General features: G+C 48.9%; 3 protein-coding genes across 4 annotated transcripts in view; 2 read left to right on the top strand and 1 right to left on the bottom strand.

Annotated features, from left to right (window-relative positions):
* Positions 1-243: 243 nt before the first annotated feature.
* DIPK1C (divergent protein kinase domain 1C) lies at positions 244-19,504 on the bottom strand. Its single transcript, XM_070421555.1, has 4 exons — positions 19,298-19,504; positions 10,231-10,896; positions 5,529-5,693; positions 244-2,200 (listed from the first exon to the last, which is right to left on the bottom strand). The coding sequence occupies exons 1-4, from the start codon at positions 19,502-19,504 to the stop codon at positions 1,994-1,996; spliced, it is 1,245 nt and encodes a 414-aa protein (XP_070277656.1). The 3' UTR covers positions 244-1,993.
* Positions 19,505-31,411: 11,907 nt separating this feature from the next.
* Positions 31,412-47,118, top strand: CNDP2 (carnosine dipeptidase 2). The gene is made up of 12 exons (XM_070420467.1): positions 31,412-31,455; positions 34,042-34,131; positions 35,294-35,437; positions 37,330-37,492; positions 38,890-38,978; positions 40,667-40,867; positions 42,117-42,201; positions 43,100-43,260; positions 43,759-43,923; positions 45,132-45,273; positions 45,472-45,619; positions 46,497-47,118. The coding sequence occupies exons 2-12, from the start codon at positions 34,072-34,074 to the stop codon at positions 46,564-46,566; spliced, it is 1,428 nt and encodes a 475-aa protein (XP_070276568.1). The 5' UTR covers positions 31,412-31,455; positions 34,042-34,071; the 3' UTR covers positions 46,567-47,118.
* Positions 47,119-50,544: 3,426 nt separating this feature from the next.
* The window catches only part of CNDP1 (carnosine dipeptidase 1), a 31,113-nt gene continuing 11,684 nt past the window's right edge, over positions 50,545-69,973 (top strand). Inside the window, exons 1-5 of one of the 2 annotated variants that reach the window (XM_070420469.1) lie at positions 50,545-50,710; positions 61,204-61,329; positions 63,957-64,106; positions 64,821-64,983; positions 65,666-65,754. In XM_070420469.1, coding sequence (XP_070276570.1) covers positions 50,687-50,710; positions 61,204-61,329; positions 63,957-64,106; positions 64,821-64,983; positions 65,666-65,754 — 552 coding nt within the window. In that variant the 5' untranslated portion in view covers positions 50,545-50,686. Of the gene's footprint in view, positions 50,711-57,514; positions 57,616-61,203; positions 61,330-63,956; positions 64,107-64,820; positions 64,984-65,665; positions 65,755-69,973 lie in introns of those variants that run through there. The other variant, XM_070420470.1, reaches the window with a different exon arrangement.

Consider the following 69,973-nt stretch of genomic DNA (forward strand, 5'->3'; position numbering starts at 1 on the left):
TGTGCTTGCTGAACCCACTTTATAAGCCCCCGACTCCCATGCACATTTCTCTGACCGTGTTCTGTCTACTGTGTGTGTTTTTATAACAAAATATAGAAATCACTTAGGCTGACACTTGCCCCAACTGGGAGGGTGGCTGCTCATCAGATAAGCAAGAAACACTCTAACGTGTTTAACAATATTAAATACTGATACAACCATGTTTGTTTATTGTATCATATAAAAGTTTTATTTTGTAAGAGATTGAAAATTAAAAACAAAAAAAATCAAAAAATAAAAGTGGAACTTTACCACGGATAGTTCAAGAAACACTGCTGTAAATCCAGTTGCGCAGACAGGATGGGAAAAGGGCGTATGAGTGTGTGTGGGTGTGTGTGAGACAGAGAGGGGAGGGGGGAGAAAGAGAGGTTAAATGCAAGGGGAAAGGGATAAAACTGCTCCTTTTCAGCAATAAAAACACTGTTGTGTTGGGTAAGTATATATTGCATAGTTTCCATGATAAACAAAAACATCTGTTTCCATTCGGGTCGAAATGAGAACAAACCTCTGCCCTTTCCGGAGCCAGACCTCCTGCCTGGCCAGGGAGCTCCAGGCCAGCACTAAGGGCGGCTCTCAACCCGGTCAACCCACCTGAGACCCACCGCCCTCACAGTGCCAAAGCCAACAGACCCCGAAGCCACTGCCCCTCCCTCCTCGCCCTCAGCTGCACACCATGCGCATGGAAACCTTTGGCTCACAGAGAACCCGACCAGAGGGCTGTGGTTCACTGAGACGCCCAGCACCGCAGAGCCTCGCTTCCGCTCCCAGGCAAAGGCCATTCTCTTCTCTTTGGAAACAACAGTTAGTGTTCTTTTTTTCTGCCACAAAGTGACGGCCAGGAGTCCTGCTTCCTGCAGGGAGTACCGATGCAGAGAGAGGCCTTCATGCTTATGATGAGAGGGGCCCTTTAGGAACTTCATTCAAGTGAGACAGTGCAGGGGGGTGATGAGCGGCCTAGCAGGTGACCGAGGGCCTTCAGGCACCGCTCAGGAGCCATGGAACTTAGAGCTGCTGGGCCTGAGATTGTTCTCCGCCTCAGCTCACAGGGCCAGCCGAGGTGCCGACCCAGGAAAATGTGTGCAAACAGCACAAGCAGGCTGTCCCCCTTTGCCTGGATCTGAAAGGGTGAGCAAGGCACAGACAAATAGTGTGGGGTTTGTCACTGCACAAGCGGCTCCCCGGGAGGACGGACTGCACTACGGGGCATGATGCTTCCCAAAACACAGCCCACAGTGTCCACGGGGCCCTCACAACCAATACCAGCACAAGGTGTCCCTCACTCTCCAACACAAGCCGCACTGCCTATCAAGGCAACTGTTGTTTTTACTGTGTTTAATTCCAAAGGAAAGGAGACTTTCATGGCTAGCTGGGCCAGTGGTCCCCCAGGACACATTGGAGAAATCACCTTCCCCCATCCCACAGCAAACACACCTCACCCGCTCTCACACACACCTCACACACTCACCTGTTCACTCTCACCTGCCCACACTCACCTGCTCACTTAGGCATGTGTGCTCACATGTGTGCACACACACATGTACACACGTGCACTTTTTTACCTGACAACCATTTGCAGCGAGAACAGCTGGAAACGTCTGTGCTGAGTATGAGCACTTTCTCGAGAGCAATTGCACGTTGGCTTTTGTGCTGTTTCGGAGGGAGGGCCCTCCAACAGCTAAAAGCTCTGTGCCCACCTCCCTCACGTCACCTTCCAAGGAGTGACGGTCAGAGGCCAGGGTGGTCTCTTCAAACAAGGAATCAAGCCGGGACAGGACAGGACAGAAGGACACGCACGCCACAACGGTGAACGCACGATGGAGACGGCGTTAGGTGACCTTGCTCTTTGGGAGACCACAATATCTCAGAGACCATCATTTGCACAGTGACAATGTCTCCTCTTTAAAACCACGCAGAGGTCACCTCTCCTGAGCGAGCATTTGAGAGGCCGCTGTGGCTACTTCTCCGCCTCCCGAAGTTCCCTCAGCGCAGCTTGGAGGAGGCGCTGAAGCCTCCAGAACATGGTAGGGGCTGCTCTCTGGGGGCTGCCTGGGTCTGCGCACTCCTGCACAGCCTCCCGCAACTGCCGCTGGAGCTGGAAGGAAATGGCAGAGCTCTGGAGAGTCGAGGAGAACCAGTGTCGGAATATTTTGTCACAGATGACCTGAGGGGAAGGACAGGGAGACATTCATTTGGGGAGCGCATCTCCTTGAGAGCCCGGAGCCCGCAAGTGGTCCTTCCATAGACCTCAGCTCTGCTCCCACACCCCCAAGGGCCTTTGGGGAGGGTCTTGCAGACTCCAGTAGGTACCTTCCCTTCTGGAAATTAAACACTCAGCCTCACGAATAAACTTTGCATCAGGGAGAAGGCTACCTCATATCAGATAGAAAATTCCACTTCTGGCCTCAGAGCAGAGTACATTTCCAAAGATGAAGGGAGCAGGAAGTCACAGGCAGTAACTGCTGCGTAAGAAGCAGCCCCAGGGAGGACCTGAGAATAGTTGCCCTCCCCTCTATCACCACATTGCTGAGGTTGGGCATTCTTAGCCATAAATTGGTACAGTAACAGTGATAACCAGGACAGGGTGTCCTGAGGGTCCAATGACATGTTGGTGAGAAGTAGTATGCACATGTGATAGCACCTTGAGGCTCAGGGGAGAAAGGTGGTAAGGGTCTTTTTAGGAGCCTTTAAGGTGGTTTAGTTTGAGCCATTATCTTGCGGCCATTCATTCTAACCAGGTATGGAATTCACTGATGCTGGAGCTCTCTTTGCATTCTCAGTTTACACCTTCTGTGTGTTGCACAGCTTTCTGTTTCCTCTCTAGTGGGAGAACTGGACTAGGAGCAGCATAATTAACACAGCTTCTTTTTTCTATATCACTCTTTATATTAGCCTCATTTAACAAATGCCTCCATTTTATGGAGCTGCTGTCTCACAGAAACAAATAACAACTTCTATCTCCCAGTGCCTGCAAGGGCAAGGATTCTTTTAAAAAACATTCTCTTGTTTCTCTTTTTGAATTGATAATACATTTTCATGTGCAAAAATGTACAGTGTCCTAAAAGACAGACTGCACTCTTAGTCTCCATCCCGTGCCAACAGCCAGGCACTGAGCTCTGGCTCTGAGAGACGACCCCCTCCTTGACTCTCCTTCTCGAGAGAGTCTATGCACACACACAAGCCTGTGCGTGCAAGTCTTTCTCCTTTACTTTCCATAAATGGCGGTATATAATGCTCGCTGTCTTATGGCTTCCATTCCCACTTAGCCAAATATCAGGGAGAGCCTTCCAAGTCTGTTCATATAAGGATACTAGAGGCCCGATGCACGAAATTCGTGCAAAAGTAGGCCTTCTCAACCTCGGCCGCCTCAGCTGCTGCCTTGCAGCCCCACCCACTGGTCATTCCAGAAGGTCGTCTGGAAGGCCATTTTGGAAGGTCGTTCCGCCATCCGCTCTAATTAGCAATTAGCTCTTTATTATATAGGATACCATTAGTTTCAATGGCTGTCCCTTAAACTTGTGGATGTATCATAAATTACTTAATTAGTTCCCCATGATGGAAATGTAGGTTGTTTACTAACTTTTGCTATTATGAACAATACTGAAATAAATACCTTGCATATATGTCACTTTTGTGAGTGATTAAATTTCTAGAAATGAGATTTCTGGGCCAAGGGGTATGTGCATTTTTTCTTTTGATACATCTTGCCAAACTGACCCCCATAAAAGTTGTACTAAGTTACACACTCACAGCAGTGTGCAATGAGAATGCTCCTCTGCCCCATGCCCTCGCCAGCACGTGTGTTATCTTTCATTTTTGCCAGCTCATGGGTGAGAAGGTTTCATTTGCATTTCTTATCAGTCAGGTTGAAAGCTATTTCTGCTTCCCTTCCAGTGAATGGTCAAGTTGATATCCTTTGCCCACATTTCCACCAGATGTTGAACTTTTTCATATTAATTTGTAGATGTTCTTTATATTATAAGGACCTTTGCCCCCTTGCTTAGGTTGGTTTCCTGTGGAGCGGATTCTAAGAGGGAGGTTTGCACGCGGAGATTTATTGAGGGGCATCCTCGGGGACCACACTTCCACACTGTGCTTTGCAAATGCCCCACCACCACTGACCAATCACAGGACACTGCCCCAGGGATGTGCCAAAGAAGCTCTGCTGGGCAGGGACAATCCTGGGGATACTCTCCGAGCTTCAGAGGCTAAGGGATAAGGGTCACCACTTGCCTCGATAGATCTCTAAGAGCCCTTTATATATGAGGTGGGACAAAAGAAGGTTTACAGTTGTGAGTACACAAAACACAGGATTTATTCTTGCATTATTATTTATTAGGAATTGTATATTTTCGGTAGGAACAACCATAAACCTGCTTTTGCCCCGCCCTGTATTAGTCTCTCATTATGGGCAAAGGGCAGGTGGTTGCTGTTGTAGTGACAATCATCTTGTTCCCGCCACTGAAGCAGAGGCTTTCCCTGCAGACCCGCCTAGGGTGTGCGTGCACATGAAGCTTGAGGCTGGGGCGGAGAGGAGGCCTCTGGAGGCCACATCACTGCTGCAGGCTTCCCACCCAGAGCTTCTGTCTGGCCTGGTCCAGGAATTCCAGATTCACAACCACTGCCACGTCTCCCAGAACAGTCCTCCTTTGTTGCCTGACGCAGCACCAACCTCTGGCCTGCTCTGGCCCAAGCCCACATCGCCAGGTCTGCATCCTGCATTCTGGCACACTGGTCTTTTGGGTTGGAGGATGGTAGGGAAGAACAGCTGCAGAAAAGTGAGTGGGGTAGTGGTTTGGATAAGTGAATAAGAAAGCAGGAAAGTGGAGGTGAGGCTAGGGCACAGACATGATTGAACACAGGCAACCAGGTGGTGGGCCCAGCTTCTCAGCCAGGGGCTCTTCCTGGTTGTAATCAACACCTATGAGCTCAGGCTCAGCCACGCCCACCTGAGAGCCTCAGGGGAGGGCTGAGGGCAGATAACTTCTGCCCAAAGAAGAGAGAGTGTTCCCACTGATGGGGTCTGGAGCCCTGCTTTTGGGACTCGGACTCTAGACCCTATCTGAGAGCCTGGACCCAGCATCCTTCCTATTTATTTATCACTGATTCCTGGACTTGGGACACATTCTCTCTCCTTCTATTACCCACCTGCTGGCCCTAACACATGCCTATCAGGACTGTGGTGTCTGTCCAACCTCTCTAATTTGGACAGTTTCTCAGAATGGCTTTGCATTCTTTTTATTCTTAGTACTCATTCTGAATGTGGAGGGAGGGGGAGGGAGGAGAGGGGCGGGGCGGGGAGGGGGCAGGGAACCAGACCAGGCTGACTTTGCTGGGAGCTGTATCCGTTGGACCTCATGGCCAACAACTTCATGGGGCAGACAACAAAGATTGAATGACCACCACCTCCCACCATCCCCACCCTTGCAGCACACATCAGGCCCTGGGGGCACAGGGCGGAGTGCTCCAGAGAGGGTCTTGCTGCTGCTTACCTGCAGGTTGCTGTTGACTCTCTGAGCACCACACTTGTTGACTCTGAGATCGCACTTTGAGAAACAGTCAAAGAAATTGCAGTCTTCATCTCCCGTGCAATTCTGCTCGAGAATTTCCCTCATTTTAGGTTCAAAAAAAGCCATGTCCACATCGATAGCCACGACCTGTAACCAAACAGCACAGGGTAATTAAGGGGGCACTGGGCTCAGCACAGAGGGAACCTGGGCAACACCTCCATCTCTGTGTTCCCGAGCCGGGGTCACAGAGGGCCGGTCACAGAGCTCTGCAGCCAGCGGAGCCCAGGCCATGCAACTGGCATAGATCCTATCGCAAGGCTTTCACTTTGAGAAGGACCTTTGCTGTCACTAGCGAAAGCCTAGGATTTGGGACTGTGCAGAAAGCATCCCTTTTTATCTTTAAATGTTTCTCAGCTTTAAAAGTAGCATCTCTAAAATGTCTTAAAAATGAATGACTCCCCCTACTTGCTTTACTACTTTGGTCTCTGGCCTTCAAGGGTCAAGATTACAAAGCAGTGAGAGACAGGTCATCCACCCCCTTGAATATAAGCAATAAAAGGAAACTATGTTCAAGAGGCAGGTCTGTGGGTGTGAAAATGAGGCCGACTGTATCTAGGTTGTCTACCTATGGCATCTCTGTTACCTGGCTTGCAATTGACTATTTGGATAGACATGTGGGGGGAAATGACAGCGCCAACGTTCTCAGATTAGGGTTGATATGTGTGGAGTCTGATCCAATATCATCAGACACTACATCCCATTGTCAGCATAAGAACCGTGACCCCTGAAATCTCTTTATCTTCTTGGCTTCAAACCAAAGAGGCTTCAAAACAAGAAAAATATCTAAATTATGCAGATTTCCTTCACCACCTGAATTTAAAAAAAAAAAAAAAAATGAGCTCAAACCTGTGAAAACCTGGAGTTGGCCCAAATCAAGCAGTTTATAGCTTCAAGGTATTAAACAGCTTTTAAGACTTGATGAATTTGAGGGAGTCTGTGGCATTTCACAAGCCTTCACAGGTCAACGTCAAAACATCACCCCTTCCTTCTCCCATTGGTAGCATCTCAAGAAAGGGTTCATTTGTTTTTGTTTCTCATTCAGGGTTGATGCCGAAGGCAATAAAGTTTCTTGGGGAGTATTTCTTGAGGAGGGAAAATAATTTATTTCAAAATATGGGGAGAATAATGAAATAAACAAACAAACAAAAAACAGGGAGCTTTTTCCTTGTTAAGAGCTTTGCCTAATTACTAATTCATGCACAGCAAACAGAAATTATCATTTTAATCAGTTTTCCTGTCTCATTATTTAGCCAAAAGAAATAGCTCACTTCATTATTTGCACTGGTTAATAGACTGAAAAAGTATTAGGCTATGCTAATGATCTACAGCCTTTCTAGTGTATTATTAGGGCTACAAGACCCTTCTCTTTCTTCTACAGTTTCTGGCAGTCCCCCCAGCTTCTTCTGGGGCCCCAGATGGAATTTCAGCTCCTTGCAATTTCTCTCTTTACCATTACTGATGGTTCCCTTCTCAACTCCTAGGAGAACCAGATTTATCTTTTAATTTTTGTGCATGGCATAGGATGGATTACAGCCATTATGAGCATAACTATAAATACCGAAAATAGGAACAGTGACCAAACAAATCAGAAGGCCTGCAGGAGATTTCTCAAATTATATCAGGAGAATCCTAAAATTCTTCCTGCGTGGAGTGGCCTAACTCATGCCACCTTCAAACTTCATCCTGCGCCAGCCCAGAAAGCACCGAGGAGAAGCATTTCATTCTCCACTGGGAAGCGTGGCTCTGGGGGAGGAAACATATCACCTGCTTGAAAGGAGCACTTGCTGGCAGCAGTCCGGGAGCATGAAGCAATGATGTTCCCTACTTGTCCTTGTGCAACCCCTCCTTGGGATAAATCGTCAAGACCTGTAAGTGGGGACCTGGAGGAAGTAAATGACTTAGAGTCGTCAATTCTTCCCATCATCTGAGCCACTGCAACATGTCCTGAAGGGAGGACCCGCCTGCTGGTCCCCTAGCTTGTTTCTCAAATTCAGACGGCCACATCCATCCTCAGGAGGTCTTGGGTAAAGGCAGAGAACTTGCATTTCTAACCCGTTCTCTGGTGATGTGGCTGGTTTTTACTTAAAATCGTAGGTAAAAGGAACTTCTTGAACCTCAGCCTCATGAGGAAGGTCAGCAATGCCGGGTTCAGCGCAGTGGAATCCGGTCCTTCCCTCCCCGTCCTCACCCTCGCTCTGGCAGCAGCCAGGGCTGCATGCTGCAGGGCCGAGTGCCTCAGGCACAGCAAGTCCGACCTGGTCAGGAGAGCAGCCAGGACTTCATTGAACAACTATCTCAGGCCTACGATGCAGGAGATGCTGGAAGGCACAAAGGAGGTGGATCTTGCAAGCCAGTAATGCCCCATGTTGCTCACTCCTCAGGGAAGACCCATCAGCGCCACCTCCTTCTAAAGCCTTTCCTGGGAACCCAGCCCAGACAGCCACTGGGTTCCCTCGACTGCCACCACTCACTCACATGCCCTCATACTTGCTGGATGAATAAACAAATTATCTCATGACAGGAAGGACGGACCCCTAACTACCCAAAGCTGGTGGTTGTGTGTGAACACTCCACGCCTCCTTGCCCAAGGCCTCAGGGTGGCTGGGTCCCCAGGACAGCTCTGAGGAGAGCCACGGCCCCTTGTGTTCATTATATAACCTTCCTGCTCACAAAGTAAAGAAGCCTCGGCCAGGACCTCAGCTCTGAGAAATAAGCCTATGAGTCCGGGGCATCCTGACTTTCACAGCTTGTCTGGCAGGAGACCTCTCTGGAACCTCCAGGAACTCCTCCCTCCCCCCAGCTCTTTCCCTCCTGCACTTGGAACCACCGGCTTATCAGTCTCTCTGGAACAGCCAGGGACAGAGCATTAGGACAAAGAAGTTGGGGCAAAATGCTATGACGCCCTTCACAGTGACAAAGACTTGACAGGAGAAGGGCTCTATATCGATTTCAGGTTGTTATACCGAGGCATTCCTGTGGCTGGAATAGTACCTTCTATGTGTCCCTTACGTTTTGACTGGGGTGGATGAGAGGAACCATATACTAAACCTGACAAGCTCAGGAGAGGCCTTACAAACTCAGACACCCAAAGTAACCACATAGGATGCTCTAAAATGAAAATTTTTTTAAACTAAAAGCAATTCATGGCGGGTAGTCATGTCCAAAAGCAGTATTTTTCCTAACAAAAGTCAATCAGTCAATCTTTACCTTAATTGAGCCTATTATCTTTTTGCATTTAAGATAACATATCTTTGGAATGTCAAAGTGATTTTCCTTTTTAAAAAAATGTATATTTATTGTTGGAAGTATTACAGATGTTCCTCTCCCTGCCCCCACCCCCCACAGCCCCCTCCTCCCTACTCCTTCCCCAGGCCTTCACTACCCTATTGTCTGTGTCTGTGGTTATGCATATATGCATTTAATTTCCTTTTTCTGGACCCCTCAAAGTTCAGGCACCGCTCTGCAGAGACCACAAATCCCCTCATTGTCATTGGGTTCATTGTTGTCTGTTAACTATCCTGCACCCACCTAAGTGAAAGAAGTATGTGTCTATCATTTTACTTTTTATCCAATACCAGAGGTTTCTCCACTTTGCTTTCTCCCACCTCCCTAATCTATCACCAATGGATTTCACGTAACCCACTTATGTAGTCTCTTTTTATTGTAATGTATTTTAAAAGATGCAAAACTGTCATTCTCTGGAATATAATATCTAACTATTGAGGTTTTGTCATCAGTTTGGCCCAATAAACTCATAAAAATTCTCTATAGGTTTGAACATTTCTTATGTTGACAAGAGAGTAGTCCACCATGAGCCAGCCTCCACAATGCCCAGCCCACTGAGGTGGCCGGAGGGAAGCTGGCCTGGGCCTTCACCTGCTGGCAGGTGCAGTGTAAGAGATGACTCATTGCAATAGGGGTGACCCCAGGCAATGGCCCCTGGGATAGAGCATTATTGTGACACCTGGGTTTACCTAGGGAGGGGGGAGGAGAGAGAGGATTCTCTTCCAATGACACTGCAGCTCCTCCTCATTCAATTCCTTCGACACCCGGAGAGGGAGCAAAAATGCACCTGCCCTGCAGAACAGTGCGGAGGCCACCATGTCCACCTGGGCAGGGTTGTCCCTGCAGGAGGCGCCCCACTCCAGTCCCTCTAGAAATCTTACCCGTGGAAGGGAAGCTGGCTAGAATTTCCAGGGAGAAAGTGCTAGAAAAATGTTGCACACTGTCATGGAACCTGGACAGTTTAAAAACAGCATCCCCCAACTGGATTGTTGTCCAAAAGCCCCCACGCCCATCCTCCTCGTCATCCTGTGTGGCCCCTCATCCCTGAAGACTGCTTTCTGCTCTCAGCAAGAGCTTGCTTTCCAGAACAGCCCCAGGGAGGACACGCCTCGCCTCTGGGGCCTGGGCTCCTGCCTTCCAGCCTTTCATTCCACCCACCCCCTGGAGTGGGGTGAGGTGCATGTGTCCTTTGAATTCTCATGAACTCAGCTTGGGCTGGGTGGGCTGTCCAGGCTACAAGGCAGCACGATGCTACATTGTGCCCCAGGATTTCAGAAATGCTCTCATTTAAAACCCTCCGTCCCCCACATGATGCGTCCACTCTCCAAGGAGCACTCACCGTGAAGTCCCTCCTGATGGCAAAGTTCTCGGGCTTGACATCGCAGAGGTGGAGGCGGTGGGAGAAGTCGTTGTCGAAATGTCTCACCAGGTCCAGGAAGCTGAGGGCCATGTCGCTGACGGCCTGGGCCTGGCCCCGCGAGGCCCCATCCAGGGGGAAGAGAGCCCTGTGGTGGGGGCTGCCCGCTGCCAGGTACTCCACCGCGTAGAAGTGGCCGCAGGAGCCCAGCAGCGGCGGGGCGTGCGGGCTGAGGCCGTGCAGCATGCTGAGCAGCACAAACTCCTCCTGCTGCGCCAGCGACCACAGGCTGGCCAGCTGGCCCCGCCAGCGGGCACCCTGGCGCCCCGGCCACATCGGGCCCAGGCTGCCGGCCGCCAGCTCCAGGCCCAGGGCACTCTTGACCTCCCCCGCCACCAGCAGGAGCAGCTCTGCCTCCGGGAAGCCCTGGCCTCCGTCCTCGGCCTGCTCCTCCATCAGGCCAGGCGGCCGGAAGCTGGAGAAGGCCTCCTCCTTGGACTTGAGGATGACGGGGCGGCCGCGCCAGTCTGCCTGCAGCACCTTCTTGCCCCTCTCATAGTACAGGCAGCGCCGGTACCGCAGCCTCCCGGCCACGCACAGGTCCTCGCAGAGGTCGCCTGCCAGCGCCCCGCCCTGGTAGTCCCGGCACTGGAAAGAAGGGACAGCAGGTCACAAGGTGGTGGCGGCGGGAGGGGGCAGGACAAGGGCCCAGGTTGGTCCCTGAGCTTGGGGTGCTTCTCATCAGCCCTTGAGGGGAACCCCATGAGCCCTGCAGGGTCTTTGGGAAGTCAGTGCATCTACACTAATAAAAGAGAAACATGGTAATTAGCGTACGACCGCTACCCTTCCCATTGGCTAATCAGCATATCCTTATGCAAATTAACTGTCAGCCAAGATGGTGGCCGGCAGCCAGGCAGCTGGAAGCGAACATGAGGCTTGCTTGCGCCAGTGACTGCAGACTCCAACGTTTCCCGCCTGACTTGCCGGCCTCTGAGCTGGCAGTTTGAAACATTCTAACAAATATAGGCCGGGATCTCAGAGCTGGAGTTATACATTGTTTCGATTATAGAACCGAAACAAACCAGATACCTGCTCTCAGAGCTAGAGCCAGAGCTAAAGCTGGCCCAGAATAAAATTTAAAAAAAGGAGCGGTTGGGAGCTTCAATCAACAACCGCCAGCCTGAAAGCAGCCCTCAGCCCCTCACCCAGGCTGGCCAGGCACCCCAGTGGGGACCCCCACTTTGAAGGGTGTGTGACCAGCTGCAAATAGCCATCATCCCCTCACCCAGACTGGCCAGGCACCCCAGTGGGGACCCCCACCCTGATCCAGGACACCCTTCAGGGCAAACCAGCCGGCCCCCAGGCCTCTATCCTATATAGTAAAAGGGTAATATGCCTCCCAGCACTGGGATCAGCGGAGCTGTGAGGCCTCCTGGCACCGGATCAGCGTGACAGGGGGCAGTGCCCAAACCCCCTGATCGCCCTGTGGCTCTGTGTGTGACAGGGGGCTGGGCCACAACCTCCCTGTCCACCCTGCTCTGTTCGTGACAGGGGAAGGCACCCCAACCCTCTGATCAGCCCTGCTCTGTGCCTGATAGGGGGGAGCTCCCCACTCCCTGATCGCCCTGCGGCTCTGTGTGTGACAGGGTGCGGTGCCCCAACCCCCCCCCCTCCCCCCGCCACAGGCCCTGCTCTGTGTGTGATGGGGTAGAGCCATAACCTCCCCATCGGCCCTGCCCTGAGTGTGACAGTGGCTGCGCCCCAACCCCCTGATCGGCCCTGCTCTGTGGGTGATAGAGGGCGGTGCCCTAACTCCCCTATCAGCCCTGCTCTGTGCATGACAGGGAGGAGCTCCCCAACCCCCTGATGGGCCCTGCTCTGTGCGTGACAGGGGGCAGTGCCCCAACCCCCTGATTGGCCCTGCTCTGTGTGTGACAGGGGGTGGCGCCGCAACCTCCCCATCGACCCTGCCTTGAGTGTGACAGGGGGCGGTGCCCCAACCCCCCAATCAGCCATACCCTGAGCGTGACTGAGGGTGGCATCGCAACCTCCTGATCAGCCCTGCTCTGTGCATGACAGGGGGCGGCGCCCCAACTCCCCAATCAGCCCTGCTCTGAGACCGACCAGGGGCTGCACCTAGGGATTGGGCCTGCCCTCTGCCACCCAGGAGCAGGCCTAAACCAGCAGGTCGTTATCTCCCGAGGGGTCCCAGACTGCGAGAGGACACAGGCCGGGCTGAGGGCCCTTCCTTCCCTCCCCTCCCCCCCCCCCCCCCCCCCCCAGTGCACAAATTTTTGTGCACTGGGCCTCTAGTAATTAAATAAAAGACTTCAAAGTGCCTCATATTTATGTTTCTCAATCGGGCCCAGGGCTAGGGTCTCAAAATCAAAACACCCAGAGCCCAGAAGTTGGTCTCCCACCGTCCAGCTGTGGTGACCCCGCCACTTCCACACTGCAGTCATCCCTAAGGAGCCAGTCCAGCCAGGACTTGCCAGCAGTGGTTCTCAACATTGGCTGCACATTAGAATCACCCACCCCATAACAAAGAAACAGAATTTCTGGAGGATGAGGCCCAGAAATCAGGATTTTAAAAAGATTCCCAGGTGATTCTAATGTGCAGCCAAGGTTGAGAACCACTGTGCTAGACTCAGCTAGAGAGCAATGGCCACAGACAAGGCCCACCTGCCTCAGGCACACCTGGCCAGCTTCCAGTTAACAATGCCACTTTCCAACTCAGTCCAGCTGTGGGAGAGCTGAGCCTCCATCCAACTACAGGTACCAGGCTCCAGAGTTCACAGAACAGTGGTGGCTGCCTTTGAAACTCATCCATGATAGCGGAGTATGACATGGGCAAGGTAAGTTTGGGAAGTGTGGTTTGGGAAAACTGAGTTGGTCCCTGGGCTCTGCCCTAAATAGGTGTGGAGCATGTTTTCAAATCTGTAATATAGGATGATAATACTGTGTCACAGGAGGCCTGTGGAGGTCAACCAAGGTCATGGGTGCAGAGGACTTGGTTATCTCAGGGAATGCTAGTTTTATCCTGGTCATTAGATGTCGGGAGCCAAGGAGGCTTCTTCCTAGAGAGATGCATCTGAGCTCACTTTTGAAAAACAAATGGCAAGTCTGCTTAGCAGACAAAAGGGGGAGGGCAGTTTCATGGAAGGAAATAGCCTGTGCCAAGACCTGGAGTTGCAAAGTAGCATGGGGTGTTCAGAGAACAAGACCAGTTCAGGGTGTGGAGTGCAGGTCAGAGCGTGGGCCATTGTGTGACGGACAGGGGTGTCCTATCAAAAATGCCATTCCTGCCCTGACCGGTGTGGCTACGTTGGTTGGGCATTATCCTGTGCACTGAGGGGTTGCCATTCCATCCATTCCCAGTTGGAACGTATGCTCAGGTTGCAGCTTGACCCCTGTTGGGTGTCGTGCAGGAGGCAGCCAATAGATGTTTTGCTCTCCCATAGATGTTTCTCTCTCTTTCCCCCTCTACCTTCCTCTCTCTCTAAAAAATCAATCTTAGCCCTAGCCGGTTTGGCTCAGTGGATAGTGCATCGGCCTGCGGACTGAAGGGTCCCAGGTTCGATTCCGGTCAAGGGCAAGTACCTTGGTTGCAGGCACATCCTCAGTAGAGAGTGTGCAGGAGGCAGCTGATCAATGTTTCGCTCTCATCGATGTTTCTAACTCTCTATCCCTCTCCCCTCCTCTCTGTAAAAAATCAATAAAATATATTTTAAAAAATAAAAATAAAAATAAATAAAAAATCAATTTTAAAACTGTAAAAACAAACAAACAAAAAAGCCATTTCTGCATCTCCACCTGGCACAAATGCTTCCTACCCTGCAAGGGTCAGATCAACTTTCCCCTGAGGCAGTCCTACCTGCTGGTGGGGATGCTCCTCTGCCTGGGGCTCTCACTAAAGGACCCACCCTTGCACCATCCCCCCTCCTGCAGGCTTCCCGCAGCTCAGCCTTGCCTACAAAACTGTATCGCATTGATGAAATCAAATTCAAATTGAATTGAAACCTATCCAAGATTTGCCCCTGCAAATTTGGAAGGCAGTTCCAAACAGGAGTCACAAGATATTTTGAACAACAGTCTAATCATTGAATCTGGCATATGGCCTATCGATTTTGGAGGGGAACATTAATGTTGGCTGTTTTCTGAAGATCAGCACTTTGAAGCATAAGGGATGTGGTGTTAGGCATCGGCAAGGACAGGAAGTGGAGCGAGATGCCCAGGTGAGGTCTTAGGTCTGTGACCTCATTTATCATAGAAGACCGTTTACATTAGAGCAAAGCACAACAATGCAGTTACCACACAACTGTTCTTTGCTATCATCCTTTAGGATAGGGGATTTGGGGCATTTCGGTTCCCACGCCACTTATGTAGAATGTAAACTTTGTCCACAGCAGCTATTCTGGTCACTGGTGCCAGAGTGCGTCTGCAGAGTCTTCGCATGTCTGTGCGAACTAAACACAGAGAAAAGCTTAATCTAGCATTTAAAAAACAGCAAACTCACAGTATAAATTATGAGGTTACAAACTAATGAATAATTGTCATGTTAGAGACAATCATTAAATTATTTTATTTAGCAGCAGGTCCTATTGAAGTTGCTCTTTTTTTTTTTTTTTTTTTTTTTTCAAAAAAAACGGTGTGTTTTTTTCTATTTTGAGAGAAAGAGGAAGGGAGAGGTTGAGAGAGAAACACTGATGAACAAGAATCATCAATCAGGTTGCCTCCTGCATGCCCCTCTCCCCCCACTAAGGATAGAGCCTGCAACCCGGGCATGTTCCCTAACCAGGAATTGACCCATCAAATTTTCAGTGCAGCCCTAACCTGTTTGGCTCAGTGGATAGAGCGTCAGCCTGCAGACTGAAGGGTCCCAGGTTCGATTCTGGTCAAGGGCATGTACCTTGGTTGTGGGCATATCCCCAGTAGGGGGTGTACAGGAGGCAACTGATTGATATTTCTCTCTCGTCAATGTTTCTACTCTCTATCCCTCTCCCTTCCTCTCTGTAAAAATCAATAAAATATATTTTTAAAAAATTTTTTTCAGTGCAAGGGATGACACTCAACCACTGGGCCACACTGGCCAGGGTGAAGCAGTTCTTTTTTAACTAAAAAAATAAAATAAAATGTGCTTTTATTTCCTTTAACTCCATTTTAAAAATCAGTTTCCTCTGACTATGAGGAGATCCAAACTGCCAGTTTGAAGACAGGTACATTTCTGTACCCACATGTGTGTGCACAGAAAATCCACAGGTATACACTGAGAAAAAAGTCTCATTGTAGTTAAGTGGCATTATCTAATTAGTTGGACTCACCGTGCGTTTGTATTTCCTGTAGTTGTGTGGGAATATGCAAACACACATTTTCAGCATGCCCAGCTCTGCAGGAAGAGTTCTTAGTGGTTGTCGCTTAGAATCTCTCCGGCTTGTATCATGCTTCTCAAGCAAAAACAAAGCCTGTCCGTTCCAGTTTGGGAAATGGTTGACAGGTCTCGGGGGTCATGCCTAAGATCTGGGTTTTCTGTGTGTTTGGTTTTGTTTTTAAGGAGTGTTGAGTTCCTATGTGGTTAGCAATCGTCACACGATGAAGATCCTTCCCCGGCAGTGACGCTGTGCACTGCAGACTCTCAGAGCAACTGGCCAGTCTGCTGGGCAGCCTTCCTGACCCTGGACGAGCACTCAGGAGAATAGAGTTATTCTCTGCTATAAAGTCTTTCTGGGCATGCGCCCCAGATGTGCGCTAAGGCCCTGGGTTTCCATCACAGCAAAAAAGACAAGCCTGTCCTATTAAACAGGAATCCCAAATGTAGGCAACTAAGTTAAATCACATCAAGCCTAACTAGCCAAAAGGGAAGGAAGCCTCTGAGTAACAGCCGTGGGAACAGTTGTGAGATGCTTTGGAAGCGATATGCTGTGGAGGGTTAAGTATACCCAGTTGTTACTGACGGTTCTCGCTGTCACAGGGTCTCTCCTGTCAGACTGCACACAGTTCCCCCTGGCTCCACACACACTAACTGCACAAATCAGGACAAGCTGACCCCTCTGGGGCTCAGTTTCACCATCTGCCAAATGGGGATAGTCAAAGCACAGGCCTCCCAGAGGTTGTGGAGAGGATTAAGTGAAATGATACATGTAAAACTAATCACAGTGCCTACCCTGAGAAGCAGACAGGCACCCGCAGCCCAGCCCTCTCTGCCACTGCATGAAGAACTCCGCCCGCAGAGTAGGAGGCGGGCGCAAGAATTACCAAGCATGGCCTAAGGCTCATCTGCCTGCATCGCCTCCCGGCACTGCTCTCTGGAACAGCGGGGCTGTAGCAACCTCCCAGGGCAGTCTGAGGGCATGTGGGTGTCTTCATTATGGGATGAGCTGGAAAGCCGCAGTACAGAGCAGCACTGCAGTCTGACTAGGGAAATCCAAAGCTCTCAGACCCAGTGCTCCACTCTTTGGAACAAGGCCAGTTGGCTCTTCCAGGCCTGGGGAGTGCAGTGGGCTCCCTCAGGAGGTGGGGTGGCTTGGGGCTAGCAGCAGACCTGGCTCCTGGCTCCTCTGCTTCAGCTAGACTCCTCCCACAGGCCTCAAGGCCCCTGTGCACTGGGGGCCTGGGAAACCCCAGGCCTTGCCCACCACTCTGCTGCCCCTGCCAGAGAGAAAGAGGGCTCCCTTTGGCTCAGTTCAGTTACTCCTTCTATGCTCTGCTATTCAGAGGGAAAGCTAATGAGAGTCTGGAGGCCAGTCAGGAAACTAACAGCCTGTTTTATTACTAAGGATAAAAGCCAGGCAGAATGAATTGAAAGTGCTTGGGGAGCCCAGAGACAGGAGCTCGATTCAACTGGAGTCCTGGGAGGCCACCGTGCCAGCCTCTGCGGGGCAGCTAGGGCCCAGCAAGCGAGGTTTGCAGACTGGGTCTTATTCAAAGCTTGTGCGAGGGTAGTGTCCTGGGTAAAAGGGAGCCAGCGTGCTGCGTGAGGCTCACATCAACAAGTCAGAATGGAGAAGGTAGGAAGAGAGGGAGAGAAAGCCAAGTCCTGATCACGTGGGAGAAACCATGGCCTCAAACAAGGCGTGCAAATGATGCTCCCCGAAAAGTCAGTTCAGGGAGACAACGGCAGATGAACTTCAGCAAGAGGGACCTGGGATTTCACATCATTCTTTTGGTAACAAGAAAGGAGAGAGCCTCCAGAAGTAGGACCGCCCTCTTCAGCTTTAGGTCAGACTAAAAATGACCACCTAGGGCTGCCATTGGAGATTTAGTGGTAGAACCACTTGTCAGAATTGGTTTTAATTTATGGGCTGAAATGCTTGGAAAGTTATGATGAGCAATTAATTTATATTAGGCTATTCATTTCCATTTGGCCTTTCCCACTTAGTCAAAGGTAGATAAATGGAAAAGTGGAATTCATCTTTTACTTTAATCTAAAAGATTATTTTCTATTATTTTTGTAAGCAGAAGTATTCCATCTTGGCCAAACTATTAATCTTCACTCACTATAAACAGTCAATCAGCCCCCCCCCCCCCCCCCGCAAAAAAAAAGAAAGGAGTTTTTATATGGGTTCCTGAGGAAATCAAAGAGCTCATGCAACTTAAAGAAAACTTGATAAACTTTAGTGTAACCATCAGTGGGTGGGTGGTAGATGCACGGATGGGTGGATGCATGGATAAATGATAGGATGGAGGGAATCAATGATGTGTGTCTCATTTGCATTATGGTCCATTCATGATGACACATGTCAGACTCAATTAGGAAATATGATTTGTTTTAGCTTGTACCTTTCACTCATTATTCCTTAAATTTTTCCAATCTCACTTTTTATATAAAAAAATTATTTACTTGAAAACCTTTATGCTACCCCATTTTGAAAACCTACAATCTCAGTCCTAGCCAGTTTGGCTCAGTAGATATAGCGTCAGCCTGGGACCGAAGGGTCCTGGGCTCGATTCTGGTCAAGGGTACATGCCTGGGTTGCAGGCTCGATCCCCAGTAGGGGTCCTTCAGGAGGCAGCCAATCAATGATTCTCTCTCATCATTGATGTTTCTCTCTCTCTCTCCCTCTCTCTCTGAAATCAATAAAAATATATTTTTTTAAAAAACAAACCTACAATCTCAAAGGGCCCACCCATTTATAAGCAATTGAAATAAAAACTTCCCATGCATTTCTTGAAGATTTCTTAGAAAACAGATCACTTTTCACACCAAATGCTTAGATGCTCACTGTTTGGAGAAGTGAATAAACACTTCAAAAATCAATGTAACAGGAGTAGCCGCTATCTCCACCTTTCTTGGCTTTCCTTTGGGGGATTTCTCCCTTTGTTCAAATCTCCTAAAGCACATAATCTTCTGAACCAAACTGAGACTAAGGAGCAGCCAGCGTTTGGGAAGCAACCGATGAGCATCTGGGGCCCAGTGTGCGCAGACAGAACCCTGCGGTTCTGTCTCCCCTTCCCGCCCCGCCCAGCTGAGGAGCAATCAGGCCCTACCGTGGAGGGACAGAGACTGCAGCCACTACCCCAGGACTAGGGTCCACGGAGGTCGGATCGCCTCGTGGAAGCACGCTGTGCCTGGGGTCTCACGGATGCATGAGGCGAGTGTGAGACGAGCGAGGCTTGGGGCACAGGAGGCAGGGCCCTGTTAGCGCATCGGCTCGGTGTGGTGAAGCCCAGGTTGGAAGCGCAGAACGGAGTCTGGGCCAGAGAACAGGGACCCAGGGACCCGAGAGGCATCTTGGTCCGCATCCTGGCCCCTAACCCGGCTGCCCCACACGGGATGGGCCACCAAGGGGGTGTGGGGAGACTGGGAACCTACCGCAAACTTTCTTTAGGAGCGCGGGCTCAGGGGCGGCGGAAGAGCAGTCGGCAGGAAGACTCTTGGGACAAAGGACCAATTTTGGCGACGTGGGGAGAAACACCCCTGCGCGCCCGGAGGGCTCGGGGACACAGTGCCCATCCCACGGAGACTGGGACCTGCACATCCTGCATCCCAAGACCCGGGTCCCACCCCTGCACCCGGGCGCACCTCGCGGGGCAGTGCGGCAGCGGGACCTACCAGCGCGGCCAGGATGCGCCGGCTCTTCTCGTCCGTGCAGCGCTCAGAGAGGACCCCGGGGTGCGCGCGGAGCAGCAGCGCAGCCGCCAGCACCCAGACCACGGTCCAGGCAACACAGGCAACCAGCGCGCGCCTCCCGCACCTCCAGCGCCTCCCGCACCGCCCGCACTGCCCTGGGCGACCCCGCGCGCCCGCAGTCTGCGCCATGGCCAGCGCGCGCCACTGCCTGTGCCCTGCACTCCTGTCGCGGCTCCACTGCTGCCGGCTCAGCGGGGGAGGGGATGCGGGGGAGAGGCCACGCGAAGGGAGGGGAGGCCCCGCGGCTGGATCCCCTGCCCAGCAAGTCCTGGGGTGGGTGAGGGTGTCGGCTGGAACACTGGGGAAGGGGGTGTGCGCTGGCCGTTCCCTGGTCCGTGCGTGCTGGACGCCCCGCTCCACCGCAGCACCCGGACACCCTTTCCGCTTGTTTTGCACCTTTCCCCCCAGATCGGCTCTCATCTTAAACAGAATCAGCGCAGATTCAAACTCCCTGGTCTAGACTCCTGGCTCCTCGGCCAACACATCTTCAATTCAGACAAAACCCGCCCCCACTTCTCCTCTGGGCTGCAGCTCAGTGTCCCAAATCTAGACCCCTGGTTGCTCTCTGTCCCCTCCCCCATGTGCCTCTGTTAGATTCCTCCCTCCCCTACATCACCCCGACTTGAGAGGCCCTCCACAGGTGAGACCCTGAGCCTGCGCAGAGTCCTGGGTCCCGAACAGTTTGTGGCCACTGTCACCCTGTGGCCACTGTCGCCGACTTTTCCCAGACAGCATCCTGAATCCTGAGTCCCCCACCCCCCTGCCCAGGCTGCCAAAGACTCCAGGGTGTCCTCTCCAGGGGAAAAAGTGCAGCACTAAACATTTCTGCTTCCCCCTGGCAAGGAGAAAGCACTCACTAAACGCCGTCTAAATCTGCATTTAGGTCTGTTGGTAACAAGGTCTCAGGGAGTGAGCTTCAATGCTCTATCCCAGCCATTACATAAAATAGGCGGGCACCTCGGCTGGCAGACCTGTCCCTGGTTCTTGTCTCCTCCCCACGCCTCCAAGTTGCTGCTCCCTGGAAGCCTGTTTCCTGCCCCCCCCCACCCCCACCCCCACCCCAGTCCTGGCGGGTGGTGCACCCGGAGCTGTCCCAGCTGAGGGCTTCTGCAAGCGCAGGCCCAGGGCCCCTGCCACTCACTGGGCAGGAGCTTATTCTGGCCTGTTAGGTACCAGCTCATGGGGTCACACTCCCACCTGCACTGTACCTGGATTTCACATATCCATTTCTGAGTGTGGGGACAGCAGGAATTACTCTGGCCAGGATGAAGCATTCTGTCAGTCTCCCTAGGAACTGGCTTCCTAATCTTGTCTGTTCTGCAGTCACCTGTTTAACTTCAAGTGTCATGACTCAATGGTAGAGGTCTCCAGAAATTGTGAAACACCACACTCACAAGGGACACTCTAGGTACACCTCGGATATTCCCTAATGCCACAGACACTGGGATTTGGGGATCACTCCACCAACAGCAGTAATGCCTGTCCCTTCCCTATGACCAGCCCTCCCACAGCAGGGCACACCCAGCCCCAACCCCAAGCACCACGTGGGAATATTGTTCTAGGCACTGTTCAGACTTGGTCATCTCGTTTCAAAATGGTTGGGAAGCACAGAAGACATCTTAGAACAGACACTGCTTTCAAATCCTGACTCGATGGTGTAAAGGTGATTGATTCCCTTTCTCCAAAATGTTATGGGGGAGGGGCACAAATAGGAAGGAGGATGAGATAAAGAATTGTAAGCATTTATGGTTTCAAACCTAAGACTGAAAACAGGGGAAGCAGAACTTGAAATCAAAGTCAGGATTTGCAAAGTGAGCGTTACTTGTGTAAGTTTTAAAAATATGTTAATAATCACGCTTCTTTTGGCATTTAAAAAAAACTTTTTTTTTTATTGATTTCAGAGAGGAAGGGAGAGGGATAGAGAGAGATAGAAACATCAATGATAAGAGAGAATCATTGATCAGCTGCCTCCTGCATGCCCCACCCTGGGGACCCTGGCATGTGCCCTTGACCGGAATCAAAACCAGGACCCTTTGGTCCACAGGCTGACACTCTATCTACTAAACCAAACCAGCTAAGGCTCTTTGGGCATTTTTGTTGTTGTTGTTTTTTTAATATTTTATTTTATTTTATTTTTATTTATTACTTTGGGCATTTTAAAAAGAAAAGTATACAGAAGAAAATGATAAGCCCACGTTGAAGAGAGCCTTCGAACATTCATCATTGTTTTAGTACAGAAGTCACGGTCCTCCTGAGCCGAAAGCAAACCCCTGAGAGGCAGGACCTGTGCACGACCTCCTGCTATGCGGGTTGCACACTGCAGGAAGCCAGGAGAGGCGGGTGGGGCTGAAGCCCACCAGAGCCCAGCTCACCAAGCCCTTTACCTGGGGGTGGAGGCTCATGGGGAGGGGGGGGGGAGGAGCCTTTTAAAATTATCTGTCCAAAGAGGGCTTTTTTGGGGAATTCACAGGATGGTGACTGATAGGCCAGCTGGTACAATTGTTCCCTAGAGCAGCAAAAAGATAAACAAAAACATCATTACATTAACAACAAAATGTGAAGCTTTGGCTTAACAAAGAAAGAAACAGGACTTCGGTCTCATCTCCCAGGAGCCCTAGTTGCTGCGTGTGGTGCCAGCAGCCTTGTGGGCCCGGTCAGAGTAAGGGTATGGGTAGAGCTGGGAGAGTGGCCTGGCCAGGTTCGGGCTTCACATCAGTTGATTTGAATAGGCTTTGACTCCTTAAAAAAAACTATGAAATTCAGGAACTACTTCCCCCTACTCCCTAACGCAAACTATGAAAAGTGAAGTCCTATTACTAGAAATGGCTGAGTGCAATGATCCCTCCAATCATACCTAATTCACACAAAAACTCTCAGGCAGGTTTCCCTTGTTCTGAAGGTGATGGAAATTTAGGTCTGTAGAACCGACAGGGAACGCCCTGTGAGCAGATGAAAGGCACCCTGTGCTCCAGGCCGGAACCTATGCCCCACGCCCAGGTTTCAGGCAGCTCCCGCAACAGAGCAGAGCAAACATACCACGTAGTCACGGTTGTCTGTTTTAATTAGCACATCGACTAGACTGTTTATTCATTGATTTCTTCCATTAGACAAGAGGCTGGAGACTCTGTCTTGTTTCATGTTGTAATCCCAGCACCTAATCGGAAGAAATGAGAGGAAGATGCAGTCTAGCCTTTTCTCTGAAAGATCAGAAAACTCTGAGCACCCTGTGGAATTTTTCTTGACAATTCTTCTTTTAACACATAAATATTTCTTTCTGATTTCCCGAGGCTACATTGAACAACGCAGACACATCACTGGGTTCCGAATATGTTTGAACATATCCTTTGGATTCTGAACTAATAGATTGACAGTTGAACTTGTTGCTGAGAACAGAATATGAATATTTTGCTTGTAGGCCATTACTGGAAGAAAAAGTATAATTCTGTAGTTTTCTGACTCTGATTATACCAAATAGCTTTACTAATGCTTGGTTCTGCTACATTTCTAATATACGTCGAGCTCATAAAAATATTTTTCTTTCTACAAAGACTGACAACAACAAACATACCTATGCTTGTATGTACTTAATATGTTTGTGTACATTAACTCACATCATTCTCCCAGCACCCCACCGAGGGTGAGTGTTATTACCTAAAACCTCACAGAGAAGGGCATGGCCTTTTGTATCTGATCTGTTAGTAGGAGGGACAGGTTAGAGGCCCACTCACCTGCTTCTTGGTTGATGCTCTGATTCCTCTTTCAAAGCTGGGATTTCCCACTCCAGAAGTGAGAGCGTGAAATGTACACATGTCACAATCAATGATTGAAATAACCTGCCACAAGCCAAGAACATTTCAAACGTTTGTCAGCGTTACCAGTCGTTTGTCATCCAAGAACAAGATTTTAAGTCGGGCTTAGCTTTCCTGGGATGTTGCCCATCCCAGCAGTGACTACCACATCTGCAGGGTGGTGACAGCTCAGGAAAGGGGCGGCTGCCTTTCAGAAGGAGGCTTGTTTCTGATCCCCTGTTATGGGGCGAGGGAGAGTAAGCCTGAAGAAAATGAGGGATAGCCAACGTCCCCTCCCCACTCAAAAATGTCTCTACTCACATTTCACAGGGAAAGAAAGGTTAACTAGACCATCGTTTGGGTTTTACTTCATCATTTGTCTTAAGTGAGATCAGTCCTATTTATAAATGAGAGTTTTGTTTGGAGGGGAAGGAGAAGTTATTTCCTAGTCTGGGGATAGCCCGGGTGGGCGTCCAGGTGTAGTTCCCTCTGGGATCCTTCACCGCCAGAGGCCAGGGTGCCAAGAGGGCAGGAGGCAGGAGCTAGAATGGTAAAAACAAAACAGGCAACAGCAAAACAATGACTGGCTTCTTTTGCAGTCTTGCTTAGAGTGCCCAAATCATCCAGTTTGTAAAGCTCAATACATGTTTACTTACCTTCCTTTAGGAGAATTAGCCTTTTTGAAGAACATGGGCAAAGTTGTCCAACAGTGTGTCTACAACACAATTTATGACAGCAGCGGATTGGAAGTAACCTACACGTGTATGGTGGGGATGGTTCAATAAACCATGAGTGGAAAAAGGTATACTGCCCTCAAAAACTGTGACGTGAAGTGCATGTTGATGGGACATGTGTTATAGGGGGAGTCACTACAGTCTTTGCTGTTCCTCTAATGCAGTGGTTCTCAACCTTCCTAATGCCGTGACCCTTTAATACAGTTCCTCAAGTTGTGGTGACCCCCAACCATAAAATTATTTTCGTTGCTACTTCATAACTGTAATATTGCTACTGTTATGAATTGTAATGTAAATATCTGATATGCAGGATGTATTTTCATTGTTACAAATTGAACATAATTAAAGCATAGTGATTAATCACAAAAACAATATGTAATTATATATGTGTTTTCCGATGGTCTTAGGCGATACCTGTGAAAGGGTCATTCGACCCCCAAGGGGGTCGCGACCCACAGGTTGAGAACCGCTGCTCTAACGCCTCTGCTGTGTGTTGAGGTTGACCAGAAATCTTCGCACAAAATGAATTACCGAGTTCCTTAGGGGACTGGCCTCCGTTTATAAGCCCCTGGGGTTTCTAACCGCCCCTAGTCCCCCCCCCCCCCCCCCCCCCCCCCCCACCCAGTTGCACTGCATTGTTTGGGAGTAAACTTTAGTAAAGTTCTAACCTTTTTTTGGCCTCCTTGCTTGTATTTCAGCTCCAGACACAGCTGCCTGTTGGGCGGTCCCCCTGCCCGTGGGGAGGTGGGAGTAGCCACCCTCATGCCCACCTTTGTCCCTCTGCCCTGCGCCGTCTTTGCCGGAGGCACTCATCTCACACACAGCTGGGTTCGTGCGCATACGCGCACAGAGAAGCCTGCTTCTCCAGCCTGTTCTATTCCGTGGTAGCACCACGTGGGGAGAAAAAAAATGTATCATGCTATTTGGCCTTGAAACACAGGGGCCCTTAGGAAAGGGTGACATTCCAGAATTTGTTACTTCCCTTTTGGTAAACAACATGCAACTGTTTGCGGAGAGGAGCAACCCACTGTGAAGCTTACCTGAAACCATCTGCAGCCCCAACTGCTCACCTAACGTGGCACTGGGTCCAACTACGAAAGGAGAAGCCCCCCAGCTCTCTCCTGGGGCTAGGTGCTTCAAGTCCGAAAAGCCTCAATGCTGTGGATGCAGCTGCTTTGTCAAATAAAGATCCTAAAAATGCTGATAGCTCTGGAATTAGATTCTCCTTACCAAGGTTTATTAAATGTCAGCACATGAGAAGGCAGAGTGTCAAAACACCCCCACTTTCTCTCACCTCCATTAATCTCTCCAAGTGCTGCTGAAAGTACTTGCACCAGTTAATTTATGCCTCACCTACCGAGGGACGCGTTGGTTGCTTCTAAGTGTTGGCAATCATGAATAAACCTTATGTAAATATCCACTTGCAGATTTTTGTGTGGACATAACTCCTTTGGTTAAATACCAAGGAATGCAATTATTATAGATCATATGGTCAGAGTATGCTTAGTTTTGTAAGAAACTGCCAAAATGTTTTCCAAAGTGGCTGCACCATTTTGCATTCCCACTAGCAATGAACGAGAGTTCTTATTGCTCCACATCTTGGCTAGCATTTGATGTCAATGTTTTGGACTTTGGCCATTTTAATAGGTGTGCGTTTATATCTCATTCTTGTTTTAATTTGCAGCACCCTGATGACATATGATGTTGAGTGGATTTTTCGATGGGCATTGTCAGGGCTTATGATGGCACAAAAACTCTATTTGTTGAAAGTACTTAAAATCATGTTATTCTGGATATTTCATGAAGAGCATTTAAATAATCATCACGGCGAAAACTGAATTTGTGGGGCTTGCATGCAGTTAATTTCTGGTTGGAGGTTGCTTTTATGCTGATTTAATTTTAGGAGAGTGCCACCATCCTGTCTGTGCTTTAGGCACTCACGGTCCTTCCCGGCCCTCTTAGTCCTCACATGCTGTTAGCAAGTCCTATGTGTGGACACCTGGGCTGACCCACCTTTTGGCTATTGTGACTAATGCTGCCATGAACATGGGTGTATAAATATGAGTCCCTGCTAGAATATCTCAGGAGCTAAAAGAAAATATCAGGTGCTCATGAAAGAGAGGCTTCTGATGAAGCATGGCAGCTTCTGTGACATCACAAAATGGATTCTCTATAAAGCACAATGATGGCTGTTCTGATCGCAACTAACGTATCTTAGGCCAACAATGTCTTCTTAAAGTTACAACTGTATTGTGCATGCTTGCCAAGGTACAGGGTTACTCAAGAAGAAAACCTCACACAAAAAAATGCCAGTCAGCACGAGGACTCGAGTAACTCTAACAACAACAAAAAGTTGCCCTTCATCACACAGACCAATGAACTCAGCAACCTCTTCACCTAATTCCCTCATGTTGCCTTCCACCAACACCATCTCACTTTCCAGCCAAGTTCTTTCACTCCATCATGTCATTTTTTCCCTTATTCACTCACCCTTTCTGCCAAATGCACTTGCCCCTTTTCTTCTACATATTGCACTTTTAACGGGAAAGAGTTGCTTAGTTGTCCAAAAGCCTGATGTGCCCCTGGACATCATTACTTCCTCAGGCTTCAAATCCCAAGAGGGCGGGGAAGGTCCTGGCTTCATTGACTTTGAGTTGGGAGCTTGCCTGCATTTCCTGCTCCTCTGACAGAAGTGGACGTGTGAATGTGACTATGGGAATCAGGGTGGGGGTCTGGCAGCAGGTCCCCCTATCTCTGCCCCCGCGCCCCCCCCATCCCCCAAGCAGCTCTGTGGCTTCTGTCCCATCAGAGGGTGAGCATCTCATCAGCATAAACAGCCAGCCTGTGTTGTTACCTGCAACCAGGAGGCAGATTTCTGGGTCTTCTCCCCCCCCCCCTCCCCCCCACAACATGTAGTGTTTCCAATCCTCCTGGCTGCTGACATTTCTGGCCGCTCTCAGAGCTTAGTCACTTTCAGTGCTAAACAATAGCCTCTTTCTGGGCAGAACAGAGTCCAGTCCTGTTTAACATTAGAATTCCAGAGTTCATTTACAAATTCTCTCTTTCTTGGCTCAGGTCAGCCTCCGAACAGAACATCTGCACTTGGGAGGGCGTGTGATCTCTTTTCTCTGTATTTCTTAGTCTCCCTGCTTCCCTACATACAAATAATGATGGTTTTATTGTCACCCTTCCAATCCTCATGTGTTTAATTTTTTTTAATCTCCAGTCAATATTGCTTAGAAGTTGAAGCAGTAAACATCCATGTATTGTTCCTACATTATTTGTTTTCCCATGACTAAAACAAATATCTTATTTGCATAACTGGAGAAAATGTGCACCTGGCATTGGGAGCTTTGAGGAATTCTGCTGTAATGGGGACCTTGCTGATACCAATCATTTAAAGTTCATGATAATCATCTGTAAAGTTCTACCTGCTATTAGCTCTATAATTTTATTTTATTTGTTTATTTTTTGTTAATCCTCACCAGAAGATATTTTTCCCATTGATTTTTTTAGAGACACTGAAAGGGAGGGATGGAGAGAGAGAGAGAGAGAGAGAGAGAGAGAGAGAGAGAAACATTAATGTGAGAGAAACACGTCCATTGGTTGCCTCACACACGCGTCTGGACCCAGACTGGGGATTGAACCTGCAACCCAGGTACATGCCAGGAATCAAATCCATGACCCTTTGGTGCACGGGCCGATGCTCTAACCACTAAGCCAAGGCTTCAATTTTATTTTTTAATTAACATACAGTAGAATTGACTTCTGAGTGAGCCAGTGTACTAGTTTATGAACTTTAGCACATGTACAGATCCATGTGACCATATATACAGAAGAGTGCCATCACCCCAAAAATACCCTCGTGCTGCCCCTTTACAGCCACCCTTCCTCCACCCCTACCCTGGTAATCACTGGTCATGTCATAAATAGTGGGGTGCCAGACCTACCGACCATGAAGTCCTGCAGGTTAGAGGAACACATGTGTTTGGGGTTGGACGAGTGGAGTGGCTGATGCCGTGGGAATGGAAACAGGGCAAGAGAGGCTGGAGCCAAGGAAACAAGGAGGTCACCTGCCTTCGTTCCGGCCTAACCCGATCTCCCTTTTCTCCCTAACACTGTTCTACTCGGCAGGCGTTCTCTCATCGCTTAGCTGCCATTTCTCTGCACCTGGGTTTCTGGAGAATCCGCATGCTGTCCACAGTGGCCGCTTGGCCCAGGAAAATGCTTGGTTTTCGAGGGTAATGGGTGGGCCTGTGGTCTGGGTGTTGAGTTAAGCTTGATTAAGCAGAACTGCCTCAGATTCTGGAGACCAAACTCTGTGACTGGTGCTGGGGACTGAACACCGTGGTAATTGGAAGCATGATCTTATGTTTTATAAGTGGATCTGTAAACAACAATAACTTTCATAATGCGTATACTTCTTAAATTCTCAGAATACGTCCCATCACTTCTCCTTCTAAAGCAACCAGCCTCTGGTCATACTGCTTTCTTTGTTTTGGCTCATAGTGACCCCGTTCCCCAAAAGAACAGCAGAGAAGAAGCGATCAGATTTCTCCCTGCTGAGTTGGCTGCAAATCATTTTTTTGCCCAAGAAGAAACGGATTGCAGCGCCACCTGCTGGACACACTGAACTGTGCACACTTATGTTTAAACAGCTTCTACTTAATAGTCAACTGAGATACTGGGGACAGGAGAAACATTTTAAAGGAGGGCTCAGAGAGCTTTGAGGGTGCCAATTTCCAGTTGCTCAGACTCTCTGTGTACTCTCTCCAGAGCATACAGGCCTGGGAACATGCAGGCAGTGGAGCTACTTGCTGTCCTTCTTGTCTTCCTGAAGGTTTATTTCCCCCAAATTCATGTATTGAGGCCTGATCCCCAAGGTGATGGTATTCAGAGGTGGAGCCTTTGGGAGGTGATTAGGTCCTGAGGGTGCAGCCCTCAGGAATGGGATCAGTGCCCTTATAAAAGAGACCTCAGAGAGCTCCCTCTAGCTGTCTGAACCAAAAAGTAGACTCTCACCAGATGTGAGACCTCAGACTTCCAGCCTCCAGAACTGTGAGAAATAGATATATTAGGGTACTTCTTTAATTTCCTCAGGAATGAATACGACTTGGGCCTACCCAAGAATGCACATAATCTCCCTTGTCTTGACCTTTAGTAAAACTTCCTGTTTTTTGCTGTATAAAATAAACACGCTGTATTGGCTCTGGGTCCCTGTGTCTCCATCAGAGGACAGTGGTCCCACCCGGCGCCAGCTTTTTCCTTCCATTTCTGTGTCTGTCTCTTCCTTTCATTTTCTCAATCCCCAGCAGCCCTTACTCAGGAACCCGACCGCTCTCTAGCTGCGCTGGACATGAAAAAGAGAGAAATATTGACAGTTTCTTACATTTTTTAAAAACAAGAACATCCTTTATTTATTTACTTTTATTGTTTTCAGAGAGAGAAAGGTAGAAGGAGAGATAGAAACATTAATGATGAGAGAGAATTATTGATCGGCTGCCTCATGCAGGCCCCCTACTAGGGATCTAGCCATAACCCAGGCATTTGCCCTGACCAGAACTCGAACGGTGACCCCCTGGTTCGTGGGCCAATGCTCAACCACTGAGCCACACTGGCTAGACATGTAGTTTCTTACATTTTATTCAGATTTGTAGGAGAAACATTATCATTACTTGTTGTCAAATGATTATCAGTACTGTGAGTGCATATTCACTTTTTACTTGAACCCAAGTCTCCTCTTTGCTCTTGTTTATCAACAGCTTCTTTGCTAACTTAGCTATAAATACCACATAAACATAAAATTTCTATAAACTTAACAGGTAATGTGTTATAGATCCTCTAAATCAGTGGTTCTCAACCTTCCTAATGCCACAACCCTTTAATACAGTTCCTCATATTGTGGTGACCCCCAATTTCATTGTTACAAATTGAACATAATTAAACCATAGTGATTAATCACAGAAACAATATGTAATTATATATGTGTTTTCCGATGGTCTTAGGTGACCCCTGTGAAAGGGTCGTTTGACCCCCAAAGGGGTCGAGACCCACAGGTTGAGAACCGCTGCTCTAAATCCTTTTTGTTGTTGTTGTATTTTTCCCTGAACCGTCTCATTCCAGCAATAATCTCATTTATAGAACCTGTGGATGAAAAGGGGCCAGATACTAAACCTGATAAGCTCAGGGAAGGCCTTTATGGCAACCTTGCAAACTCAGAGAACTCAAGTAACCACATAGGATGATCTGGGGTCATCACGGGCACTAAAAATACTTAGAGGATGTGGGAAATTACATTCTTTGCAATTGTTAAACTTGTTTAAAGAAAAAACTGAAAGAATGTGGGAGGGGTATAAGTTTTGCCAAATTCTTTTGGAATTACTCAAATGGAGATAGTCGTTATGCCCAAGAATTGTTGTAAAATATAAGCAGTAGATGCTTGATAAATAAATGGTGTGTCTTGTGGAGGTGGAGCCTGAGAAAGAAGACACCTACCAAGAAGGGCTCCTGGTGGGTAACTGGGATTAAAATTTAAAAAATAGAGCATAGCAACAATTGTTACACAGGGGCCTGTCACCCTAGCCTGCCCTGTGTTCCTGCCCTCTTGAGCCAGAGGAGTTCCTGGAAGCCTATTTCAACCAATAGGACTGAGACTTTGCCTGACCAATTGGAGCTGTACAGGTATAGTCTATTAGCACCAATCTGACCAATCAGACTGCAAGGATTTGGAGCCCTCATTTACATGAGATCAGACCAATCAAGGATTAGGGATGGGACTTCTTTCTATAGGTCAGCATCCCTGTGGCTAGACCGAAGATTGTGGTTCCCTGCTGGAGCTGGAAGGCTGAAACACCAACCACATGGGCAGAGTGGCATTGAGCTGAACCCACCCCCACCCCAGTCACCGTTCTTGCCGTATTACAATTGAGCTCTTTGCACTGAATAAAGTTTCCTTATCCACTACACCCCAAATTGGCATTGAATTGGCCACAACGACCATTGGTTGGCAGTATGCCTTCCTTGATTTCTGTGATTATTGAGTTTATATACTAAAATATTGGTAATGGTGCTGATGAAGGTTTTGTGAAGGAAATGCCAAAGCTACGTGAAAAGGAAATGTGTGTGACCAGCAAAATGTGCACTGCTCAGGAGCCCACCGGGACGGGACACCCGACAAAGCCAGAGAGTTCAGGGGGTGAGTGTGAGCTCCCCGACTTGGGACCTCAGAACCTCATGAAAAGCCACCGGGTCAGATCCCAACATTGAGGCCCCAGTCCAAGGCGCCGAGTCAGAGTGAGCAAAAGACACCGAGGGAGGTCACGCCGCGGGCGGGCGCTCAACCCGGGATCGTGCCCTGAGGGGGCGGGGCGAAGGCGGGAGGGGCGGGGCTACGCCTGTTCCCCGGAAGAGTCCGGGGATTGGTGGGCGGGCCGCGCCGGGGGCGGAGTGACGCCAGTTCTATAGAAGCGGGGATTGGTGGGCGGGGATTGGTAGGCGGGGCTAGCCCCGCCGGGGGCGTGACTGGGCACGTGAAGCGGCCTAGGCGCGGCGGCTGCGGGTGGGTGAGGGACCTTCCCTGGCCGGGCGGGCGGGTGGTCCCCGGGTCCCCGGGAGTCGCGCCTCGCTAGGCATGCAGAATGGGTGCCGAGGCCGGAACCGAGGGCTCCGGGAGCAGCGGGTCGGGTTGGGGTTTGGAGGAGCGGCGCCCACCGCCAGGTCTGTGTAGCCGGCGGTGACTGATACCAGGGTGTCTCGTTCAAACAGGGCCGGCGCGGAATCGGGGCTCCGCGGGCGGGGAAGGGCGCACCCTCCGTCCCTAGGCTCGCAGCAAACGGCAGCCTTTCTCTCGCCCGCAGAGCTTTTGGCGGAGGCTCTGGATGGTGCTGCCTGGCCCGGCCCCGGGCCAGGGGTCTCTAGTTCTCGCCGGCATTAAAGGCGGGGGTTGCAGCTTGCGGGTCTGAGCAGGTCGGTTGTCCTCACCTGGAGGTGATCCCGGGTCCCTGGCATCACGTCCTGGAGGCCTGGGTCTCCCAAACAGGGCCACCAGTCCGCCCCCGCCGCCAAGATGGGGTCCCGGGCGTCATCCTGGAGCCGAGTCGGTGTAAACTCGTGGAGCACCCGCACCTGTACGGGGACCTTCCATTCATACCTTTGTCGTCCCGGGTGTTTGCACGGAGGAGTGAGGAAAGATAATTTGTAAAACTGTGTTGGGGATAAAGCTCTAGATTGGGCAAATTGGAGGTTCCTGCCCGTTTTAGTGGAGGGTTTTTTGCAAAGACTCGAAGCCATGATTCGGGTATTTATATATTGTAACGTATGCCGCGAGTTAATGGGGACAAAGGTGGATTTGTGGGTGTTGTAGACGGTCCCAGAGGCTCCCGGTATCACTCCTCTTTCCGCGCCCACTAGTTTCACTAGTGAAATTTTGTTACGCCCCAGGAACTGCAGGTTTCAAGAAGGGAGTGAAAGGGTACTTATTTCGAACGGATATTTCTTTTGTCCACTCCAACTCAGCGCTTTTACCTTAACAGGTTCCGGTCGGCAGGTCCCAGTTCATGGGGGGGAGGGGAGGACAAGAAATACTCAGAAAGTGAGTGGGAGGGACTGACTAGCAGTTCAGGTGCTGCTTTCGGCCCCGCCCTGGAGGGTTGGCGTCGAAATCTGGTCTGTTGACTCTCCTTTGGTGAAAGGTGCAGTGTAGGTAGTTCCGTCTTCTAGTGGCTCTACTGGAAGGCCATGGGTTAATTGTGTGCAAAGAGAGTACTATGAAAGAACATACCGCAGTGAGTTTGGGATTTGTGGGATTTGATGACCAGGAACCCAAATAAAAGTGCCCAGCATAGCCTGCTGTCATAGACAGCCTCCTGTTTACATTTTTGGTGATATGTGGATGAAAATTTGACTTTATTAACGACCATGAAATCCCTCGGCGGCATTCGTGGACTGTCTTGCTGGGCTCTTTCAGAGGAGAGCCTCAGCTGAAGCCATCTGAGTTGGCTGGGAGGTCTGTAATAATTTATGGCTGGTATTTGAGGAGGAGGAAGGAGGCACTGAAAATAAGCACTTTGATCTGTTCTCACTGAACTCAGACAGAACATCTCTGGCAACTTCCTCAGTTGGTGAGCAGCTTCACGCTTCATGTCACAGCAGATGCAGTCACTCCCCTGTCCAGAAATCAGTTTGGAATCTGATACCAAACAAAGCATGCTCTTTAACCAGCTTGCCGGTGCCCAGGCATCAGCACTCCTGGATGTGGTGGGATCTTGTGAGTTTGCAGCTCCGGGTCTGAAATACTGCCTGTCTCAGGGGTATAGCTGAGCCCTTTCCAACCACTGGGTGGGATTCAAATTGTCAATTGAAGGAGGGGACAAGCAATTTTGAAAGTCCCAATATATAGCAGAATCATTTTTGTTTCATATGCATTCCAGATTTTAAAGGTCATCATCAGAGGATTTCTGCCCCCCTCCCCCCATATTTGTGGGGTGGAGTGGGATGTGGTGGGTCTCACACATGGGAAACTGGATGTTAGAAAATGCACAGGGGGGTGGGATGCAGGTAGATGGAGATTAGAATAAAATCAGGCCTTCTTTCCCATGTTGCCTTTAGCAGTTTCTGGACTCAGATTGTCAACTTCCTTAAACTAAATTTATCAGCCTGTCCTGGGGCCTTTTTGCTGTGTTGTGCCCTTGTGACTGTAAGAGGTAGGCTGTGACATTTTTGCTGGGATCCTTGGAGTGATGGTTGCCTCTGTGGTCATAGTAAGTGGAAAGTTCTCTATGTGCTCAGGAGAGTAAAATTAAGTTAAAATTTTAAATGCTGATAAGTCAGCATTACTGAAAAGTACCTACTTTTAGTTTTCATCAGATTGTCTTCAACTCAGGCCCTTCCTTCTTTATCTGCCACTGTGACACAATTTGGGGTACATTTTCCTTCTGAAAAAGATGGGAGGTCAACCTGAGCCTCTCACTGCATCCCAAAGCTTTCATTTCTGCCTCTGCAGTCACTTCCTGGAATCCTCCTGATGACTGCTGGCACTGCTGGCCAGGAAGGTGGGGTAGGAGTTCATGACCCTGAGCAGTCAGTGACTTTTCCTCATTCGAGCCCTGTGCAGAAGCCGGAGTAACAGGTTGCTCTTCCCTCCAAGAATCTCCCAGGCCTGCCCTTTGACTGGAAGATGTCGGTCCTCGCTACCCTGTTTAAGTATGTGGATGAAAACCAGGATCGCTACATCAAGGTAAGGGAATATTTATTTATTCCAATAAACTTAAAATCCAGTTTAGTCCTTTGGGGCTCAGGGGAACTAATGTGAGTTATGCTGTTTAAATCAAGTATTAAAGACAGACAAACACTGCATGACCTCATTTCTATGTGCAATCTGAACAAGGAACTCAGAGAAGCAGGGGGTAGAACGGTGGTTGCCAGGGGCTACGGGAAGTGGTGAGATCCTGATCTTAGGCAAAGGGCACACACTTTCAGTTATAAGAAGAGTGAGTTCTGGAGGCTTAATGTACAGCATGGTTACCATAGTTAACAATACTATGTTGTAAACTTGAATCTGCTAAGAGAGTAGTTCTTAAGTGTCCTCACAGAAAAAAAATGTGTGTATGTGTGTGTATATGAAAAATAATATAATAATAAATAATATGAGAATAAACTGTTTTCCTTATAACTGTAAACCTACTTTTGCCCCACCTTGTATATATAAGTCTAGAGATCTTTTCCTTTACCTCCTCATTACACTATAGAAATTATAATTTTGGCTTTGGCAGGAAGTCTTAATATATGTTTCTAGAAATGGCAGAGCTAATTGAGATTTTTGTTTAATCTTCATCTATAATTTCTTGTAGTAGATTAAAGACCTGTTTTGCATTTAGGATGTTTTCAATGACTCAGTAGCATTATAGATTAATCTGTTACTTGAGTTTAATTTAAAGAATCATGCTTTAAAGTTATTCTTGGTAGACACATTTCAGATGAAATCTTTAGAGTTCTCATCTAAAACTTATACTTTAGAGAACTTGCCATTATAAGGATGATAACTAAGCTAACCTGGACTGAAAATCTTGGGTAGTTTCTGTACCCCTCAGTTCTAATTTTGTTAGATTCAGATATAAAGGTATTTATGGACTCTGTTCATTTTATATTCACCTCATGCTTAATGGTTAAAAATACGCATTCTGACATGTTTCTGTTATGCTATATAGTTCTTGCTACAGGGTCAGTAAAAGTAGGTTTTGATGGATCTATTCTTCCATGTGTGGTCAACATGCTGAACATGGAGTGGCCACAGGTAGCAGGTCAACGTTGGGTTCCTGAAACACGGCAAAAGTATGAATGCCTTTCTTCCTTTAGGAGCACCTTTTGAGAATCCCTTTTTGCTTATTGTCCACAAACAGAAGCTTGCGGAATGGGTGGCCATCCAGAGCGTATCTGCGTGGCCCGAGAAGAGAGGGGAAATCAAAAAGATGATGGAAGTGGCCGCTGCAGATATCAAGCAGTTGGGCGGCTCCGTGGAACTAGTGGATATTGGAAAACAGAAGGTATGTACACTCAGATACCCTGCTTGTCTTTCACCAGAAAGGCCTGATTTGGATATAAATCTCTGTGTGGTTTCTTCAGTTGGACTGGGGCACAGGTTTTTGTCATTCTCAGCATTTCTCTGAGAATGTGGAGGGCTATTACTCAAGAGTAAGTTAGCATAGAGGCTATTCTTAGAAAATAACTGAGATTCACCAGAAATCTGTCTCCTTTCAAACTAGGCAGCTACACTCTATCCACGTAAGTGTAAAAACACGAAGACTCCCACTGTCCCCACACTCTGTCTCCAGCATCCCGACTGCGAGGAATAGCACTTTTTCTTGAAAAAGAGGAACTTTGTGTGTGAGCTGGATTCTGACAGGAAATTGGTTTCTTTCTAACTGAAGTGAACAGTCCACTCACGCTAAGCCATTCCGATGATTTCAGTCCCCCACCTCCCTAAGTTGTCTTCCTCATCACTCTTCCCCCACCTGCAGCACCAGCTTAGAACACAGCCCCTCCCGATCGCACCAGACAGACAGGCTCCCTCAGGCCATGTATTTTCGAAGATGCAGTATCATTTTCTATTGCAGGGTGTGGTGAGGTTTGCTTAATCTCAGTTTTCTTGCCCAATGTTGTGTCAGTTGAGGTCATTGTCCCTGGAGTTTACTGTGGACATTCAGCTCAGTCTCCTCTTTTCATGAGTGGAAGCACCCGAGGCCCAGGTGGGCTTTGCCTCCACTGGGAACCACAGCAGTTTCCAGTGGAGATAAAACCTGGGCCTCCTGATTCCAGTCCAACCGTGTTTGTGAGGGCTGCACAGGGGTACCTGTGGAGTTACTGAGAGTTACTTACATTGAGTATTTATGAGTGGAATTTACTGGAAAGACAAATCTGAGGACCTGTAAAAATCCCCGCAGCCTGGTGTGTTCCTGAATGTATGATATGCCTAGGGGTCTCAGAGCCCTTGGAGCTTGGGGTAGACACTTTCATCAGCCCATCACTCATCCTGATAGGCTTGTCATTTTTACTAGTTGCTCATTTTATCTCTTGATTGTAAATTGTTAGTTTAGTTTCATTACCAATTTAGTCTGTGAGTTTATTAATGTTTATTTTCACAAAGACTGTTTTCTAGTAACTAGACGTCTGTGATGGTTCCAGCATGAGTAATCCTTACCCAGCAGCGACACAAAAGGATGTGTACTTTTCACCCTCCTGCACGCCCCCCCGCACCCCCCCATCCCTGCTCCCCCATTTTGCTGGTGGTACTTTGTAATGGTAACAGGTTTCCCTGTTGGAATAGAGCTGGGAGAGCTGTTACAGGGTGCAGGGCTGGATTTTAAAGTATCGGCTGGAGAGTTGAGCTGTTGTAGGCGTAGGAAAAGCACTGAGCCTGCCTTTGCATCCTGGTTAATGCATTGGCCCCGTTCTTACAGGATCGTTGGAGACCAGGAAGCCTTTCGGAGGACCTGCTCCAGTGCCTACTGTGCACTTTCCTGTGACTTAGTCACTGCATCCTGGCCTACAGCCCTTTCTGTGCAGAACTAATGTGATTTTCAAACACCTGTCTTCTGCTTTAAGATTGTAGTAGTTTTTATCCATTATTTAGAAAATACTGAACTAAGTTGCATCCCAACCTTGCCTCTCATAACATGTTTTGTTGTATAAGAGTTAAAAAAAACAATTTGCCTTTAAAAATTTACCAAATTGCCTGCAATAGGTGAACATAATTCAGTCTTTGTACTCTGGGTTATAGCAAAGTAATTTCTTGTTAATTACTTTGATCTTAAACCCTATAATAGAGGGAGGTTGATGCGAAGGGATAAGAACACTTAAGGTATTTTAATAATATCTGCCATAAACACCAGGTTTTTAAACAAAGGCTGTCTTCACATGCTTCCCTCTCCTCTTGCAGCTCCCTGATGGCTCAGAGATACCACTTCCTCCCATTTTACTTGGCAAGCTGGGCTCCGACCCCCAGAAGAAGACAGTGTGCATCTATGGCCATCTGGACGTGCAGCCGGCAGCCCTGGAGGATGGCTGGGACAGCGAGCCCTTCACCCTGGTGGAGCGAGACGGTAAGGATGCTCTGCTGGCAGAGGAGTGCTTCAAATCCTGCTGCTTCTCACCAGCAGAATCACCAGTACTCCCTTGGCCATCCTCCCAGAACAGGCAGTTGTGACCTAATGTCGAAATCAGCTTCCAGAAGTGTACACATGTGCACCAGACAGGAACATGAGAAAGCCTTTCCGTTCTGTGGAAATGGGGGTTTGTGGCCTTGGGTCAGTGAGGCTTCCCCAGTTCTGAACTGAGGCAGTGCAGCCCTCACATGCTGAGTCTCCACTTGACAACTCTGGAGACTCAGTGGCACTGGTTCCCCCACCTCCCTAAGTTGTCTTCCTCATCACTCCTCCCACACCTGCAGCACCAGCTTAGAACACAGCCCCTCCCGATCGCACCAGACAGACAGGCTCCCTCAGCAGACTCGGCATCGAGGACGCTGGAAGGAGCCCGGGGGGTGCATGCCTCTTTGTCTTGTACACCTCTGTGCAGCGTGGTCCGCACGCCCCCGTCACCTCGTCAGCATTCCTCATGGAACGATGATGCTTTTAGGAGAGCTCTTTAGCTTTTGTGAAAAGTTGAGCTCAATTTAAAAGTAAATTCCCAGGGTAGTGATGGCTTTAAGCTTTATACTACTTTGGGGTGGGTCATGTTAAAACTGCCAAACATTTTGAAAACAGTCTTAGGAATGAGGAAGTGAGAGTGCTGACCAGGACAGAGGGAAGCTGAGCCCCTGGCAGGAATGGCCATCTGTGCTCTGCCCTGGTTGCCCTCAGGTGCTCTGTGTCACATGACAGCAGGCCAGGGGGAGGCCTTGTTTCCCCAGGAGGGGTCCCAGGAGCAGGGGTGCAGAGGGGAGGGACTGACTCCTCAAACTGAGGGAAAGCAGTATTGTGCTGTTAGATTTCAGTGATACCTGGAGACATCAGGGACAAGCATAAGTCCCATTCTTCATCAGATTAGATGTGAAATTGGGGTGGGGTGAGATTTGTCGTTCTCTTGATAAGGGTGAATCGTGCTTCCCCTCCTCTGCCCAGGTTTTCCACCCTTATTGATATCAGCTGGTTATGGAAGTAGATTTTTAACCACTGGCTCACTGATAGTAAGCTCCTGACCTGGGTCTGAAGTTTGTGCCCTGAGTCAGCAGGATCGTGAGCACTGGCTAACTGCCACATCCGCAGGGGACGGGAGAGGGACTTGGAGGCATCCATGTGGCTGCCTTCGATGACGGCAAATTCTCCCATCATTTTAGCAATAGTGCCGGGTAGAGACTTGGGGCTTCCAATGTCAAGAGAAATTCTCAGGGCAGACGTATGTGGTTTCGCTGAGATGTTAACAGATGTTCACTGAGGGTTCACTCTCCATCTGTCTCCTTGTCATTGTAATGCTATGAATTTGCTGATTGCTGTTCCAGGCAAACTGTACGGGAGAGGTTCAACTGATGACAAGGGGCCAGTGGCCGGCTGGATGAATGCCCTGGAAGCCTTTCAGAAAACAAGTCAAGTATGTCACCCTCCTTGAGCCTGGTTCACCCCGTTCCATTTGAGCGTAACAAGGCCAGGCTTCTCAAGATCAAAGATCACTAGGGTGTGAGACAGCAGGCTCCACCCAAAGTGTCAGCCCAGTGACTCAGATTTTAGATGAGAGGTCGTGTTCCAGCTTCAGGAAACGCCACAGGTGTAATTGTTTTACAGTGTTCAAGGGTCACACTACTGATGACTCAGCAGGAACCCAGGCCACACACAAATGACCTGCCCACCTGGGCTGTGGTAGCAGACAAACCCCTTTCTCTGCATGGTTTACAGCCTCCTAAAAATTGCTGAAACCGGTTTGGCTCAGTGGATAGAGCGTCGGCCTGCGGACTGAAGGGTCCCAGGTTCGATTCCGGTCAAGGGCATGTACCTGGGTTGCGGGCACATCCCCAGTAGGAGATGTGCAGGAGGCAGCTGATCGATGTTTCTCTCTCATCGATGTTTCTAGCTTTCTATCTCTTTCCCTTCCTCTCTGTAAAAAAATCAATAAAATATATTTTTTTAAAAAAAAAACATTTTATTTTTAGAAATATATTTCCTTAAGTAGGAAATCTCCACTCCTTGTTGAAAGTTTGTAAACTTTAGAGAAGTAGAGAGAAAATGTTGCCTAGAATCTCAACCCTAAGAGACTTAATATTTTGGTACTTACCAATCTTTTCAACTGTTTTAACCTAATTGTTTTTGCATCTTGCCTTTCTCTTGTATCATGATAAAATTAGAATTGTAAGACAAGCACATTTGTTAGAGCATGAAATGGTAGATCCAAATAGGGCCCAGGGATCCATTGTGCACAGGAGAAAGCCGAGGCCCAGAACCACTGGATGGCAGTGCTCTCATGGCCGCCACATGCTGGGCACAGGGACTGAGGACAGCTGAGAGAAGGGGTGGCCGTGTGCAGGGCAGAGCCACCCAGAGCAGCTCTACTTACCTGTTCCATATACCAAGGTCCCCAGAAGGATTCCATCTGAGGGGCAGAGGAGGGGAGGTGCGCCTGAGCAGTGCCACCCGGGGGCAGTTCTGAACAGGACTGTGCAAACTTGAGTCCCAGTGAGGCCCTGCCATGCCACAGCCTTCATTTTCTCATGTGTGGAAGGCCACCTGCCTCACCACACAGCACTGGGAGACCTGGAAAACTGCAGAGAGGAGCCGATGGACAGACGGCAGCATCCTCTCTTTAAGAAAAGGTACTTCAGTGCGAGCAGGAGGTCATAGTGCAGGAGTACCTTCTAAACTAGGAAGAGGCTTTCCCTCCCTCGAGGGCACTGGTGGTGGCCACAAGGGTGCAAATGAAGACTTCTCTGGTTTCTTTGCGTACAGCCTTCAGAGAGCAGCTCAGGCCTTAATGGAGACTCCTGACCTGCGCTGGGTGAGCACCTAGATCCCTGTGACTCAGAAGTGTGGTCACCTGAGGAGTTGCTGGCAAGGAGCTCTCAGTGAGGATGTAGCTGTGGCTGGAGCCAGGCTTATCCCCTGACACAGCCCAGCACCTGGGGACTGAGGGTCATTGAGAACTGCATACCTCCTGCCAGAGTGCTTGGTCTGGAGGAAGTTGGGTATTTGAAATTAGTGATTTCACATTTGGTGACTTCCTGTGTGTTGTCTCTAAGAACTAAAGGTATGTGAAAGCTGAATGCCTGTGACTCTCTTTTCCTATCACAGGAAATCCCTGTTAACATCCGATTCTGTCTGGAGGGCATGGAGGAGTCAGGCTCCGAGGGCCTGGATGAACTGATTTTTGCCCAAAAGGACACCTTCTTTAAAGACGTGGACTACGTCTGCATTTCTGACAACTACTGGCTGGGGAAGAAGAAGCCCTGCATCACCTACGGCCTCAGGGGCATCTGCTACTTTTTCATCGAGGTATCAGCCACATTCCCCATGTCCCAGGGTGATTCCCCTGTGGTGCTCCATGCCCAATGCCATCAGAATCAGCATCATCCACCTTCAAGCTAGGGTGTATTCTTTGCAGGATTGTCTTGTGCAGTTGAGAAAAGATGAAGTGCTAGTCCATGTAGGAAGACTGAGACTTAGGCAGAACATGTTAGGAAGACTTCCTTTCAAAAGTGACAGTGTTCATATTTTAGCCCCTAAGCTCTTATCCCTTGCCTGAGTGATCTTGAGGGAACCGAGATGTTACCCTTGACACAGAAGCCCAGGAGGATGGACATGCCACTCACTGGTGGGCTGATCCTCGGTCTTCTCCTCTACACAGAGAGGTGGGGGGTTCCTACCGCACAGGTTACTGTGATCCTGCATGTGAGGGTGGTCTATAGACTCAAAAGTTCCAGGAACGATCATAGTTGCTGTACTGAGCACTCACTCTGTGCAAGGCACCTTTCTACCTGCTGTATGATTACCGATGGGGACACAGTAGCTGGGAGGTGAGCGGTCTTACTCTGCTACAGGTGAGGAGGGAGAGGCCCAGGGCCATTACTGCCTTATCCTGGTTACACATCGTGGCAACGGTGGGGCGGAGACTGACCCCAGGTCTTGTGCTCCAGGTCCTTGGGCTCCAGGTCCCTTCTGGCTCTTTTTCCTGGTTGTTGTTGCTCTTTTAGTAGCTCTTGCAGGGTATCCCTGAAACCACTGCAAAAGGCTCTGAGAGCTGGGGGAGTTGCCCTGCTCAGTTCTGCTAGCTCACCTGTGCTCAGCACTCCTAGCTCACCTGTGCTTAGTACTCCTAGTTCACCTGTGCTCAGCTCTACTAGCTCACCTGTGCTCAGCACTCCTAGTTCACCTTTGCTCAGCACTCCTAGCTCACCTGTGCTCAGTACTCCTAGCTCACCTGTGCTCAGCACTCCTAGCTCACCTGTGCTCAGTACTCATAGCTCACCTATGCTCAGTACTCCTTGCTCACTTGGGGTCAGTATTCTTAATTCACCTATGGTTATATTCCTGGTTTACCTGTGGTTGGCATTTCCAAGGGTATTTTCTATTGTTTCAAGTTTTGTAATTTAGGAAATGCTTTGCTTTGCTCATTGAGGGAGTAAATTTTGATTTTAAAAATTGCCTGTCAGGTCTTGTGAATGTTCTTGGTTCAATTTACTGTCACATGATAAAAATAAGCTCCCACTAAGCAGCCCAATAGAGTGGTCTTTGTTCCTTCCAGGTGGAATGCAGTGACAAAGACCTGCACTCTGGGGTGTATGGGGGCTCAGTGCATGAGGCCATGACGGATCTCATTACGCTGATGGGTAAGCCGGGTTTCAGTCACGACTTGGGGATTTGGGAGACCAGCTGGTGGGCTCTTTCCAGGCTGTCATCAGCATTTGGTGCATTCCAGCGTTATTCATGATCCACTTCCCTGTTACTCTGTGGCTCCCTTGCTCTGCTCACTGTTCCCTTTAAAAGATTGGGTATGTATGCCTCGTTTCTGCCTTCCTCTTCCTCACACCCTTACCTCCCTGTGTAGCTAAACCCTGTCTCGCATCCAGGATCCAGCTGGGCACCCTTGGCTCCTTCAGCCCTCTCTGGCCCTGTCCAGCCTGTCCCCTAGATTCCCACAACTGCCCTTCCTCTGGACACGTGTGTTACGTCTCTCAGACAGCATCTGCTTCAGCCAGTTTGACATTGTAACTGGCCACAGCGAGGGCTTCTGTGTGGTCGGCTCTTTGAGAATGAGACCCCAGCTCACTCTCCCTGGCGTCCTGTTGCCTCACCATATGGTTTGTTGTGCTGTTTCCTTCCCGGATGGATGGTGGCTGCCATCTGTGGAGTCTGTTGCTCCTGGGACTGGAGTCTACTCTGTCCCTCTCTCTAGTTCCCTCTCAGCTTGGGAGCAGCTATTTTCTTGTTGAAAAGGCAATATTGGAGAGTGTCATGGTTTTTAGAGGAGGTCTGGGGCCCCTCTGTTCAGTGTGTCCTGGTCTGTGACCGTGGACAGCTCACCTTCCCCTTCGTATCTAAGTCTCTTTGTCTTAAAATGGGAAGATAGCACTGCTCACCTCACTGGGTTATTATGGTAGTTAACTGATGTATGAGCACAGGTACCCGAGCGCTCACGTGTGCCCAGGAAAGGTGACCACGGGACTCTTGTGCCAGGATTCCCTGCAGCCTGTGTGCTGAGCACCCACCGTTCCCTTTTTCCTCCAGGCTGCTTGGTGGACAGGAAGGGGAAGATCCTCATCCCCGGCATCAGCGAGGCTGTGGCGCCCGTGACAGAGGAGGAGCTGAAGCTCTACGACCAGATCGACTTTGACCTGGAGGAGTACGCCAAGGACGTGGGGGCGCAGACCCTGCTGCATGGCTGCAAGGTGCTGCCTTGGCCACGCCAAGACCTGTCTGTCCCCAAGCCTCCCAACTGTAGGGGCCCCGTGGGAAGGAGCAGAGGGGCTGGCAGAGATCTGGGCATTTCTGTGGGCACCTGAGTCATCGGAAGGTGCAGACCACTCCCAGGCTGGGTGCTGAGAGGTTGTTAGAAACGTCAAATATTGACTGGTGATGATGTGGGCCCTGGAATACATGCAGAGAAAACCTAGAGGCCGGTAGCTCTCGCCTGTTTGCGTAGGATGATCTCTAGGACAGGCCAGAGACGGTGTAAGGCCTACCTGGCAGAGCCCGCTCAGTTCCTGGTTTATGAGGTCGGGATGTAAGTCACATTCAGGTCAGCCAGCATTAACTGAACTCCTGCGGGGTCTGCACCTCCTTTCTGTGCTCAGGAAAGGGCCGGCTGTGACTAAGAGGGACCTCCCAGACGACATTCCTGTCTCCTCTGAAAGCTGTCCCCTGAACTGCTCTGTCATTTTCTGCAGAAAGACGTCCTGATGCACAGATGGCGGTTCCCGTCCCTCTCCCTCCACGGGATCGAAGGTGCTTTCTCCGGCTCAGGGGCCAAGACCGTGATTCCTAGGAAAGTGGTTGGCAAGTTCTCTATCAGGCTCGTGCCCAACATGACTCCTGAGGTTGTCAGTGAGCAGGTACATGGGGCAGTGGGACTCGGGGAGGGGGCTGCCATGCACCGGCAAAGATTCAGGGGCGGGTTTTCCTCTGAACAACTGAAAAACACAAACCCAAAACCACATGTCCCCACCTCTTGGCTATGGCCAACTCAGTAATTACTAGAATAAGCAGTTCAGAAACTGATCGAAGATAAAGGCCACATTAAAAAGCATTGCGTGTAAGTGACCTTTGTCATTGCTGAGGCATGCCCAAACCTGATCTCTGACTTCAGGTCAGATGCTGACTTTGGGTCCAATATGTTATGGTGAGGGTCCAAGGGAGCACCCTCTGGGCCGTGGTGAGGAGCGGAGGGGAAGACTCCTGTCAGGGAAGATTTCAGAGGGGCAAATTCTGATCGCTGCAGGCCCGCCAGGCTTCCCGGGAGCAGTCATCCAGACGGGAAAGTTTGGAGGATAGAATTAAGGGCTTCCCTATGAGGAGAGGACACTGAAGACTGGCATTTTGTCATCAAGGGGTCTCCCTGGGTCGGCACCTGGCTCTATTTTTGGTCTGGATGTGATCTTTTTTATAAAGCAAGTCAAAGAACAATTTTGAAAACTTGGTTTAAATATTATCATTATATGGGAACATCTACATAAAGGGTGAATTAAAACATTACCTTTTACCTGCAAATAACTGGCTTTTGATTCTTGATAAAAATCCCCTTTTCTGTTATCACAGTTATGCAGATCAGCATTTAGCAGCAGAAAATTCACTGTAGACTCACTCTAGACCAGCGGTTCTCAACCTGTGGGTCTCGACCCCTTTGGCAGTCGAACGACCCTTTCACAGGGGTCACCTAAGACCATCCTGCATATCAGATATTTACATTACGATTCATAACAGTAGCAACATTACAGTTATGAAGTAGCAATGAAAATAATTTTATGGTTGGGTCACAACATGAGGAACTGTATTTAAAGGGCCAGAAGGTTGAGAACCACTGCTCTAGACCCATTATAGACCTGTTATAGTCTCACTGTGGACTCATGGTGGACTTACCATAGGCTAATTGTAAATCACTGTAGACTCACTCTAGATCCATTGTAGACATGTGTGGATTCACTGTAGACTCCTGGTGGACTTACTGTAGGCTACTTACAAGCCATATGGACTCACTGTAGATCTGCTGTGGGTCAGGAGCAGAGCTTTATAATACATTATGTCTCTTCTGTTTGTGGTTCAGGTTACAACGTACTTGACAAAGAAGTTTGCTGAACTGCAGAGCCCCAACAAATTCAAGGTGTACATGGGCCATGGTGGGAAGCCCTGGGTGTCTGACTTCAACCACCCTCATTACATGGCTGGGAGAAGAGCCCTGAAAACAGGTCAGACATTCTCCCGGGGACAATGCCAGGGCCCTCAGCATGTCTGCTAGGGCTCTGCCGTGTCATATGACATGTAGCTATATAGTGATGCTGTGAGGGGCTGCTGTCCCAGGGTCCGACCTTGGTGCTGCGGGTAGTGGGTATGCGGGGGAGCCTCAGCCCCCAAGCTCACTATTTCTTTTATTTCATTCCCTCCAGTTTTTGGTGTTGAGCCGGACTTAACCAGGGAAGGTGGCAGTATTCCTGTGACTTTGACTTTTCAGGAGGCCACAGGCAAGAATGTCATGCTGTTGCCCGTGGGGTCCGCTGATGATGGCGCCCACTCCCAGAATGAAAAACTCAACAGGTGAGGCTCTGGATCCTCAGTCCTGAATCTGGGTTAGTTTCCTTGTGGATACCAGTGAGAAATCCTGTGAAAGCCAGGGCATCCCCTGCACCCCTTCCTCCTCCACACCTGCCCCTTTCCTGCTGCTAAGAGGTGATTTCTGGGACCCCCTCCCCCTGCGCTCTCTACCATCTGTCCTTGGTGGAGGGAACACTGGTGGGAGGTAGGGAAGGAAGCCTGTGGGAGGTGGCGATTGTTCAGAACAAGTTTCGCCCAGTGGTCTGTTGACCTCTGTGCTTCCCCGGCGACTCCTGAAGGACCCCTGCACCTTCCTGTTTGGAAGTCCTCATGTCATTACTGGCTCCATAAGCTACTTTTCTCCTTCCTGGCTTATACAGATGTGGTGGGGTCTCTAACCAACAGAGAAGGAAGTTGATCTCTGAGTTGGCAGCTGTGAGGAGAGACCCACGAAGGCAGGGAGACCTCAAAGGCAGTCAGGAAGAGCAGAGGAGGATAGGAAACAGGGGTCATCTTGGGGTCAGGGACTAAGAGGCAGAGGCCCTGCATGGAGGATGGAAGGGAGGGACAGAGACCAAGGTCCTAGGACACCAGGTGGCGGCTTCGGATCCAAACAAACAACAGAGGGCCATGATCAAGGCAAGGCCTTTGGTAGTCGGGGGCTAGGTGAGATCCCATCTATTCGATGAGTCCAGGGCCAGGACCGGTCCCTGCTGGGACACTTGGGCTGAGCCTATATTTGAGAACCAGGTGCCCAAATTCTAAAGGCAAGCAGAACTCAGGGCCCGCACACCAGGACGGTGGGACGCTCCCAGAATGCCACATGCATGCCTGGACCTCGGGACACCAGCCAACGCCATGACTTGTTCCTCTCCATCAGGCACAACTACATAGAAGGAACCAAAATGCTGGCTGCGTACCTGTATGAAGTGTCTCAGCTGAAGAACTGAGAGGCCCCGTGTCCCTGGAGCACCTCTGAAGGCACCCGCCCTCCACCTGCATCTTCTCTGATCGCTCCAGAAAGCAGCCTGTCTTCCTCCTCTCTTGTCACACCACACACAGACATCCAGGAATGGACATGGGAGCACCAACCTGTTCCTAAATGACATGGCCTACACCGGGAAGTTACACATGTTCAGTCCTGGGGTATCAGTGACCCCGAATGTCAGCTGAATTCTCCGAGCTGCCCAGCATGGCTTGGTCTCCAGGACTCACAGCAAGAGTTCTTCTGTAGAAGGTTCTGGGTGATATCTAGTCAGACTAAACAGAGGCCTGCTGATCCTGGCCCCACCTCTGCCTCTGATTCAGGGTCGGGCACACGGAGTATCTAGGTGGGGCGTATTATGAGTGAGGGCCTCCCTTTCTGGTCCCTTGCTGTCCTGCAGTTCTGTCCTTTACTGAACACTGTAACCCTCCTGTCTTCTTGCTAACCCTCCAAACCTGAACCTAACTGGAAGGCTCATGTGGTCTGTCTGTGCCGATGAATAAAAAGTACAAATGGAGCCTCTGGAAGCATCCCTGCCCCCTGACTTACCCAGGAATACCCTGCATGTGGAGGGTGGTGTGTTGTGGGGGCTTCAGGTGGGGGTGGGTCTTCTCTCCCAGGCCCCCAGGTGGAGTGGAGACTCACGGCCCCTCCATAGCTGTTAGGGAAGTGTCTATCCCCATCCCCATACCGTATGCTGCCTAGACACCAAAAATCATGTCAGATTGGTTTAAACAAATGGAGGTTTATTGGCTCAGCTGGTAAAAGCCCAGAGTAAATGGGAAACAGTGCTTAATTCATTTCAAAGTCTCTATAGTTTGTCCACATTGCTAACCATCTTCACTCATCAGAACTGGGATGTGAAACGGGGCTGCTATTTATTGAGCCCTCATACCTACACTGATGGAACAGAATGATGACATTAGAAGTCATTGTTTGAGCCCAGCCCATGTGGCTCAGTGATTGAACGTTGACCCATGAACCAGGAGGTCATAGTTCGATTCCTGATTAGGACACATGTTTGGGTTGCGGACTCAGTCCCCAGTAGAGGGCGTGCAGAAGGCAGCTGATCGATGATTCTCTCTCATCATTGATATTTCTCTCTCTCTCCTTTCCTCTCTGAAGTCAATACAAATTTATATATATATTTAAAAAAAGCTCATTGTTTTGGCCCCCATGCCCTCTCTAACACCTTCACTCCCGGGTCCTTCCCTGCCCTGGAGTCACCTCCACGGTGTCTTGAAGCCTATGTTTTGCATTCTCATCTTCCTAACCAGCCGTCCTTGTCCTCAGGGAGGCTTATCCTGGGAGATGGTGCTCATCAGCAAAGTGCTGTGCACAGCGGAGGCCTTCCTGGGATTGTCTATCCAAAGTTGTCCAGGATTGCTTCCCTGTTACTCCACCAGGAGCTGGCCATTGACAAAGATACAGCTGCCTGTTATTTAGAAAAAAGCAGAACTGCTGGGCCGAGGAGAGGACGGGCTGAGAGGAGGTTTCGGACCTAAGAGAAAGAAGTTCATCTGCTCTTGTTGGTGTCTGGGTCAGAAAGGTGATGATAGGCACGTGAATATCCTTAAACCACAATGTGTTAACTAATAAGGATATGGCTAGGCTACGGTGCCCGAACCAACCAGAGCTTCCCCCATTTCTCTGCTACAAGGCCTCACAGCCAGGCTGGGGCTGGAGTGGGTGCTCCTGCCCTCAGTGTCATGGCCCATGACCTCTGCTCCGCACCCTGCAACCCCACTGTAGTCCCACCCAGAGACCAGGAGGAGGCAATCCAGAATGAACTGATGTTTCTTCTTTTGGCATCTTACTCAGAAAGTGCTCCCAGAAGTGGGCAATGGGCCTGGCTGACATTCCTATCGCTCTGCAGGAGAAAGACATTAGGGAGTCAACCTTTAAGTCTGTTACACCAGGATGATACTATGACATTTGTCCCAAGGAAAACAGAAAAAATAAACAGTAGATAGCATTAGCTGAAGGAAGGACTCATGGGACTTCATTTATCACTTTTCAGAGAAAATTGTAACATCTGCGTCCACCTGAGGCTTTGGGGAACACCGTGAGTAGTGAGGGAGGCAGTATTAGTCTGAAATAGGCCTTTTTTTGAAATCTTGGTTATTTTAAGCTGGTTATCTTCAAGTAATAAAAGATACAGGAAGAACCTTTGCCTTTGACCTTCCCCCTACCTACCTGTAAGATTTAGACAGGAAGGGAGCTAGCATCATGGGCAACTACAGTTCACTATGAACTAGGCATGATAGGAAGGAACCTGGCTAGCCCTTGACCAAAGTCCTCTCTGTGTTCCCTTGTTCAGGATGGCCCAGCAAACATTTACTTACCAAAGTTTTCTCTTCCATCTCCTTGTGAATTACTTTCCTGCCCTTGGAAGTTCCAAACCCACCCCTCCTCTTCTCCTTAGCTCTAGAGGGCACACCAGCCTGAACTGCCTGATTTATCCTCAGGTCTCATTCTTAGGAGACATCAGACATACCTAATAAATATGCTCATTTAGTCCAGCCCAAAGAACTTAGAAGGGTAAAAGGAAAATTAATTTTTCTGTCACTTTGGGACTGTCAGATGAGACCCTGGGCATCTGACATAGGTCAGCACATGGTGAGTAAGAGTTCTTCCTGTGTCAGCACCCCCAGAATCCCCGAAAGTGGGGTCCGTGGAGCGAGAGGGGTAAGAATCTTTTCTTCCCCTCTTTCTAAATTAGGATTAGCAGGAGAAAATTTGTGAAAGTAGTTTCTTGAGCAAACATGGTTCTGGTAAAGGTTTGAATACTCTTGTTTTCTGCTGGTCCTGTTCCCCCTAGAATGGTCTGGTTTTCTTTGTCTATGCCATTTGTCTTGTTCTGTTTTAAGAGCTTGGTTTTGATCTTGTCTTTGGTCTCTGGTCTCAGAAGGTGCACATATCCACAGGCATTTGGCAGCCAGTCAAATAGACTAGAGCTTCCAGGCAGCTGTAGCCAATTAACTGTCATCTTTTTGCCTTTTTGTCCGACTGTGCCAGCTCTCCGGGGAATTGGTCATGAGGGATCCCAGTCCATAGGGGCCTTTGCCATCTCAACCTTCCTGTGTTACTGCTTGTGGCAGCAAAGGACTTTTACCCCCTTAGACCATCCTGGGAGTGAACCTTTAGTTCTTGTGGAAATGTCTTGCTTCCTTGGTTAAATCATAAAAGGCTAGGGGATTTGGAAGTTCACAGCCTGTTGGGGTTGAATTATATCCCCCCAAATTTGTATGTTGACGTTCTGTCTCCCACCACCTCAGATTGATGATTTGGAAATAGATCTTTGCAGGTGTAGTCATAATGAAGCCATTCTGAGTAGCCTGGGCCCAACTCCAGGATGCCTGGTGTTCTTGTGAAAGGGGGAGTTTTGCACAGAGATATGCTCAGAGGGAGATGCCATGTGAAATGAAGGCAGGAATCAGGGATGTATTTGAAGAAGCCAGGAAGGAGGTCAGGGACTGGCTCTCCCTCACTGCCCTCAGAGGAATAGGCCCTGAGGTCACCCTGGTTTTGGACTTTTGGCCTCCAGAATGTGAGACAGAGGGTTTCTGCCCCACTTGTGGCAACCTGAGCAACCCAACACATGGCCAGTAACCCCAACCTAGCTGCTAGCAGGGCTCTGCCAACTGCTCAAGGTAGCAGTGATCATTCACATCACCTCTATCTCAGCTGTGCTGGCCTGGGCCCATGCACCCACTCACTCTTAGGGTGACACCTACACACATGCACAGTGATGCTTCTGGGTTGTGATGCACAGCCTGAGTGGCCCCGATGGCCTTCGGTAACATCAGATGACTTCCAGGCCACTACCTCATTGCATGCCTGTGCATAAGAGACTCATTGTTTCTCCTCCCCCAAATTGGCTGATCGCCTCTGAAGCATCTTTGTTTTCCAATGTGAATGGCCCACTATCCCAGCCTTGTCTTTCTTTGAGGCAGATGGTGGAGCACAGACAAGCATTTGCAACGCGGTATATAATGTGACTGCTGAGGGCCTTGGTGAGGTTTCCTCTTCCGCTCTTCATTGAGGTCCAAGAGAACTGCGAGAGGCTTCAGAAATCCTGCCCAATGGACCCCAAACTGGGAAGAATGGTGAGTGAGCCCTCAGGTGTTCGGAGAGCAGGGACCAGAGTGCTGGACGTGTATTTGCCCAAAGAGTGGGGGTAACACGCAGGAGCCAGGCAAACAGAGCAGGTGCTGCATGAGGTCCATGAGCTGCTGCTGCTTAGAAGTCCTCTCAGGTGCCACTGTCTCTTCTGGGAAAGGAGCCGTGTAGAGGTGGTTTACGGTGCGCTCTGGGTGGCTACCTGTTCTTATAAACACGTGGCATTCTTTTCAAGTGGTTTCCTAGTGCTGGGACACAGTCATGCTAGGTGGATGGTGGCAGCTAGTGTGGACTCGAGGCCCAGGCAGATTCTCTGGTGCACTGGGACCTTCCATAGCACACTTGTCTGTGCTCCGTTTTTCTTCACACAGAAAGCAATATTATTAGTAAAACTGTGGCAGAACCCCTAGCTGCTGAATACAAAAGGTGAGAGAATAGTATGCATGCAGGTACAATTGGTGCCTTTCTTACTAAACCCTGAACTCTGCTCCCCCACCCCAATCCCAAACATTAGTTTGGGGTGGGGCCTAGGAATCTGCATTTTAAGTGTATGATTGCATCACTTTTACCCCATTCACAGATGTGTGCAACCATCACCATGGTTGATTTTAGGGTATTTTCATCTCAGAAAAGAACCCTGTGCCCTTAGCTCTTCATCCCTGCCCCCAGCCCTGAGCGACCACTAATCTCCCTGTGCTTCATTTAATAAGAAGCATTCCCAGGGAAGCAAAAATAAACATTAATGATTAGAACAAACCTCAGACTCCATTTTTTAGTCTAGAGGACAGTCGGTCAAGATTTCAGTTGGTTAGAATGTCATCCCGATACACCAAGGTTGTTGGTTTGGTCCTGGTCAGGGCACATACAAGAATCAACCAATGAATAGAACAACAAATGAATAGAACAGCATAAATGAGTAGAACAACAAATCCATCAATTTAAAACAAATATTTCTAGGTGTTGGGCTTGAAGCATCTTTAGACAATGGTGTGAGGATGATTTTGATGAATTTCCTGGTTTGTGGGTTCAATGACTCTGGGATGTCATGGGTGGACCAGTGAACGTCCAGAGTGGCCCTCACAGGAGCAGGCACCAAATGTGACTGCTGAGGGCCACCGTGTACTGTTGTCCCTCCGTGACCCATTGCAGTGACACCTCTGGAGTTTATATCCAGTTGCCCAGCTTCAGTGGGCTTCAGGAAAAGGGGCAAGAGAAGATTGGTAACATTAGTGTGGAGAGTTGTAGCCAGACATTGGAGGAAGCTCAAAGACTCCAGGACCTAGTCTAGTTTACAGGCAGAGCACACCACCTCACAGACAGTGAGAGGGCTGAGATCCAATAGTGGTGCACTAGAGTTTTCAATATGGCCAAAGAACACATTCAGTCTCTGTAATGAGAAGCCAAAAGTAGATAAACTTACGTTTAGAAATTAATGTTTCAGTATTTTATCTTATCTAGAAATGATCTGAATATTTATCAAATATCCATCATTTAACTTAACTGAGTATAATTTGAAGGTTTCAAGTTACAAAAATATTTTGAAACTAATTTTAAGCAGACATATTTTATGAAACATAATCATTGTTTGGGTGACTGACTGGTTCAGGGAGGGGGCTCCTGGAGACGTCACCGGTAGACACGAGATGGTATGTGTCCGGCCTCAGTCCTCTGACCCTGTCTGGGTACCCAGACTGTAAGTGGGGTATCTTTATTTGGAGGCAGGTCAGGGAAATGCTGGAGCAGGACCTTAAGGACAAACCTACTCTACTCCTGCCTTAGTCCTGTGCACAGGATATAGGTCACCCCTACACACCAGAATGCCAGCACCTCTGTCCCCAAGCACCTCTCCCTGCTGGCCCACAATGCCTCAGTGTCCACCCTCTCAATCGCTCTTTCAGGCAATTACAATCCGCCCCATTCAGAAGCTCTTTGGTTGGGACAGAGGTGCCTTTTGGGAGGCATGGCACTGACAGGGAGCACATGCAGCTCCCAGCAGCAGCACAGGAAGCTGGGGGACTGTCCCCATGGACCCCCAAAGAGTGGGATCCAGAACACCCAGAGGGATTAGGGATTTGAAAAAGGAGAAGAGAAGGGAGGGATGAGCAGAGCTGGAGCTTCTGAAGATTGTGGGAAGGGGGAACGCTGTATGGCCAGGAGCCCTGTTCTAATAGGTATCAGCCTTCAGTTTGCCCGGGGCATCCTGTTCCCTCACAGCACACACTGCCCTGCAGGTGCGCTGCCGGCACCCAGCACCCCTGCCCGCCTCACACCTGGGTCCAGACCCTGAGCTCACCCTGCTGGGCCGCAGTTATCCATCAGTCCTATGTCCTGGTCCTGGAGCCTGAGGATTTCTGGGACCTGGGCCTCTATGCCTGCTAAGGTATACTGGCAGGACACACACACTTTTAAGGGAGATTTTCTCCTCTTTAAGCAATCCTGCTTCCCCTCATTTTGGGAAAGTGTGTGGACACACACACACACACCCGAGCTTGTACACTGCAGCTGGCTCCGGCCCAGCTGGGGACTTTGCCTCCCAGAAGGGAGGTCACTGCAGGGACTTCAGATCAACGCTCAGAAGTTCACTCTTAAACCTCCCATCCACTTCCATCAGCACAAGTACACATACTTTAAATGTCTAATTAAAAAGACATAGACTCAAAAATGTAATAAGTATCTCTACTGGACAAAAGCAAAACAAAAACATTCAATGGTGAGTGAGATGGGGGCGGGGCAGAAGCATCTAGAAATGAGGCTGCCACAGGGTCACAGGGACCCAGCACAGAGGGCAGCGGAGCCGGCACCACTGCCGGAACCAGGACTGGCTGGGTCTCCCTGCGGGTGACAGCTGGGTGCCCACAGCATTTCTCCACAGAAATAATGACCGAGCTGCAGAGAATACAACTGGTGTTCAGGCGGAGCCTGCAAGTTACTAGTAAAAGTATACGTTAGTCTAATAATATCAGACTAGCAATAAGAAAGCTCACAATGTTAATTGGGAAGTGAGTTTACTGCCACTGAAATGCAAACAGTAGAACATGTTTAAATGGATGTGAATGAAATATGTTTACAACCTTCACGGGATAAATGAAGGACTAAAACCATAGAGAAGAGGCAGGCAGATGTGAGTGGAGAATAGGTGGACATGGAACACAACCAATTAGAAATCCTGAAAATGAAAAATCGTTATTGAGAAACCCAGTAGTTCATGTGCATTCTAGACCAGCCACAATCAAAAAGAGAATGAATCAGCTGGAAAACATGACTGAGGAATTTAGCCAGAAAGCAGAGAAAAAATGGACAGAAAAGATCAGGGAATGGAAGGATACATGATAGATCAAAAGATTCCAACTGTAGTAGGAGGTCTACAAAAGAAAAAAAGTGAAATGATGGAGAAGTGACATCAGAAGAGAGAATGACTAAGAATTTCACAGAATAAACAAACACAAATGAAAATGGGTGCTGAACACTGAGTATATCAGTCAGACCCATTGTGACGAAGCGGAGAGCATCAAGGAATAAGAAAATAGGGAAGAGGGTAGTGAACAGCTAGCCAGGGAATGTGTGGGATTGGGGAAGGGGGTGCAGAGAGGCTGCTGGGCTTTGCTGATGAAGGACTTGGGGTCTGGGAGGCTCTGGGTGGTGGAGAGAAGCAAGGACTCCGGGCAGGCAGGACAATGAACAAAGCCCCAGTGGTATTGTCAGGAAGCTGGAGCCTCCTGAGACTGCTAGGAGGAAGAATCATCTGACTCAGTTAAATTTTGGGTTTTTTTTCCCCCCCTTATTCGTGTTTACAGCTTAGATAGTTTTGTTTGTCAACACATTTTGCATTTTCTGCACTATGTTGAAATAGAAGGCGTTTCACTGGTGAACATTAGCTACTCCTGGTGTCTCCTCCAAGACTCTGCACTTGGCAAACACCAATTAAGGTTTTAGTCTAGGACAGTGGTCAGCAAACTGTGGCCCCTTGAGTGTGGCTCTTCCACAAAATACCATGTGCGGGCGTGCAATTACAGTGCGATTGAAACTTCGTGGCCACACTCAAGGGGCCAAAGAGCCGCATGTGGCTCGCGAGCCGCAGTTTGCCGACCACTGAGAAGGCAACTCTCAGGACGTGGGAATATGGAGAACATGGCCTAGCCATGATCCAGCTTAAGTTCAAGTGAGTGAGGCAGAGAAAATTAAGTAATAGAATATTAGTAACGACAAGGAAATAAAGAGCAGGTTGGGCTGGGGGAATGATGCCCCCAAAATACATGTCCACGTGGAGCCTCGGAACCTGAGCTGACTTGCAAGCAGGGTCTTTGCAGATGCAATTAGTTAAAATGAGGTTGTACTGGATTGGAGTACTCCATAATCCAGAAACTGGTGGTGACCTTCTAAGAAGAAGAGAGGACACAGGGACACACATAGGAGTAGGCCGGGTGAACCGGGGCACAGACCTCAGCAATGCAGCTCCGGGCCACGGAGCACCAAGGACCACCGGCCACCACCAGAAGGTGGGAGGGAGCTGGACCAGCCCGCACAACTCTGCCCACCAATTCCCCTCTGACTGTCCTCTCTCTGCCACCCCTCCTCTGTCCCATGTCTCCAGGTCCTCTGCCGCTCAGTTCCCGTTGCCTTGCCCCTCCCCCCACTCTCCATGGCCTCTCTGTTGTTTTGCCACCTGATTTTACCTGTTGTCCCCAAGATCACTCAGCCACCCCTGCAGGCATCTTAGGTTTATCCTGCTAACACTTTTACACCCAAATTACACAAATGAGATTTAAAAGAAGGAAGCAAAGGCAGTGTCTGTGGCCCAAGCACGGTTAGAAGACCTTGAGCTGGCCCTGGGTCTTGACTCCAGGGTCTGCACCCCATCTATAGTTTGGGGTTCACACCTCTCACCCCTCAAAAGGGAAGGGTGTGCCCTGTCCCAGGCTCAGAGCCAAAGACAACGCAGGCCTTGGAGGAGCTCAGGGTTCAGCTCAGTGGTGACACCTCTCTATGTGACTTCACCGCAGTTAGAGACCTGCCTGTGGGAGAAGCAACAGGCACCTCTGGCCATGTCACTTTTTTTTTTTTTTAAAGGATGGTTAGGTGTTGTTGTTTTTTTAAAGAGACTCTGTTGTAATGTATCCCGCAAATCACAGAAGGACGCCTCAAGAAGTCGAATTAAAGAGTCATATTTATTGCAATCCGGGACTATGAGGGGCCATTTTGCTTTCCCAAATCTCATAGTAACCAGATGGTTGCAGCTCCAGGGTTATATAGGCAAAAAATCACAAAGGTATTGATTACATCTCAAGGTTTGGAATGAGGAAATTGGTTTGCAAAAAAGCAGTTTACAGAAGCAGAAGCAGCATGTTAATTATAGTTTTGGGTCTCAGGGTCACTGAATTGACAGAAATACATTATCTAGAGCCCTCGGGTCTGGAATGAGGAACCTAGTTTGCAAAAAGCAATTTACCGAAGCAGAAACAGCATGTTATAAACACATTATTTAGAGCCCTTGGGTAACCTGGGTTAAACTTAGGCATGTTATCTAAATTACAGTTTTGGGTCTAGAGCCCTCTGACCTTGGGATAACTGTGCTGTCCTTCCCAGGTGAAGGAAAAATGTGCTTTCTAAAACCAGTAAGATCACAATCAATGGGATAGTCATTCAATCGAATGGGATGATTTATACAATCCAGAAAATCAAAATAACTTTTCTATTGTTAAGCCAAACAACAGGGTTAGAGTTAAACTATAGTTTCTACCTGAGATGATTGCTACCATACTTCAACTCTTTTTTAAAAACATATTTTTATTGATTTCAAAGAAGAAGGGATAGGGAGAGAGAAATAGAAACATCAATGATGAGAGAGAATCATTGATCAGCTGCCATCTGCATGGCCCTCACTGGGAATAGAGCCCACAACCCAGGCATGGGCCCTGACCAGGAATCTAACCATGACCTCCTGGTTCATAGGTTGACACTCAATCATTGAGCCACACCGCCTGTGCATCACTTATTCTTTTTGGGTTAGGATTGTCATGTTTGCAGATGACAGTAGGCTCCGGAGGTGGTGCAGAGCCAGGGCAGAGTCTGGGGAAGCCCAGATCACTGGCCAGTCTGGAGGGAAGCAAAAGATTCTCAAGAGTCCTTTCTAGGTGACACATGCTGACATTGCTGCTTTCTACTGGCCTGCACCTTTGCAGTCAGGGGCATGGTCCTCAGACCAGCTGGCTGCCCCTAGGATGGCGCACCATCCAAGCAGGGTCCTTGAAGGGCCGGATGCTGTGCATGCATGACCTCTGTCCTCCTGCTGCACAGGGCAGTGCTCTGTGCCTGTGTCCAGCCTGAAGCTCCAGGCCAGGGGATACCAAGCCAGCGGTCAGTGCGAGCTGAGCTTGATTCCGAGCCCTACCTGCACCCAGGACTGTGCGGGGCTCCTCCTGCACCTCTTTATGCGCTGATGTCTGTCTCCAGCCATCTGCACCTGGGGGGTGGGCTTCACCTTGGGTTTAGGAGTGAGCCTGAGCTAAGCTCTTCTTTTGGGTCAGACTGCCGGTCAGACCCTGACTAGAGGATGGATGGTGGAGAAACTCCTAGCACTTGGGACTTTCTGGGGAATTTTCTTGCTGGAAACTGTCCAGGCTGCCCTCCAAAAGCCACGCCTTGACCGCTCCCTCTTCAAGACTGGCTGCCAGAGTTCATCTGCTCTGGAATGCTTGGCTCAGCCCAGCTCTGCGGGGGAATTAACAGAATCCAGAAAGGCTGTTGGGAGGAGGGGAGGTTCGGCTTTTATTTTTAATCCCTGCATGGTGAGATAAACCAATAAGGCATGTTTCCTGCATTATAACAAACCCATCAGCTCAGTCCCGGGCAGAGCACCTTCGTAAAGCAATCCCATGGGACTCTAGGTGACTTGGTAAGTGGGGTCTTGGCATCCAAGTTGACCCAGCACAAAGTTTCTCACAGGCGGAAAAGGGTTTGGCTACAGTGTACAGGAGGAACAGGGAACAGGCCTAGCCCAGGCTCAGTGAGGGGAGGCTTTCATTTGGATTCTTTATTCTGCTCAGCAGCAAGTGGTGCGGGAGGGGCTTTATCGACAGCACACCCCACCCAGCCTCCTCTCGGATGCCTGTTGTTTTCGGGGCAGGAGATAGAAGTGTCCTAAGTGTCATTGGCTCAGGCAGCCCGTGACGATGTCGAGGCCACCGTCAGCTAAGCACACAGACCATCTAGCTGTCCTGGTTGTTGGTGAGAGCTAGGAGAGGAGGAGAGGCTTTGGGTTTGAAGCTGAATTGACTGGGAGAAGGACGGGGTGGGGGTGGGTCCACCACAGAGGATGTGGACAAGCCTTCAGAAAGTCTTAAAAGTTATAGTATTTAAAAATAAGGCTTAGTGTAGGGGCACTTAGGGCTTTTGTTACAAATCTAAGAGCAATGAGTTGGAATTAACAGAATCTTATTGGAGGAAGGGGTGGGGCGGGTTCCTCTGTGAGAGTCCCGAAGGTGGGCTTCTCTAGCTGGGCTGGGTTACCTTCTCTGCCAAGATAACACTAAGACCTGCCTCCAGCTCTCCCTGCCCCCTTCACCTTCCTGTCCTCCAGCACCTCTGCCAGGAATAACTCTTCAATTACCAGTAATTCTAAGTCACGTGTGACTGTAACCCAAGAAAAGAAACAGAAAGAGAAAGGGGTGTGGGAGACTGGAGAAGTGAGTTTGTCTGCAATGTGGGGACCCACCCAGGATCTTACAGGCAGGATCAGCGTCCACAGCCCATCTCTGCGGCAAAGGGACACAGGTGCTCAGTCCACTCTGCGGGCACTGTGGGGAAGTGCAGTCCTGCAGACCCTGTGTGAGGACCCACCACCAGGGACAATCCTTCAGGAAGCTGGGCCCTGCCTGTGCCCTTCCTATTGGGGTGGGGGTGGGGGAAGCTCCCGCTGAAATACGAACCATTCTTTCTCCTTAAAATTGCTGTTTTTCTTCTTTTCTTGTGGCTTCCTTTTCTTCAAATTGCCCCATTTTAGTTTTCATTGGAGAGAAGCACCAAATCATTTTTTTAGTGGAAATTGAATGCATGAAAAATAAAAGTAGCAGCTCACATATTAATTTATATGGATTGCCTACAAAAAATAGCTTACGCCATTTCAAAGAGCCTTTCCCAGGCATCCAGAGCTTCTTTTCTGCTGCTGTCCGTCCTCAAGAGTCCTTTCCTTCTGATTTTTTTGCAGCCCCTAACCCTAACCCCTAGAGCTTAGCTGGATCCAGCCTCATTCAGATCAGAATGAGGCCAAGGATGCTCAGGGGCGGCTCATTGGCGCCATCTTTTGGACTAAATTCTTAACCCGCTTATGAATGAGCAGGGTTCACTTTTACCTGGAATTTACCCACTTCTTAGCTTCCTTTCAAGACATTTTTCATATTCAATACTATATTTATACTTTTGAACAAGTGTTCATATTTATGGTTATTATTTTTATAATGACCATATTGCAATGTAATTCACGGAACTTACAATTTACCAATTTAAATTGTGCAATTCAATGGTCTTTAGTATATTCAGACTTGCACAAACGTTGCCAAAATGAACTTTAGGACTTCCATCATCCCACAAAGAATCCCCCTACTCATTATCATCAGTCACTCCCCTCAACTCTGCCAGCCCTAGGCCACCACCAATCTACTTCTGTCTCTCCAGATTTAACTATTTTGGACATTTCATATAAATAGACTGATACCATATGTAGTCTTTTATGTCTGGGTTCTTTTACTCAACATAATGTTTTCAGGGTTCATGCATGTTGTAGCATGTATCAGTGATTCATTTCTTTTCATGGCTGAGTAATATTCCATCTTATGTATACACCACATTTTGTTCATCCATTCATCCACTGATGAACACTTGGGTTGCAGCCATTATGAATAATGCTTCTGTAAACATCCCTGTTGAGTTTTTGTGTGGACACATTTTCTCATCTTCCTTAAACACATATCTAAGAGGAACTGCTAGGTCATATATTTAATCATTTGAGGACTGCCAGACTGTTTTCCAAAGCATTTGCACCATCTTGCATTCCCACCAGCAGTATATGAGGGTTCCAATTTCTCCACATCCTTGGCAACACTTGTTGTTACCTGACTTTTTTATTTTAACCATAGGAGTAGGGGAGCATGTATGAAGTGGTGTCTCATTACTTGATTTGCATTTTCCTGATGACTAATGGTGTTGACCCTCTTTTCATGTACTTAGTTGATCATTTGTAGATTTTCTTTGGAGAACTGTCTATTCAAATTTGTTTTATATTATTGACTGTATAATTCTTTATAGTCTAGAGTCCAGGGGTCCTCAAACTATGGCCCGCAGGCCACATGCAAATACAAATATTATATTTGTTCCCATTTTGTTTTTTTACTTCAAAATAAGATATGTGCAGTGTGCATAGAAATTTGTTCATCGTTTTTTTTTTAAACTATAGTCCGGCCCTCCAACGGTCTGAGGGACAGTGAACTGGTCCCCTGTTTAAAAAGTTTGAGGACCCCTGGCTCTAGACACACATCTTCACCTTGGCTCTGTTGGTGCCCAGGGCTGGAGGCCTAGAAAGGAAGCTGCCTAAACCTAAAGTGGCTCTAAAAAATAAAGTCTAGCTTCAAAATGTGCAAAAATCCACAAGGAAGAGTTGGTTTGGAAGAAGATGATGAGTTAGTTCTGAGCCTGGAAGTCCTGCCCTCTGGTTTTCTGCTCTGCACCCAGCTTGGAGCTACCACAGGGTGGAGGGATGAGTAGGAAGAGGGTGTGGGGAGGAGGGGGAAGCGGAGGGCAAAGATTGGGGTCATGGACAAGTCTCACATTTATGGGCCAGAGGAGGAAAGGGGCCATCAGGGAGGGAAGCAGAGGCCAGAGAGGTGGGAGGAAAGGGGAGCGAGCCGTGGACCAGGGGGCCCCAGGCGGGGAATGTGGCCAACAGCGTCTAAATTATCTTTAGTTCTTCCATGTTACTTATCACACTGTGCTTTTATGTTTCCTTTTAAAGTGCTCTAGCCTCAGGAGCTGATGGAGGAAACCCCTCACGCTGCCCAGGATTCTAGGCAGTCCTTACAAAATATTCTTTCTAATAGAGTGGCTAATCACACATACAAATTTTATTATTTTAAAAATTACGTCACACTTCTCTCCCTTAGAAACATTGCCCTTCACACCATATGTGTGTGGTTTGACGTAAGGGGAAGTCAACCAACGGGAAAGACGATCACAGGAACAGACTGAGGAAGGCTGCTTCCAGACAAGCTTGTCAGCTTGCTTTCTGTCTGATCACAATCCTTTAGCGCTGAAAAGGAAGCGTTTGGGGAAACGGAGCACAACATAGATTTCCTGTTCTACTACTTGGTGTTATTTTAGCCTGAGTGACTGCACGCAGCTGTATCGGAGAACAGACTTCTTGAAGTGTTTGCAAGGTCGAAAGTCCAAACCCTGGTACTTATTTTGCTTCCTCCCCTGTGCCTGCCCACAGGCGTCAGCTCTCCTTGCTCTTCTGCTGCTGCTTTTGGGAGGCATGTCCTCTCCATCCTCACCCCATGCCGGGCTGGTCGAGAAGGTCTTCCAGTACATGGATCTCCATCAGGATGAATTTGTGCAGGTTGGAGAAACTACAGGCGGGACACTTGCATGAGATCCCTTTTGGTGTCTGGGTGAATGGTGGTTTGCTGGGAGATGTGGGGATTTTTGCCTGACAACTTAATTCCATTTAAAATGCCTGTGATTCTTCATTGAATTAAAATCGTGACTATTTGTTAGATTGAGGGAAGAGATCTCTCCCAACCATTCCTCTGGAAAGGGGTGTCTGTTCCTTTCCAGCACACTTGCTCTAGGGCAGCAGTTCTCAACCTGTGGGTCGCGACCATCGGAAAACACATATAGCATATCAGATATTTACATTACGATTCATAAGAGTAGCAAAATTACAGTTATGAAGTAGCAACGAAAATAATTTTATGGTTGGGGGTCACCACAACGTGAGGAACTGTATTAAAGGGTCAGGGCATTAGGAAGGTTGAGAACCACTGCTCTAGGGGGCTGTCTTGGAGTCCTGGCAAATGTTGAGCTCACGTTTACTGGGAACCATCCTCAGGTGGCCATGGTCCCCTCGCTGAGGCCCTCTCCTGGCTGAAACTCACCTCCCAAGGACACCAGCCCAGAGTAACACCTCCCAGCCTCAGCAGGTATCAGTCCAGAGTTCTGCCAAGTTCAGTGTCAGAGCTGTTGTTTTGTAGTCCATGTGATACACACTTAGCTTCTTCTCCTTGGCAACCCTCTGCTTTCTTCCTATCTCATCACATGGGGGCGGGAGATGGGAAGGAGGCCTGGGAGGGAAGCAGGAAAGGGCTGGACTCAGTCTTCCCTGCAAGTCCCTCTCCTTCCTCACTTCTCTGTCCCGCTCAGGCCAGGCCTCCACCGCGGCCCCAACTCCCTGAGCTTTCGCCAACTCTGCTCCCTGCGTCTCCATGTCATCTCCGCACACGTGTTCAGTGTGTGGTTATTTGATCGACCAGTCAATGTTAGGACCCTTATTGGCGCCTAGATGTGAAACCTCTGTGTTTGGTGCTAAAGCACAATGCCGAAAGTCCAGGCCGCTTTCCTAAGCCTGACCTTCATGGACCTGCCTCACATGGGAGTATTAACTTACTCTGCTGCCCACTGCATTTTCTTTCTTTTTTTAAAAAAAAATATTTTATTCTTTTCTTTCAGAGAGGAAGGGAGAGGGATAGAGAGTTAGAAACATCAATGAGAGAGAAACATCGACCAGCTGCCTCCTGCACACCCCCTACTGGGGATGTGCCCACAACCAAGGTACATGCCCTTGACTGAAATCGAACCTGGGACCCTTGAGTCCGCAGGTCGACGCTCTATCCACTGAGCCAAACCAGTTAGGGCCCACTGCATTTTCAAAACCCAAGTGGGGGTTCCCATGTAGGTCGGAATTAGTGCGTGTGTGTGTGTGGGGGGGCTGTGTGGATTGGGGTGCTACAGCCAGGATAAGACCCAACTGGAATAAACTGGGGAGTTCAGGGTTAGTCACTAAGACACGAGTGGTGTCTGGTGAGACTGCTGTCCCAGGATAAGCCCCTCATGTGCCAACACTGAGATGCACCTGATTATTATTGTAACTCCGTGCTGGCTGGCCTTCCCTGAGCACCCCTGGGGCCGAAATTGAGCTAAGTCTTCAGGCACCATCTCTCCCTGAGTCCTCCCTGAAGGGAAAGCATGTTTTCTTCCGCTACTTCGTTCACTTCTGCGCCCAGGTGAGTGGGTTTTCCCACCACGAGCAGTCAGGATGTTAGGGAGGCCTCATCACATGGCATGATGAGTATTAACTCGGTGTCCAGCCCCCTTCCCTCCAGACGTGGGGGGCTGGGGCTGAAAGTTCGAGACCTCTCATCACAGCTCAGACTTTCTGGTGACCCCTACCCACTGGGAGCCACCCATAGTCGCCCCATTACGACAAAATATGCTGCTCTCGCCCAGGAAATTCCAAGGGAGTTAGGAGCTCTGTGTTAGGAACCTGAGGCCGAGAGTAAATATTAGAACTGAAGATGACCCTGGCACCTCCATTGCTTAGGAAGTTGTGAAAGTTTCAGAAGCTCTGGCCAACAGGTGAGATAAAGACAAAAATATGTATTTCCCATTGTATCGCAACCTCATAGTCACCGTAACCTGAGACGAGAAAGCTGAGGCTGAGGAAGTGTACGGAGTATTCTCCAAGTCCAACTCTGATGGGCAGATCAGGGTTAGGAGCTAAGGCTGCCTGCCGCCCTGAGGGTCCTGGAGGAACAGGCAGGGCTGACCACAAAACCTAAGTGCTAAGGATGGTGCCAAGGAGCCCTGCGGCCTACTGAAACGCCAGGGGATCAAGTTGGGTGCTCTGTGAGGTCCAGAGGCCTTCAGGGGATTGTGAGAAGCCAGTCCTGGCGGGGGCACGGCTGGCCAGCCTCTCAGTGCTAAAAACAGAAAGAGTGGGTCAGGATCTGCCCTTCTTCGCAACCCTGGTGAACCCACAGGGGCACAGGCCTGGTGTTTGGGAGAACAGCCTTCCACCCACCGGCCCTGTCCCATTCTTCTGACCCAGCCAGCTCAGGCTTCTATGTTCCTGATTACATCTTCAGCTTGGCCAGTGACTTTTGAATATCAAGGTCAAATGAAGGACATTTGTGATTCTGTGCCTCCTGTGCTGTGTCATGCTAATCACCCTGTGGCCTGTCCTCACAGAGGCTGAAGGAGTGGGTGGCCATTGAGAGTGACTCCATTCAACCTGTGCCCCGCCTCCGACAAGAACTCTTCAGGATGATGGCCCTGGCTGCAGAGGAGCTCCGGCGCCTGGGGGCCAGCGTGGACCTCGAGGACTTGGGCTCTCAGCAGGTGCTGGAGGTCCCTCCCTCCCCCATGAGCTGCCACTTCCCTGTGCATTGGCCACGCCCTCCTGTGGTGGTGGCAAGATCCTCAATACAAACACCCATAGTAACCCAGTAAAGATAAAGAATTCCTCCCCGTCCCAAACGAGGTTGCCATGTTGATTTCTCATCATGTCAGGACTTGGGTGGGGGTGGGAGGGAACACAAGGAGGTGAATGAAGGTGACTCATTCTGGAAAGGCCCCCATGCTGTTCACACCCTGCACGCAAGCTGCAAACTTCCCCAAGCTCTGAGGCATCTTTCTGAGGCTCCAGCCTCTCATCAGAATCACTGCCCGTTACTTCCCCTCGGTCACAAATGGCGATCTTAAATCTTAGCGCCCAGTGCTGCCTGGCTTAGCATTGAAAGTCTCCCAAAGGTTTGTTTCCGACACCCAATTCAAGGTAGTTGAGTCTGAGTTCCTATTGAAGAGCATGCTCAACTAAGTTTCCTGTTTATCAATGTATATCTGAGGAAGTGCTTTGCTTTAATTACGCTTCATGTTTTCATTAAAAGTGTCTTGTGGTACCATGTTAGAGCTGGATAAAGGGTGATCAGAAAATTGTATGGGCTCTGCCAGGACCCAGGGGTAGAAGCAGGACTCCTAACATCATGTCTTTGAATTTGTCGGGAAAAACTAAACAGCATTTATTTAAAACTGCTATCCATTGTCCTCCTGCAGCTGCCTGATGGCCAGACTCTCCCGATACCTCCTGTCATCCTGGCTGAGCTGGGGAATGAGCCAGGGAAACCCACCGTGTGCTTCTACGGCCACCTGGACGTGCAGCCGGCCACACAGGCTGATGGGTGGCTCACAGACCCTTACACGCTGATGGAAGTGGATGGTTAGTGACGTGCTGGTGCACAGAGCTGGTGCCGCTGTGGATAAGGGATGCTCACAGGGTTAAGGATTTAGGATGGGCCTCCCATCCCTGGCTCCAGGTCTAATCTGTTGTTAAGAATGAACTAAATGCCACTCTCATGGTCTACAAGTTGGTCCAATGTGGCCAATTTTCTTTCATTTGGGAAAGAAACTTCGAACCTTTGTGCCCATGGGTGAATGAGTGCCCCAGGCTGGAGTCCTTGGGCTGTGAGGAAAACAGTTGTCTTGGCCAAACGTTTTCTTTTTAAAATTACCAACTATAATTTCTTTTTAAAGAAAAGAAGAAGAAAGGTTAATGGAGCTACAGATACCCTTTTTCATTCTTTTGCTAGTTGTAAAATCTCAGAATGAGAGGCTGTATTACATGACCGTCTGTAACAAATCCTCAGGCCCTTTTCCATGAATTTGGATAAAATACCTCATAATGGATCAGTATATTTCAAGTGAGCTTACATTTCTGTCTAGCTAGTGGCCATACTGTCTATACATAAGAAATCACACTTTGCGATTTCAGTGCAAGATTTGTTCTTGGAAGCAGAAAGCCCTGTTCAAGCAATTACCCATAAAACAACGTTTGTTTTTAACTCACTCAACTTGGCAGAGGTACCCATGCTTTTCTGAAAATTCTTCCCCCATTTTTCAAGGAAAACTTTACGGACGAGGAGCAACAGACAACAAAGGTCCTGTTTTGGCGTGGATTAATGCTATGAGCGCATTCCGAGCCCTGGAGGAAGTAGGTAGCCAGTGGTGTTGGGGAGGGAGCGCGATGATGATGACTGACAATGACGGTGATAGTGACAGTGACAATGACGATGACGATGATGATGATGATAATGGCACAGGCAGTATGCTTTGAGTCCCTCACTGTGTTGCAAGCTTTCACCTGAATTTTGTCCTTTCCTCTTCCCAACAGTCTTCATAGGGTTGTACTCTGATATCACACCCATTTTATAGATGAGGAGAGTGGAGCTTGGGACGGTCAGGGAACTTGCTCAAAGCTGCCCAGCTGGTCTGGGGCAAACATGGTACCTTGAGCCTGTGCTGCTGACCAAATGGAAAAAAACAAACAAACACATAACAAAAAGTATAATGAGCCTGTGGCTAAGTTACTCTCACTGGGACTTGCCTTTTTCACCTTTATCTTACTTTAACTTGTATTTTTTATCTCCTCCTCCTTCTGATCACAAAGTTTGATTTTATTAATAGAGACAAACATACACTTTAAAACAACACATCAGCTATTTTATCAATGATCAAGATAGAGATCCCTGGTATGTGACATCCTATTCGAATCTTTAGGCCTCTCCATTCTTGTGAAATGTAGTTTTCATAGGTGTGCCAGACAGGTACTGGAAAGGTAGGGGGCTCCCTCTCTAGGGCCATCAGAGGATATGTTGGTGGCCCAGGTTTGAGTCTTTTACTGTCCCACCTGATGTTCTCACAAGGGTGGTCTTATCTCACACTACCCTCCCTTCTTCTGATGAATGCACTTAGGCTCCAAACACAGGAGTCGATCTGTGTGGCCCTGGGCAGGAGACCTGGCCTCTCTGGGCCTCAGATCCTGTCCTGTAAAAATGAGGGTGTTGGCCCTTGGCTCCCTCCGAGGACTTTATGGGGCTAACCTTAAGGATACATAGCCAGCCACCTTCTCCTTCGCATGACTTCCCTGAATCAAGCACCTCTGTTCACTGGAAATTGAAGAAGGCGCTCCAAGGTCAGGGTTCCTGCATGCTGGCCTCCATCTAGCCTCTTTTAGGAGGAAGCAGGGAAGCAGTGCTCAGGCCCGGGCGCCGTCCCAGTCCAGGCCCAAGGCTTAGATCTTAGATCCCCTTGCTCCCAAATCCTTCCCCTGGAGGAGATATCATTGGGCTTCTCTCTCTTTTTTTTTTTTAAATTAAATCTTTATTGTTCAGATTACATTTGTTCCTCTTTTCCTCCCCCCATAACTCCCCTCCTCCCAGTTCCCGCCCCACCCTCCACCCTCACTCCCCACCCACTGTCCTCATCCATAGATGCACGATTTTTGTCCAGTCTCTTCCCGCATCTCCCGCTCCCCTTCCCCCCCCAAGAATAGTCAGTCCATTCCCTTTCTATGTCCCTGATTCATTATAATCACCAGTTCATTCTGTACATCAGATTATTTATTCACTTGATTCTTAGATTCACTTGTTGATAGATGCATGTTTGTTGTTCATAATTTGTATCTTTACCTTTTTCTTCTTCCTCTTCTTAAAGGATACCTTTCAGCATTTCGTATAATACTGGTTTGGTGGTGATGAACTCCTTTAGCTTTTCCTTATCTGTGAAGCTCTTTATCTGACCTTCAATTCTGAATGATAGCTTTGCTGGATAAAGTAATCTTGGTTGTAGGTTCTTGGTATTCATCATTTTGAATATTTCTTGCCACTCCCTTCTGGCCTGCAAAGTTTCTGTTGAGAAATCAGCTTACAGTCGTATGGGTATTCCCTTGTAGGTAATTGAGTCTCTTTCTCTTGCTGCTTTTAAGATTCTCTCTTTGTCTTTTGCTCTTGGCATTTTAATGATGATGTGTCTTGGTGTGGTCCTCTTTGGATTCCTTTTGTTTGGGGTTCTCTGTGCTTCTTGGACCTGTAAGTCCATTTCTTTCACCAGGTGGGGGAAGTTTTCTGCCATTATTTCTTCAAATAGGTTTTCAATATCTTGCTGTCTCTCATCTTCTGGCACCCCTATAATTCTGATGTTTGTACGCTTGAAGCTGTCCCAGAGACTCCTTACACTATCTTCATATTTTCGGATTCTTTTTTCATTTTGCTTTTCCGGTTGGGTGTTTTTTGCTTCTTCGCATTTCAAATCTTTGACTTGATTCTTGCGCTCCTCTGGTCTGCTATTGGGTGTCTGTATAATATTCTTTATTTCAGTCAGTGTATGCTTAATTTCTAGTTGGTTCTTTATCACAGCATCGAGGGTCTCATTAGATTTCGTGAGGCTCTCATCAAGTTTATTGGCAGCTTCTAGCACATTATTGCAAGCCCTCAAAAGTGCGTTTTTTAGCTCTATATCCTCCATTTCTGTCATGTTTTTTTGTCTCTGCATTTTTTATGCTTTCTTGGTGCACCCCCTTGTGGTCTTTGTGCGCAGTCTTGTTCTAGTTAAGCCTTGATTGTTGTAGTTAATACTAGAGGGATTTGACCCCCAGGCCGACTGGCTGTGAGAATCACCTGTATCTGCAGTGGGAAAACTTCTGTCCTCTGGAGAGGTGCTAATCTAGCCTTTGCCTGAGGCTATCCGGCAAATGGCTCTACGCAGGGCTTGGGCGGGGCGGGTCACACGGGATCAACAGGGTGGGTGGAGGGAGCGGTTATGGCTGCTTTCATTCCCGTTCCCAGAGGCTCTGCTTCTCAGAACCCCAGCAACCACTGCAAACCTCGGAGAGAAAGCTGCCCTCACGTTCCAACTGATGCCAGACAATCCCGCTTCTCCCATTTGAGTCTGAGTCCCTAGAGACTCGCCCGGATCTGGAGCTCAGAGTCTGAGACTCCCTCCTGATTGAAAACGACAACCGCGCCCTCAGCCACCAGCCCGCTTTGCGTGCACACCTCCGCACCTTTGTATTTTTCACACTGCGCCTCCTCTGAGCCTTGGTATGCTGTTCTCTTTCCTTCTAGTTGAAGAGTCTCTCCTCAGCCAGCCTTCCTGTGGTTCTGGGTGATGTCCGTTCCGTCTTTTAGTTGTATTTTTGAAGTGGTTGTTTGCGGCAGCAATCTCCGGTGTTTACCTATGCCGCCATCTTGGTCTCAGTCGAGAGTTTTTTTTCTGGGCTTCTCTTTTGTGAGTTTCTTTTCTCCCAGACATAAGCAGAAGGGGAGAGGGCATGTGACTGCTCTGGACTCAGCTGCTGTATCTCACTAAGAAAGAGAGTTTGAGTCAGAATAGGTTCCTGGTAGGTCCTTCGACCACTGAAACATTGCCTTGTGATTCTTGACACTCACATTGGTCAGCCTGAAAGTTTAATGTGGCCTTGGTTTCTCCCCTCTCTTCCTCTCTGCCTAGAATTATCTCCCTGGACTTTCTTCTTCTGTCTCCTTCCTTTCTCCTTCCCTCCTCTCCTTTGTCCCCCCTCGACCCCCACTTCTTTCTTAAGAGGAGGGAAGCAATATTTATATGAAAATTCCTATATAAAGGCCAAAATCTGCTTTGATTTTAAATTTCAACTCTGAAGCTTACATAATTACAAACAGCACATAAGCCAGTTAATTCTCTTTAAGCCTCTTTTTTCCTCATCTGTGAGGTAGGAATGATCACTTCTTCCTCGGGGCATTGAGACAACTAAACAAAGTAACAGTCAAGGGACTCCAGTGCCTATGAGTGCTGGGCCTTATGAGTGCTGGTTTCTTTCCTGGTGCCCTCCTGCCCTCCGCCCTCTCATCCCCTTTTTCCTGTATCGTGTGCAGATCACTAACCGTGTGTCACCTCACTGGACCGTCTCACCCAGAGCCAGATCGGCTGTTCGTGCCCATACCGCACAGGGAGACAAGTGAGCTGCCTGGAGGTGGAATATCTTATGCAGGTCCCTTGGGTGGCAAGGGACAGAGCAGAGACCAAAGCCCCAGCCTCTAACACTTAGTAGCCATTGGCTTGGATTTTATTTTTGCCAGAAAATCTTAGGCTTTCCAACTACTTCTCAGTCATGTGTTAATAAAGAGCTTTTGAATATTAAGATTTCAGAACTGTAGCTTGACTTCCTAAGACACACAGAAATGTACACACATGATACATTTGAACAAATCATTATCCCCACATTAACCAACAGAATGGCCAAAGGTCACATTTTCTAATACATAATCCTCTGCTCATCCTGCCTTTGTTCATCTTTGGCCAGTCGGTCCTGCTCATTAGAGCTAATTAGTATGTATGTGCTGCCGTTTGTCTGCATATAATCACTTTTAGAGTCTCCTACATGTGTCTTCTGCTCC

Source organism: Myotis yumanensis, unplaced genomic scaffold, assembly GCF_028538775.1.
Source record: "Myotis yumanensis isolate MYYU_CA2020_CCGP unplaced genomic scaffold, mMyoYum1.0.hap1 SCAF_7, whole genome shotgun sequence".
NCBI classification, from domain to species: domain Eukaryota; kingdom Metazoa; phylum Chordata; class Mammalia; order Chiroptera; family Vespertilionidae; genus Myotis; species Myotis yumanensis.

Excerpts from the sequence above, each read along its gene's own strand:
- DIPK1C (XM_070421555.1), bottom strand. The coding sequence starts at position 19,504 with ATGGCGCAGACTGCGGGCGCGCGGGGTCGCCCAGGGCAGTGCGGGCGG. Across the intron at positions 10,897-19,297 it reads GGCGCATCCTGGCCGCGCTG|TGCCGGGACTACCAGGGCGG; the intron begins GTAGGTCCCGCT and ends CCTTCTTTCCAG. Across the intron at positions 5,694-10,230 it reads CCATCAGGAGGGACTTCACG|GTCGTGGCTATCGATGTGGA; the intron begins GTGAGTGCTCCT and ends GTTTGGTTACAG.
- CNDP2 (XM_070420467.1), top strand. The coding sequence starts at position 34,072 with ATGTCGGTCCTCGCTACCCTGTTTAAGTATGTGGATGAAAACCAGGAT. Across the intron at positions 37,493-38,889 it reads CACCCTGGTGGAGCGAGACG|GCAAACTGTACGGGAGAGGT; the intron begins GTAAGGATGCTC and ends TTGCTGTTCCAG. Across the intron at positions 42,202-43,099 it reads GGATCTCATTACGCTGATGG|GCTGCTTGGTGGACAGGAAG; the intron begins GTAAGCCGGGTT and ends TTTTTCCTCCAG.